This window comes from Quercus suber, unplaced genomic scaffold (assembly GCF_002906115.3).
Source record: "Quercus suber isolate HL8 unplaced genomic scaffold, Cork oak 2.0 scaffold_145, whole genome shotgun sequence".
Classification (NCBI taxonomy): domain Eukaryota; kingdom Viridiplantae; phylum Streptophyta; class Magnoliopsida; order Fagales; family Fagaceae; genus Quercus; species Quercus suber.
This window is the reverse complement of record NW_027069606.1, coordinates 907,284-979,372: the sequence shown is the minus strand read 5'-3', so window position 1 is coordinate 979,372 and position 72,089 is coordinate 907,284. Positions and strand designations below refer to the sequence as shown.

The window sequence follows — 72,089 nt, the reverse complement described above, 5'->3', positions numbered from 1 at the left end:
AATACATAGGACAGTTACAGATCCAGCTATGTGAGCCGTTGGAGCACATTGAAGCCACATTATGAGGCACGAAACGTTACTAAGAAGAGCATTAATACCACCTTAATTGCCCTAACGGCTAGGAGCTGTAACCGCATATATAAAGCCTCCACATTGCCAAGTGCAAGGTACATACACACATAGACACTAAGAGATCTCTTTCATTTTTGTTCAATTACATTGTTTATTCCCAAGAGAGCTTCTTATACTGACTTTGGCATCAGAGGCATTGTGGCAGGCACCACACCAGTGACCACCTTTGAGAGTACGTTCATACAGCCTAAGGATTGCTTCCATCTGACCAACTCGACTGACGAGCTTACGGTTCATCAGTATAACTCTACTGACGAACTTACACTACTGACGAACTTATTCTACTGACGAACTTACTTGACTGACGAACTTACTTGACTGACGAATTTACGCTTCATCAGTTTGGCACCGTCTGTGGGGACGACGTTTTCGTGTTCAATCTTGAAAAAGTAGTTTCCGATCAACTATTTCTCTTAGATGGAGTCCAATCATGATTCCGCAGCCCTAGCACAACAAGTTTAGGCTCTTGCAGCCACCGTTGAAGAACTGACCAGACAAAATCAGGAAATGAAGCTACGGCTTCAGCAAGAGGAGAATCGGTCTAAGGGGAATCAGGATGACGAGGGAGATAACCATAAAAGAAGTGACCATCGAAGGCCTATTCTTCCAACCGAGCAGAACTCGAACTTGCTCCAGGAGATGAAGAGGGAGATGGACGAACTTAGGAAAGCCATAAAGGAAAAAACAGAGCGAAGTGTGGATCGAATGGTCAGGGCAACGGATTCGCCGTTCACCACAGCAATCCTTGACTGTCCAATACCGTCGAAATTTCGGCTACCTCAACTTGAACCCTTTGATGGGCTAAAGGACCCTCAGGATCACCTTAACACCTTCAAAACGACACTAGGACTCCAGCAACCCCCAGACGAAATATTATGTCGTTCCTTCCCAACCACTCTCAAGGGAGCTGCAAGGGAATGGTTCACAAAGTTGCCAACATCTTCCATTGACACCTTTGAGCAGTTGAGCAACGCCTTTCTGCGTCACTTCATTGGAGGACAACGTCCAAAGAGGACCGCGGATCATTTACTCACCATCAAACAAGGAGAGAAAGAAACCTTGAGGTCCTATGTGAAACGCTTCACTCGAAAAACCCTGGAGGTGGACGAAGCTGACGATAAGGTGCAGTTGACGACCTTCAAAGCAGGACTGCGATCTAGGGAGTTCGTTTCTTCACTCGCAAAAAATCCTCCAAAAACAATGGCGGAGATGCTCCTGAAAGCACAGAAATACATGAACGCAGAAGAAGCACTGGCTGCCATAAGGGACGTGGAAAAACCAGGGAACAAGGAAAGAAAGGAGGACGAACGTAGAGGACAGAAAAGGGACCGCTCAGATCGTCGGTTCAGTGACGAAGGTAAGTCTAAATGGGGTTTCTCCCGTCGGGGTTCTCGCTGTGGTTCCGTAAGCCCACATGGGAAGGACCTTACCGAGTCACCCACTACTCCAGACAAGGTAGCTATCACCTGGAAACCCTAGACGGACAGAGGCTCTCGAGGCCATGGAACATCGAGCACTTGAAGAAATACTACTAACAGATGTAACAGAAAATGTATTCGTCATTGAAATTAATAAATGAACTATTTAGCTAATGTCTCCATAACAAGCAGGTCTGAGCAGCTACAAGTCTCAAAAATGGCTAAGTAACAAGATTCCGCCTCGACGGATGTAAGTTACTGAAGATGACAAGATCCCTAAAAGGGTGTAAGTCACAAAAGCTGATAAGTAACAAGATTTCACCTCGACGGATGTAAGTTACTGACGATGACAAAATCCCTAAAAGGGTGTAAGTCACAAAAGTGGATAAGTAACAAGATTCTGCCTCGACAGATGTAAGTTACTGACGATGACAAGATCCCTAAAAGGGTGTAAGTCACAAAAACTGATAAGTAACAAGATTCCGCCTCGATGGATGTAGGTTACTGACGATGACAAGATCCCTAAAAGGGTGTAAGTCACAAAAGCTGATAAGTAACAAGATTCCGCCTCGACAGATGTAAGTTACTGACGATGACAAGAGCCCTAAAAGGGTGTAAGTCACAAAAGTGGATAAGTAACAAGATTCCGCCTCGACGAATGTAAGTTACTGACGATGACAAGATCCCTAAAAGGGTGTAAGTCACAAAAGCTAAAAATGGCTAAGCCAAAAATGACTTAATAGGGTGTAAGTCACAAAAGGTATTGACGAAGTTATAGACAAAAGGTACTGACGAAGAGAAGGGAAGGAATTCAGAAACAAAGGTTCAAAAAACTGAAAACTAGCGGTAAACCCAATGTTCACATGAATTGGAGTTATTTACAGCCCAAAAGCTTTCACATTCTACGGTCGTCTTTACAAGTCTCGACGACCACAGAATCGGGGGGCAACTGACGGGACTGACGAACTCATTTACTGAAGACGACGACCATAAGTCCAACGAAGACATCCCTGAACGAGCAAATTAATACCCACTGATAGGACTGACGAACTCATTTACTGAAGACGACGACCATAAGTCCAACGAAGACATCCCTGAACGAGCAAATTAATACCCACTGATAGGACTGACGAACTCATTCGCCAAGACGACCTCAACAATACAAACGAGGGCATACTTGGACGAATAAAACCAATGCCCACGTCACTGACGAGGGTAAAGCCATCCATTCAATACAGCCAATTAATACATAGGACAGTTACAGATCCAGCTGTGTGAGCCGTTGGAGCACATTGAAGCCACATTATGAGGCACGAAACGTTACTAAGAAGAGCATTAATACCACCTTAATTGCCCCAACGGCTAGGAGCTGTAACCGCATATATAAAGCCTCCACATTGCCAAGTGTAAGGTACATACACACATAGACACTAAGAGATCTCTTTCATTTTTGTTCAATTACATTGTTTATTCCCAAGAGAGCTTCTTATACTGACTTTGGCATCGGAGGCATTGTGGCAGGCACCACACCATAGAAGGTGACCATCGAAGGCCTACTCTTCCAACCGAGCAGAACCCGGACTTGCTCCAGGAGATGAGGAGGGAGATGGACGAACTTAGGAATGCCATCAAGGAAAAAACAGAGCGGAGTGTGGATCGAATGGTCAGGGCAACGGATTCGCCGTTCACCACAGCAGTCCTTGACTGTCCAGTACCGTCGAAATTTCGGCTACCTCAACTTGAACCCTTTGATGGGCTAAAGGACCCTCAGGATCACCTTAACACCTTCAAAACGACACTAGGACTCCAGCAGCCCCCAGACGAAATATTATGTCGTTCCTTTCCAACCACTCTCAAGGGAGCTGCAAGGGAATGGTTCACAAAGTTGCCAACATCTTCCATTGACACCTTCGAGCAGTTGAGCAACGCCTTTCTGCGTCACTTCATTGGAGGACAACGTCCAAAGAGGACCGCGGATCATTTACTCACCATCAAACAAGGAGAGAAAGAAACCTTGAGGTCCTATGTGAAACGCTTCACTCGAAAAACCCTGGAGGTGGACGAAGCTGACGATAAGGTGCAGTTGACGACCTTCAAAGCAGGACTGCGATCTAGGGAGTTCGTTTCTTCACTCGCAAAAAATCCTCCAAAAACAATGGCGGAGATGCTCCTGAAAGCACAGAAGTACATGAACGCAGAAGAAGCACTGGCTGCCATAAGGGACGTGGAAAAACCAGGGAACAAGGAAAGAAAGGAGGACGAACGTAGAGGACAAAAAAGGGACCGCTCAGATCGTCGGTTCAGTGACGAAGGTAAGTCTAAATGGGGTTTCTCCCGCCGGGGTTCTCGCTGTGGTTCCGTAAGCCCACATGGGAAGGACCTTACCGAGTCACCCACTACTCCAGACAAGGTAGCTATCACCTAGAAACCCTAGACGGACAGAGGCTCTCGAGGCCATGGAACATCGAGCACTTGAAGAAATACCACTAACAGATGTAACAAAAAATGTATTTGTCATTGAAATTAATAAATGAACTATTTAGCTAATGTCTACATAACAAGCAGGTCTGAGCAGCTACAAGTCTCAAAAATGGCTAAGTAACAAGATTCCGCCTCGACGGATGTAAGTTACTGACGATGACAAGATCCCTAAAAGGGTGTAAGTCACAAAAGCTGATAAGTAACAAGATTCCGCCTCGACGGATGTAAGTTACTGACGATGACAAAATCCCTAAAAGGGTGTAAGTCACAAAAGTGGATAAGTAACAAGATTCTGCCTCGACAGATGTAAGTTACTGACGAAGACAAGATCCCTAAAAGGGTGTAAGTCACAAAAACTGATAAGTAACAAGATTCCGCCTCGACGGATGTAAGTTACTGACGATGACAAGATCCCTAAAAGGGTGTAAGTCACAAAAGCTGATAAGTAACAAGATTCCGCCTCGACGGATGTAAGTTACTGACGATGACAAGAGCCCTAAAAGGGTGTAAGTCACAAAAGTGGATAAGTAACAAGATTCCGTCTCGACGAATGTAAGTTACTGACGATGACAAGATCCCTAAAAGGGTGTAAGTCACAAAAGCTAAAAATGGCTAAGCCAAAAATGACTTAATAGGGTGTAAGTCACAAAAGGTATTGACGAAGTTATAGACAAAAGGTACTGACGAAGAGAAGGGAAGGAATTCAGAAACAAAGGTTCAAAAAACTGAAAACTAGCGGTAAACCCAATGTTCACATGAATTGGAGTTATTTACAGCCCAAAAGCTTTCACATTCTACGGTCGTCATTACAAGTCTCGACGACCACAGAATCGGGGGGCAACTGACGGGACTAACGAACTCATTTACTGAAGATGACGACCATAAGTCCAACGAAGACATCCCTGAACGAGCAAATTAATACCCACTGACAGGACTGACGAACTCATTCGCCAAGACGACCTCAACAATACAGACGAGGGCATACTTGGACGAACAAAACCAATGCCCACGTCACTGACGAGGGTAAAGCCATCCATTCAATACAACCAATTAATACATAGGACAGTTACAGATCCAGCTGTATGAGCCGTTGGAGCACATTGAAGCCACATTATGAGGCACGAAACGTTACTAAGAAGAGCATTAATACCACCTTAATTGCCCCAACGGCTAGGAGCTGTAACCGCATATATAAAGCCTCCACATTGCCAAGTGCAAGGTACATACACACATAGACACTAAGAGATCTCTTTCATTTTTGTTCAATTACATTGTTTATTCCCAAGAGAGCTTCTTATACTGACTTTGGCATCGGAGGCATTGTGGCAGGCACCACACCAGTGACCACCTTTGAGAGTACGTTCATACAGGCTAAGGATTGCTTCCATCTGACCAACTCGACTGACGAGCTTACGGTTCATCAGTATAACTCTACTGACGAACTTACACTACTGACGAACTTATTCTACTGACGAACTTACTTGACTGACGAATTTACGCTTCATCAATCAACAAGATTTTTTTTTTAGAAACAATTATCAACAAGATGGTTGTCTTATGTTCTAAAATCTCAAGCAAAAAGATATGTCTGACTCCAAGGAAGAAAATAAAGCGAAGTTTGATCATCTTATGATGAAGTGTGAAATTGTTGAGCTAGAAGTGTAAACTATAGTCACGAGTTTATGGTAGAGATTGGTAATGTCGTCCAATTACAGTCTTATTAGACTTACAATGATGCCATTAAATTAGTATTAAAGGTGCTGAAGCGATTCAAGGAAGCTCGTGGTGGTAGCCATAGATCTTTGGTGAAGTATGGCCAATTTAATCTGGGGAGTTCTTTATCAGCCAATCAAAATTCTCTGGGTAAGGTGTCAACACTTAGAACTTCTCTATACAGGAAAAAGTTAAGTTTAGGAAATATATTTTAGAAACATTTTTATAGGAAAAAAAAAAACCTAGCTGACTCTTTTGATAGCTTTTTATATTTATCATGTAAGTGGTATCAAAACTTTCTTACAATAACCTATTAACAAATATTCTAAAGACATCCATTAACAAGACCTATATATATTCTTTTGACAATTTTTTATATTTCTCATGTAAGTGGTATCAAAACTTTCCTATAATAATCTATTAACAAATATCCTAAAGACATCTATAAACAAGACCTATATATATATATATATATATATATGCTTCTGAATAAAAAAAAACTAGGAGTGTCAATGTTTAACCCAACCCGCAAACACGATACGAACATAACACGGGTTTTCGTGGGTTAAGATTGGGCCTTAGCGGGTTTGGGTCATAAATGGGTCAACCCAAAATCAACACGATAAGAAACATGTCATAAGTGAATCAACTCGCATGACACGCAATAGACTCATTTGACATGTCAATTTATTTGTGTCAACTCAAAATGACTCATTTAACACAACCCGTTTACCTCGTATAACAAATAAATATTCATTTTATTTTAGATTTCACAAATATCTTTTATATTCAACCTATATTTTAAACTTAAAAAGAAAATTGAGTAATTACAAAAACTTATAAGTGATATAGTTGTAAATTGAAACTTTCTCTAGTCATGATCAGTCTACTCTTTGCTTCAACTCTTTCAATATTGATACTTAACGTTTTTCAAGTTCTGCAGATGTTATATTTTTGTTGAACTATGTTATTTTGAATTTGGATTGAAGTGTATGTACTTCTTTTATATGGATGTTATATTTTATATTAAGCGGGTTGAAATGGGCTTTGTCACGCCAATCCAACACGGCCCATTTATTAAGCATGTCAAGTGGGTTGGATTGTGTCTGTAATACCCAAATTTTATTTTATGATCATCATCGTACATCATCATTATTAATTATTATTTTTATCTTTGAGAGGTGATGTGGATAAGCACATGGTGTCATGATAGGATTGGTGTGAGGTGTAATTATGTGGCCAAACAAAGAATGCTACCCAAAGTTAAGAGATGAAACAATAACCTGCACAATTAGGAAACTGTATACATTCCGTGCATATGTATAGGACATGCAATTCTCATTTATTTTTGTTTCAGTTACAGAAAGATAAGGGAATTAAAACCTTTTGTCTCTTTATCAGTTAAGGAAAAAAAAAAAAAAACCCTATTTGGATAAGAAGTTTAAGAGTCATTAGAATCCCTTGGAGTTCTATCTTATCTAAACAGGTTAGTAATTAATAACACCTTAAATTGAGGTTAATTAGAAGCTATAAAATCTTGGAAGTCTCTAGGTTCTCTTCATTATACACGTTAACCAAAAGCTGAAGAAGAAAAAGAAAAAGAAAATTGTAGGGATGGTTGGAGGCATTAGGCTGTAGCTAGTGTTCAGGTAATCACTCCCTAGTCTTGGAAGTCTCTAGGATCTCTTCATTATACACGTTAACCAAAAGCTGAAGAAGAAAAAGAAAAAGAAAATTGTAGGGATGGTTGGAGGCATTAGGCAGTAGCTAGTGTTCAGGTAATCACTCCCTAGTCTTGACAATGGCAAATTTATAATTTTTATTAGAGCTACTGTCATATAAATATGGGCCTGTGATTATATTAAAGATTAATAGAATTTCTGTTTAAGTGTATCGCTGCCATGATTTAATTTGGTTATTAGACTTTGGAGCATGAAAGATTTTGGTTTTGATAAGGATATTTTCGGCATAAGTGTTTTTTAGGACCTTTGACTCGTCAGGACAAAAACACCTCGCCTGACAATTCATCAGGACAAAGGTCTTATTCTACCTCTGCAAGATACGTTAGCCTCATGAGATTTGTCAGCTTCATTGAGATTCATCGATTACCTAGCAGTTGGTCCTGACGGGTGGTAAGCGCGTAAAAGACAACAGACAGGTACAACGTATAGCACAATGGGGGAATGACGCATAGTCTGATGGATGGGTTTGTGTGAACCTAACGGCTAGATATGTTGGGCCCTATAAACCTTTGCATGTTCTCCACTCATAGACCCCTACATAGAAATAACTTGCACTTCACGCTTAAAGACCCTATTTCACGTTTGTGTCTTCCTAAAATGGGAAGTGAGGCCCTAAGATCTTGGAGCATTAACTCTGTATCCTCCATACAATGAAAAATCCTACGTTCATCAGTTCATGGGATCTTGATCAGCCCTTTACCACTATATAAGCACCAAGCCTACTCATACCTAAGGTATGCAGAAATTCTCTTAGCTCTCGTGTCCTTGAATTATTAGAGATTCTTCGATCACTGACTTAACTTTCAGAGGGTTTTTAGATGACACCCCTCAATGCTCTTTGTAGGTTCTTCAGGTACCCAATTAACGCACGTTTGGACAATCAACTCACTAATGATTTTTGTGCATCATCAAGTTTGAAGGACTAGACAAGATTTTATATACTTTGATTAAATTACTAGCCTAAGATTGAACCAAAGAGAACAATCCGAAGGTTGCGTTCAAATATAATAGGAAGCCTTATAGTTGGTTTAAATTGATATTTGATATATTGGTTGGTTGCTTTAGAGTAACTAATATGTATATTAGGATCTAATGTTTCTAAGCGTGGATAATAGTTCTACCAGTTTTGTAACTCTAAAAATAAATAAATAAAGGATTGTGGTGGGCTTTTTGTGATTTTGGGTTGGACTGCCTCATATTGTACTAAAACCAAAGTGTTTAGGATAAGAGAGTTGGGACCAGTCCAATTGCAACTCACCTTGGTCTGGCTTGTACACAACCTATGCACCGTTTGCCAAAACTTTGGTCACATGCCCATGGCACGCGAAGCTGTTACAGAAGAGTTATGGCAGACACATACAATATGACAATAAAGGCAATATGCTTCCCATTAGACAAAATAAATAAGGAATCCTTAAGTAAAGTAGGAAAAGAACGATATAAGAAACATGTTATAAGTGAAATTGCAAAGGCAAGAAAGAAAATAATTTCGATAAATAGTGAAATCAAAAGGAAAAGTTTAGTCTACCATGTTCAACTGTGCTACAAAACTAATACTAAAAAGGGAACCACTTCCTCAACGTGAATAACCTCGTAGGAGAATCCTGTCGTAGAAATTATTCGCTTTGAGGGAACGGACCTAAATGGCTAATGCCTAAACAAATTCTTTATCATCAACAGAGGGTAGGCTTTTAGAGGGAGAGAATGGATTAGCCTATTGGTGCATACCTGCCATTCTACACTCTCTATTTCTCTTCTTTCTCTTTTCTCTTCGTTTTGTTATTTTGATTCTTTCCCCACTTCTATTCTTTCTTTCTTAGAGCTTACTCGTGTAATGTTGTGGTGAAGGTGGTGCTGTGATTCTTTCCTAGTGATTGCTATTGTTACAATGATGATATTGTGCACGGCGAGGGCCCTTTATATACTGCCTGCCGTGACTGGTTTTGACCATTTTAGCCTTTAACTACTTTTGTCTAGATTTGGGTGTCCTTCTTGACCACCCACTGGTTTGTCAACTGCCAAGCCACCACCACTTACTTGTGCTCGCTGTGCCACTTCCATTACAAGACAAAGAAGACTGTTTTGTTTGCTAATTCAGCATGGCATTCTTATCCACCATAGTGTGGGTATTCTCTTTTGCTATCCTTCATGACATGCACCCAGTGGTTCCAACTTATCCTTCCTTCTTTTAGGTGGTATGTCATCCCAGCAAGACATCTACCCAAAAGAATCTGACTAGGAACCCTAGAATAGGCTTCCCTTTCTCCCCATCGCTAGACCATACCCTCTCTTACCTCTGACCTATGGCCCACCACTCTTATATTGGCTGGGTATAGGTTGGTAGTGCCTAGGCCTTGCACGTGCTCCACTTCCATGTATGTCCAAAGCTTGTCCGTTGCTCATGCGTTTGCCATGACCTGGAAGTTCATTTGTGCATTCTGCTGCTTATCCTTAACCTCTTATAGTGTGAACCTTTTTCTAATTTTTCATTCTTTATTAGCTTGCTCCTTTCAAGGGTTGGGCCTTGCTTGGTTGTAGGTTTTCCTCTCTTTAGCCCACTCTTTGCTCCTTTTGTAATCATGCTACCATTTTTGCCATGCCACCCTACTATTTCTGCTGTGGTGTTATTTGACCCGTGCTTGTTAGGCCTCTTTTGGGCTTGCTGCATGTCCTTTTTTCAATAGGTCACAATGACCAAGTATGGTCATTGAAATTATACTCATGCTACTTTGGGATTTCTTGACCCATTACATTGCTTGTGGGCTTTTTTAGCCCATTTCTTTCTCCTTGGGCATCCTCAGTCCATTTGCTTTCCTTGGGCACCCTCAGCCCATTTTCTAATTTTACATTCCCATGGGTTTTTACTAACTTTTTTGGGCTTCCCTAACCCAATTACCATATCCTTCATCCTTAGGGCTCATGGGCTTTCCATCAACCCCTTAGTTTCTTACTTCATTACTTTAAGTCTGTTATGGCACAGTCTTACTTTTTTACATCACATAATACTCATAGGTTTACTACTTCTTTCTCTGAGCTCCTTTAGACCCATTTTCTTTCCTGAAGGCCCATTTATTTACTTAATGGGCCTATGATCTATTTTCCTGCCATTCGGGCCCAATGGTTTTTTCTTTCAATCCACTAACTCTTTTCTACCTTTATTGTTAGGCTTCTCCTTGCTATTGGGCTTCTCCAAAATGAGCCTCAACATTTGGCCCCCTGAGCATATGATGTGCTCTTGCGTTTCATATGCGAACAAAAGACTTTCTTGTCCTTTTTGTCTTTCCTTCTTCTTTTCCTTCACAGGCTTTTTCGAACAGTGGGCCCCAACTTAATTTTTTTTTTCCTTGCCATGAACAGTGTTATCTCTTCGAATTTCTCAGTTTAGCGGTTATTTTGAAGCATAACCTCCGCTTCATTAATTTTACCTTTTATCTGATGGCTGACCTATTGCATCCTTTCATGTCAACATTAATGACATTGGCACTTAAGAGAGATTCCCTTTGTATTCCAAACACTTTCTCCCTTTCCCTTCCTTCATTGTGTCTTCTCTCTCAAACACTATCACACATATACTCCGATCAACCACTCCATCATGACGCTGGGAAAAGCCAAGGTTCTTCCTGCCATAAGGGGAAAGAGATTGCCTCCGATGATCCTGCCACGCGAGATGTAGGCGAAGAGGCCGCCCATTCTGAATCGGATCGTTTCAATGAGGAGGAGGCATGGCGCTATTCCGATAGTGAGTGCACTCCTCTTATAGACCTGTGGTATGATACCCATGCCCATTTTCCAAAAGTTCCCGATGAGTACATGCCGCCTATCACCAAGCCGTGTGTGGCTTGCCCTTTGCCTTGGTAACACAGATAAACCTTGGGCTTCATTGGCTTCTTCAATTCTAGATTTTGTTATCCGCCAAGGTATTTCACTCCTTGTGCCTATTCTCTTCGAGTTTGGATCGGGTACTACTTTGGGTTGGAAGGAATGGGTGGACAATAAGTTGTTTGACAAGGGTTTTACGGAGGCGCTACAATGGGCCGGTGTGTTGAAGGCCATTGTCCCATTATGCTGCTTGTCTAACTACAGAGACTTGTGTAATCTCCGCCATTTGGTCCGTCGGTGGTGTACTACTACTCATACCTTCTTTCTTTCCTGTGGTAAGATTATCATGACCTTGGAGGACATGGCAAACCAATTGCTTTTGCCTATTCCTGGTGATGTTGACCTTGGTGCCTTGGAGCTCTCTCCAAAAGAAGAGGCCGTGGAGGCCAAGTCGAGGAAAGGGATGAGTGGCAATGCAAATTTGTCACATTGGGTTGGGTCATTCTCTAAGGCCTCTGTCACTGCTCGCTGTGCGGCCCACGTCACATTTTGGCTTTGTAGTTCATTTTTGGCTCTCACCCTCACTATGCTGTGAAGCCTTTATATTTTCATTAGCCATTAAGATATCTGTTGGGGTGAGTCTGCCATTAGCACCCATATTTTTGGGACATTTATATGCTCAGTTGGATATCCTGCGGAGTGATGAGGATCAGGTGGGTTCTTGCAATATAATTACTTCCTCTGTTCATAGCACCATTCTACATCATCTATTGTATGACCATTGTGCTAGGCATTTGGCAAAGTTTACACTTGTTCAAGGAAAGATACTAGTCATGCCCATAGGTTATTACTGATTTCTGTGGCCGGTTTGAGTCTAATTTTCCGTTAGCTTTTTGTTGGCTGGTTTGAGTCTAATTTTTTGTTAGCTTTTTGTTAGGTTGGTTTGAAGCCGATTAGGCATCCTTCCGTTGAGTTCTTTGATAAGGGAGTTGGGTTTTCTTGGAAAGCATATAGGAACTTGGGTACAGGTTATACATGTGCTGATTCTGTGATGGGTCTTTTTATTGATACTGCTAGGACCACTACCCCGTTGACTGGCTTTAATGAGATGGGTATCACCTATTTGACAGCCACTAACGTTGGGTGGTTGCCTTATCTGGCTGATGAGGGTGTTAGATTCATTCACTATTCTGCTGACAGGGTAAGGAGGCAATTTGGGCTGGATCAGGATATTCCTAATGACTTTTACCATTATGGAGTCCCCTACTTCTGTTCGGCCATTCCTGCGGCACATTGCCTTTGAGTTTTGGAGTAGGAGTTTCATTGCAGTCAATATTCCAGGTTCACAAAGGGAGATTATTTATACTGCTACCATGCATGAGTACTGGCAGGTCGTGATGACCTCATTTGAGTAGGAGTTGTTAAGCAGCCGTGGGTTTTCTCTCATTCCTCCTGACGGTCTTAGTGTAGTTATTTCTGCCAACCCTCGGTTACTCCTTCCTACTAAGTTTGTAGTGATGCTAAGAAGTAAAGGCGATCTACTATATTTGAGTGGGTTAAGGAGGAGCGAAGGTGGTTCTGGTATGCTGATGACTATCCCATGGGTTCAGAGAAGAGAGTGAAGGTGACCAACATCTCTGTGCTTGTGAAAAAGAGTTCTGCACCTCGATTCGCGAAGCCCAAGTCTGCTAAGAATGTTGATGACTCCTCTAAGACTTGTTCAAACATTGTGCCTTTTGATCGTGACCTTCCTCCTGTAGATAACATAGTTTTAGAGAACTCTCCTCCCCTTTTTGCTCGTACACATTCCAGCAAGCGCCCTACTGCAAGCAAGTCTAGGCCTATTGCTCCGTGGCCATCTGTTGACGCTCCTCCTTCTAGTAGGACTTGAGGCAGCAAGAGGTAGACATCTCCTTCTCTTGCATCCACCACTACTGAGAGGAAAGTATGTTATCTCTAATTTTTACTTCATCTTCGTTATTTTGTATAAGGCTTTTCTGTGGCTAACCTTATATACTTACTCATCCCCTTCTTCTTCTCTTCTTTTTTCTTTTGTAATCTAAGCATAAAGAGGATACGTCTGCCACCGGTCCTATATCACTTGATGAGCCCGAGTTTGAGGTATGTCTCTCTCCTTTCCCTTTTTTTTTTGGTTCTCTTTTGCATATATTTCCCTTGCCTCGTGTGACTGGTTGCTTCATCTCTCTTTATCCTCTTCTTTTTTGCATTATCAATGATTATGCATTCCTCTTTTTTTATTTTCTTTTTTCGTGTTCCTCAGGCTGAGCCCAAGCCTATCTCCATATATCACCCCACGATTGAGAAGGTTTCAGCTGCCATGGGCACACCAATGGAAGGTTTCTTTGATGAGGTTGATGTGGTGGCTAAGGCCTTGGCTTCTGCCACTCCTACTATTGCACCTGGAGTTCTTATTGAAACTCCTATCACTTCCACTGAGCAGGTACCTATAGACGAGGGCACTCATACTGAGAGGGTTAGTGACATGTTCCTACTCTTGCCAAGACTTTTACTCCCCAAAAGGGAGCCATTCCTCCGACTACTTCCCAGACTGAGGCTGCCTCTCCTGCCACACCTCTTGTTATCTCTACCAATGATCCTTTCACGACTTTATCTTAGGCCGTGAAGGATGGCTCCTCTTTGGTAGTTACCCCTTCTTCCATCCCTAGTTCCACCACACGTGGGCTTGATGCAGACTTGTCCTTTGAGGGATCTGAGGAGATTCTTGAGGATTCTTATGACGAACCCACCATGAAGAAGAGGATTTTCTTATTTTGATGAGGAGGAGGAGGATGGTGACCATAAGGCCGAGGCTATGGGTATGTATCTCTCATATTTGTTAAGTTTTTCTCTCCACCCTTTATCATTGCCATCTTCTTTCTTCTCTTTTTTATATATATCTGCATAACCTTCTGATGTATTCTCCATTCACTTTATATGTCTGTTCTTCTGATTGCAGAGACTTTTGAGGAGCCAGAGGTTGCAATAAACACAACAATACCCACAGCCACTCCTCCTACCATACCTATAGCACCCATTTCTGCCATATCTTCAGCACTAGTTTCTGTTGTTCCTATAGTACCAATTTTTGCCATATCTGCAATACCTACTTCTGCCATTCCTACAGCACCAGTTCCTGCCATCCCTATAATACCAGCGCCAATTCCTACCATCCCCATAGCCCTTATTCTCACGGGTCCTGGTATGTTTTCTTTCTCTCATCCCCTTCTTCATTTTCTTCATTATGAGTTCATTCTTCTTACTTCATGGTTTCTTACACCATGTTTCATGTTCCTTATCAGGTTTGGTTCTCACTACCCCTTCTCAATTTGAGGTAGGTAGAAATTTTGCCACAGTTCTAAACCCTGTAAATGAGGCCGCAGCCTTCTTTACTCATTTTGATCAACCTGAGGTTAATGACCTCGATCCCGCAGACGTCTAGGATTCTAAGCCTTCCTATGTTGACTTCCAAGGCTTCAGAGTTCCTGAGGATTGTGCTTCTCACTTGGAGGCAGTTTACAGCAGTCGTGGTGAATTCATGCAAGGGTTCTGGCTTGGCCGTTCCGTTAGAGAATACTTTTTGAAGTTGTTGGGGAGTGTGATAAACGACATCGAGCACAATTTCGTTGACACTATTTCTACCGAGAGGATCCTACAGTAGAGGGCTGCAGTACAGGAGCTTATTAGCGTGGACTTTGCTGTAAAGTTCATTTTGGACCATCTTCGTGAGATTGCCTGGGCCTTCTTCCTGAAGAAGGTTTAGCCTGCTGTTGATGCCATTGATACACACATTGAGACTCTAAGGAAGGAGGTGGCAGACTTGGAGTGTTGTCGTGAGCCCCTTCTTTCTAGCATTGGTGGATCAAGTCACTTTGGAGACCAGCCTCTTATTTCTGGGCTTCGTTGACTATGTAGTTTCCCCTTTTTGTTTTTCCTTTCCTTATTCCCCTATCTAGTATACTTTATGTTTTCTATAGCACTCATTTGGCAAGTCTGATATGATTGCCATAGTTTGAGTTTGTAACTATGATGCTACACTTTGTTACTACTTTTGCTATGACTAGGATACAATATGCTTTTATAATACTTCATACTTTTTCATTAAAGCATGTTACAATCTTGTCTTGTGACATAGTCACTTGAAGGAAAAGAAAAACAGAAAACTTAATTAAACAAAAAGGGACAACTACATAACTTTTTCTTTTAAGCATAATAACGTTTTAGCCACTTGCCATTAATGGGATCCATCAGATCTTTTTTCATCCATCTGGGCTAAACGATAATACCCACTTGTATGTGCCTCTCTTATCACAAAAGGGTCCCTCCCATTTTGGTGAAAACTTAGATGGTCCTGCCATTCCTCGCCTAACGTGGTCTACTACCTTTAACATGAGATGTCCTTCCGCAAACACCCTTTCTTTAGTCATTTTGCCATAAGCTTTAGTCATCCTTTGTCTATATCTGCGGCTGCGCTTTTGAGCTTCCTTTCTTTTTTCTTCAAGCCCTTCTAGGTTCTCGCAACTTTTTGCCGTAAAGGCTTCCTTTTCTTTTTCTTTCTCCTGCATCTATATAACTCTTAAAAAGGGAGTCATCACTTCCACTGGGCTCATTACCTCTGTCCTATAAACTAAAGAAAAGGGTGAAAACCTTATGGCTGATTTTGGTGAATTTTTGTAAACCCAAAGAGTGTCTGGCAAATGCATTGCCCATCTTCCTGTATATTCATGACTCATTTTGCTAATCATCTTTATGAAGGTCTTGTTTGTCACCTCTACTTGCCCATTCCCTTGAGGGTAATAGGGCAATGACCGATGGTGCTTGACTTGGTAGAACTCCAACATCTTCCTTACATCACTATTAACTAAGGGTGTGCCATTGTTACTGATAATCCTATGGGGTACCCCAAACTTGACAATTATGTTCTCCTTGATAAAGTTTGCTATTACTCCTCCCGTGGCTTTACGGAGTGGTACTACCTCTGCCCATTTGGTAAAATACTCTATAGCCACTAGGATCCATATATATATCCATGTTATGGTGAATTAACTGGTCCCACCAAATTGAGCCCCCAAGTGTGGAAGGGCCATAGGGCGACCATGCTGTGTAAGTTTTGCAGATGAGTGTGAATTAAGTTGGCTTGTACTTGGCAGCTGTGGCATTTTTTCACAAATTCTGCTGCATCTCTCTTCATGGTGGACTAGTAGTAACCCATTTACAACAAGTATATGTACAACTTTTTCTTCCTCTGGTGCTCCCAACACTCTCCTACGTGCACTTCTTTTATCATCTCACTTGCTTCCTCGGGACCCAAACATCGTAATGGGTCCCCTTCATACCCTTTCTTGAAAAGGACTCCGTTACGCAAAATGTAACGTGTTGCCAATCTCTTAAGCTTGTATCTTTTACTGTGACTTTATGGCAAAATACCTTCTATTAGATACTACACGAATGGACTTCTCTAGTTGACGAATACAGCGTAACTTTCCTCTTTGTTTGCTACAAGCTAGCAAGTCTTGCATTAGGTTTAGACTTGGTCGACGTCTTTGCCCATGCTTAGTCAATAGAAACTTGCCTTTTGGAGTCTGCGGTAAATATTGACTTCTCTGCAGTATCCACAGGCCTTATCATGCACTTCCTTCAACTTTCTTCGGGCCTCCTTCTGCCCCACGCATCTGGACAGGACTCCACCTAGCATCCTGCGATACAACTCTCCTCCTACTAGGGTGTAGTCTTTTAATGCCTTCAATTCTGCCATGTCTTATTCTCTCGTCAAAGCTTCTTTAATAGGAATCCTCCAATCTTCTTCACATTGTTCCTCTTGGAACCTTTCTTTTAGCATTTTGACAATAAATTCCTTCCTCTTACTAACTTCTATCTAGGTGTTGTTTCCTTCAAAAAAATTTTACGAGCCCAATGCGGCCAGCGCATCCGCATACCGGTTTTCATTCCTTGGAGCATGTTCTATCTCAAACGTTGAAAACTTTTCTTCCATCCTCTGGGCCATCGTTTTGTACAGGGCTAGGCTAAGCTCCTTTAAGGATAAGCTCCCCTTGGTCTGGCAGACCACCAAGTTCGAATCACTCATCACTTTTAAATGCTTAATTCCCAATTCAAGAGCCGTAGCTAGCCCAGTGAGATAGGCCTTATATTCTGTCGTATCGTTTGAACAGGGGAACTTTAACTTGAATGAGAGTGCCACGACCTTGTCTTCTTCATGGTACAAGACTATTCTTACGCCTCCTAATTGGGTGGTAGAAGACCCATCAAACTTCATCACCTGCTGCTCTCTGACTTCTTCTGGCATGGCTACCTCTCTTGGGACCTCATCATCTAACGGGAATTCTTCCTCTCTTGCGAATTGCACCAACAAGTCTACTATAGCTTGACTTTTCACTGTTTTGGGCATTCCTACTTTCAAGTTGCATTGTAACAATTGTAGTAACCACTAGGATATTCTGCTGGAAAGAATTGGTTGCCGTAACAAAGCCTTGATTGCGTGAGACTTAGTTATTAGCCACACCTCATAGGCCAATAAATAATAGCATAGTTTTTATGAGGCATATACTATGGCCAAGCATGCCCTCTCTGCCCTTAGGGCGAGTCTCTGCATCCTTCAAGGCACTGCTGATGTAGTAAACTGGTTGCTCAATGCCACCTCCATCCTCTTAGGCAATCAACGTGCCTATAGCATACGAGTTAGTGGCCAAGTAGAGCAGCAATGGCTTCTTGCAAATTGGGGCTTGCATAGTAGGAAGGTTCATCATAATCTACTATAGCCTTTTGAAGGCCATCTGATGTGTTTCTCCCCACCTAAAGCTTTGCTTCTTCTTAAGTAATCTAGCGAAGGCTGAAATAATTGATGTTAAACCAGGGATGAATCTCCGAATGTATAAGGCTTTTCCCAATAAACTCTTCAATTCTTTCACTATGGCCAATGGTTTCATGGTTGCTATGGCTGTAGCTTTGGTCGGGTCCACATCTATCCCTCTGCTATAAACCAAGAAATCCAGGAATTTTCCAGAAGATACCCCAAATGAACACTTGAGGGGATTCATCCTCAATTTGAAAGCCTTACATTTTTGAAATACTCTTCTTAATATTTGGGCATGTTCTTCTCACCTTTTTGACTTCACAACTATGTCATCTACATAGTCCTCTAACTCACAGTGCATCATATCGTGGAATATAGCCGTCATCGTCTGTTGGTAAGTTGCGCCTGGTTTTTCAACCCAAAAGACATTACAGTATAGTAAAAGTTGCCTATGTGTGTTTTGAAGACAGTTTTCTCCACATCTTTTGGCGCCATTCTAATTTGATTGTACCCGCTAAATCTGTTCATGAATAAAAACATGGTGTTCCCTGCTACAGAATCTATCAGCAAATCCATGTTTGGTAATGGGAACTCATCCTTTAGGCAGACTCTGTTGAGATTTCTAAAATCTACGCAGCACCTTATCTACCCATTCCTATTCTTTACTGGCACAATGTTAGATAGCCAATGTGGATGCTCGATGGGTTTAATGAAACCTGCAGCCAACAATTTTTGCACCTCCTTTACTATTTACCCTTTTATTTTAGTGTGGAAAACCCTGGTAGGTTGAGCCACTGGCTTGGCCTCGAGGTCCACATTCAAAGTGTGTACTACTAGCCCAGGATCTAATCTGGGCATTTCGCTATAATCCCATGCAAAAACATCTTTAAATTCTCTCAACAATAATATCAATTCGAACTTCTCTTTCTCTGATAGTCTTGAACTAATTGAGATAGGTTTTAGTTCCTGTGGGTTAAAACCTAGGTCAGTTTCCTCCAACTTTTCTTCTGCCATAACTTGTACATCTTTTTCTGCTACAACTTCCTCATCTTTCTCTTCATTACTTTCTTCCCCCGAGCTTTCTTAAGCCACGCAACACACTAAACTTGTATGCTACCACTCTTGTTTAAGGCCCACTTGTATGTCACATATGGGCCTCATGCACCTTCATTATTTGTATACAATCTTGCCATCAGGGCCCCAAACCCTAACACATTGTTGTGTGTCTTCTAACCCTGAAGTGGGCCCTTCTTTCCTTTTTCCTTTCCTACGACAGCAACTTCCTCAAATTGGGTTCTGTGTCATCTTGGATATCCTTCCACCTGGGCACGAAGGTACCTTGTCATTTCGATATTGAGCTTTCCCCAGACGGTGTCCATTGGTCATAGAACATTATTTCTACTAAATGAGCCTCTGCTTGCTCAAATGATGATGGATTTGATGTTATGCGTATCATTTTGTCATTCAACCTTCCCTTTTACACACTGATGATATGTGGATGGGACTTATTAGTGCTTATGCAACCATGGCCTCCCTAGAAGCACATGATATGAAACTTCCGTATTCACTACATGGAAGCGAGCTAGAGAGGTTATGGGGCCCACCTTCAACCATAGCTGAATATGGCTTACGGTGTATTCACCTCTTCCTCCAAACCCTGTCACTTCCATTGGGCATCCTTGAATCTTTCTTTCTGAAATTTCTGCTACTTGTAAAGTACTTAGTGGGATGAGATTTACAGAAGCACCTATATCCACCAAATTTCTCTTTATGAGGATTTGGTTTATAGATGCTACTAAGTAAAGGGGCCTCTTGTGATCTAAGTACCCCACTTCCATATCCCTTACCACTAAAAGTGATCTCACTTGATTCCTACAAAAAGGCTCTGTCATTCGTGACTTCTGTTGTTAAACATTCTATTCCTTCCCCGGAAGCAATGCTTACCAAGGTCTCTGTAGTTATCCTTTGCTCTTTTACTGTGAGCCCCAATTGGTCAAACAAATTCTTGAACTTGGAACTCTTCTATAAAGTGGTAATTACTGCGGCAGGCAGGGCTGAACTCTCTTCTTCGTTCTCTCTTGGATCTACACAAGTCACAAATACTGTTACACCCTTCCCTTTGTAGTTTGAAAGTGGGTTTCTTTGAACTTCCAACTGGGACAGCTCTAGAGTCCCTTCCTTAATTCTGTGGTGTACTAATCTATGGAGCGCCCAACATTCTGCGGTAGGATGTTACACATAGTTGTGCAAGCGGCAAAAGTGTGGGTCCCTCAACTCTTTCTCTGTGGGCTCTCTAGAAACTTGATTAGGCTTAAAGACTCCGTCTACTATCAATTTATCTAGGAGCACATCTAGCTCATTTGGGGTACACAGCAGTGGTGGAAGGGTATCATATTATCTTCCGTCAGCCTTCCTTTTTCTTTCACCAGTGGATACTGTCATAGCCTATGGAGCATTTCTTTTGTTAGAACTTGGCTTCACTAACTGGGCAGTCTTCCTGGCTTTCTGTAACAACTGTGCAAACTGGGAGATTTCCAGGTTTTCTAGGATGGCTCTGTATTCCCGAATCATGTTCATCATACACATTTCCACCCATGTTTTTTCTTCATAATGATTATAGCAGTCAAGTGCTATGTCTCTGAATCTTTTGATGTATTCCATTAAATCCTTACCATTTCTTTGCTTGGTTGTTTACAGGGTCGCAAGCGTTACTATTTCCTCTCCATGAAAGTATTTAGTGTAGAATACATCCACCATGTCATCCTAAATTGGGATTGATCTTGGCTTTAGGCTGATGTAATAGGTATATGCTTGGTCACATAGTGATTTAGAAAATTCCTGAAGGCATAAGTCCTCATCTGCCACATAGGGGCCAAGAGTATCGATAAACTTGCTTACATGCTCGACAACACTTCCCTTCCTGCCATTGTATGGTGCAAAGACTTATGGTTCATACCTCTTAGGGTATGGTTTGCTGAGTATCCTTAATGGGTAAGGAGGTCTTCATGCATGGAATCTCTCCTTAGGCGTCCTAGCCCTCTCCTGCTCTAGGAGGGTTGCTACTTCAGCCATAGTGATGAAACGTTATTCCGCATTCTGCAGAGCACCTCTTACTGGTGTTTCTTCTTTGTCTATCGCATGCTTCGAGTCATGCTGACTCCTTTTCTCCTTCATCATGTTTGTTTTTAGCTGATGAATTTCTTCCATCATTTGTTGTTGCGAGTGTTGCAACGATTGCAATACCTTAATGAAAACATTGGCATTGTCAATGGGGATTCTTGGCTGCGGTTGGGGTTCAGCCCCTACTTTGTTGATACCTTCCGCTTGGTTAGGCTACTATTGGTGAGGCACTATTGGCCTAGACTCTACTTGTGAGGGCACGATACTCATGTTTCGTGTTATTCTGGATTTTGGGGGCATTTGCTTGCAAAGGCTTCTGTCTTCTGTCCCTATATTTTTCCCAACTCCCCAATGGAGTCGACAATTTAAATGTGGTGGGCCTTTTGTGATTTTGGGCTGGACTGCCTCCTACTGTACTGAAGCCCAAATGTTTTGGATAAGAGAGTTGGGACCCGTCCAATTGTAACTCACCTGGTTCGGCTTGTGCACAAACTATGCCTTGTTTGCAAATTTTGGTCACATGCCCATGATAGGCAAAGCTATTACAGAAGAGTTATGGTAGACACATATAATATGACAATAAAGGCAATACACTTCCCGTTAGACAAAATAAATAAGGAATCCTTAAGTAAAGTAGGAAAAGAACGATATAAGAAACACATTATAAGTGAAATTGCAAAGGCAAGAAAGGAAATAATTTAGATAAATAGTGAAATCAAAAGGAAAAGGTCAGTCTGCCTTGTTCAATTGTGCTACAGGATTAATACCAAGGAGGGAACCACTTCCTCAACGCCTTGTAGGAGAATCCTGCCGTACAAATTATCCATTTTGAGGGAACGGACCTGAATGGCTTATGCCCAAACAAATTCTTTATCCTCAAGAAAGGGTAGGCTTTTAGATGAAGAGAAGGGATTAGCCTATTGGTGCATGCTTGCCATTCTACACTCTTTATTTCTCTTCTTTCTCTTTTCTTTTCGTTTTGTTATTTTGATTCTTTCCCCACTCCTATTCTTTCTTTCTTAGCGCTTACTCGTGTAGTGTTGTGGTGAAGGTGGTGCTGTAATTCTCTCTTAGTGATTGCTACTGTTGCGATGATGATACTGTGCACGACGAGGGCCCTTTATATACTGTCTGTCGTGACTGGTTTTGACCATGTTAGCCTTTAACTATTTTTGTCTGGATTTGGGTGTCCTTCCTAACCACCCACTGGTTTGTCAACTGCCCAGCCACCACCACTTACCTGTGCTAGCTGTGCCACTCCCCATTACCAGACAAAGAATGCTGTTTTGTTTGCTTATTCACCGTGTCATTCTTATCCACCATAGTGTGGGTATTCTCTCTTGCTATCCCTCATGACATACACCTATTGGTTCCAAATCATCCTTCCTTTTTGTGGATGGTATGTCATCCCAACAGGATATCTCCCCTAAAAGAATTTGAGTGTGAACCCCAGAATAGGCTTCCCCTTCTCCCCACCGCTAGATCATACCCTCTCTTACCTCTAACTCATGGCCCACCACTTCTCTATTGGCTTTGGCTGGGTACAAGTTGGTAGTGCATGTGCCTTGTGTGTGCTCCACTTCCATGTACGTCCAAAACTTATCCACTACTCATGCGTTTGCCATGGCCTAGGAGGTTCATCTGTGCATTTTGCTTCTCATCCTTGACGTCTTTTGGAGTGAACTGTTTTTTTATTTTTCATTCTTTATTGGCTTGCTCCTTTCAAGGGCTGGGCCTTGCTTGATTGTGGGTTTTCCTCTCTGTAGCCCACTTTTTGCTCCTTCCGTAATCCTGCTACCATTCCTGCCATGCCACCTTACTGTTTCTGCTGTGGTGTTATTTGACTCGTGCTTACTGGGCGTCTTTTGAGCCTGCTGCATGTCCTTCTTTCAATAGGTCACAATGACCCAGTATGGTCATTGAATTTATACTAATGTTACTTTAGGCTTTCTTGAACCATTACATTGCTTGTGGGCTCCTTTAGCCCATTTCTTTCTCCTTGGGCATCCTCGGCCCATTTGCTTTCCCTAAGTATCCTTGGCCCATTTTCTAATTTTGCATTCCCATGTGTTTTTCTAACTCTTTTCAGCTTCCCTGGCCCAATTACCGTATCCTTCATTCTTGGGGCTCATAGGCTTTCCATCAACTCCTTACTTTCTTACTTCATTACTTCAGTCCTATAATGGCTCATTCTTACTTTTCTACATCACATAATACTCATGGGTTTACTACTTCTTTCTCTGGGCTCCTTTAGACCCATTTACTTTCCTCAAGACCCATTTATTTACTTTATGAGCCTATGATCCATTTTCATACCATTCGGGCTGAATGGTTTTTCCTCTCAGTCCACTAACTCTTTCCTGCCCTTATTGTTGGGCTTCTCCTTACTATTGGGCTTCTCCAAAATTTGCCTTAACAAAGAGAAGGAATATACTATGGAGGATTTTAGAGATGTTTAGAGACTAGTAAATTTTTAGGAAGTGTCCCTTACATCCTTATGGTATACGGCAAGGTGGGTTAATTATATAATTGTGTTACTCCTTTACTTTTAGGTGTGGAGGAAGAGTTCATTTGATTTTGGATCTAGACTACAAGTATTAGCAAGAAAGGTAAGTAATTATGCACAATATGCACAAGTTTTGTCCATTAGGTTCTTAGAAGTCAAAGATTTTCAAAAGTTATGTTTTTAAACTTACATTTTCTAAAGTTTATCAAAAGCATTTTTACATCATTAAAAGAGACACTTTGACTTTTAATTAATCTTTTAAAGAGAATACTTCAAATTTTAAATAATGTTTGAACATTTGCAAAAGATGATTTCAAAACTAAATTCTTTTAGAAATGAAATGAATTTCAACATAGGTTTTCTAAAAAGATTGTTATTCTTTAAATTGTTTAAAACCAAGTGATTTCAAATTTATATTCCTATTTTTCAAATGTTATTTAAAACGTTTCTTTTAGCAAATTGAGTTTTCAAACTTACTTAAAAATTGTAAAAATATATTTATATAAACTACTCAATTCCTATTCATTACCTAAGAGAGTCAAGCATCCTTTGATTTATGTTTCAATTTGATATTGTGATCTTTGATATGCCTTTGTATTTGGAATAATTCTTAATATTAAGTAAATTATTCTATTTTGTATAAACCTTGCTTTTGTGATATGTGACTCAAAATAAATGTTTTTTAAAATTGATCAGATATATATATATATATATATATATGTAAGCTTGCTCATAGGGTTGTATGCGAGAATAAGTGTTGATCCCTCACTAGCAAGGGTTAGAAGTTGGTATCCGCTCACAGGTTTGTATGTGAGAATATGTAATATGTGTATATGTAACACTATACTCTATTCAATTATCTATATGTGTTCTTGAACAATTTTAAGATTTGATAACATATGTATTAATTGACTCATTATATGTTTTGGAAAATTATATTTGATATCATTGAGTGAATTTGTGAAATCAAAATACTCATGCTCTGCTTGACTCTATTTTGTTGTGTATTGTGTATAATTGCTTACTAGATATGTGGTTCACCCCATCAATTACAATTTTCAGATTAAAGTTTAGTTGGGAAACATAACCTTTGGATTGCTTTGTAAGGTTCAAGGTAAAGCGGGAGAATTTTAGGCGACTTCAATAATGCTTGAAGCCCTAAAGGATTTTTTTTTTTTTTTTTTTTTTTGGCTTAAGATTTTACAGTATTCAAAAATTATTTCTAAATTGTGGATTTTAGATATTGTAAAGAGGTTTATTAAGAGCATTGTTTATTTGAAATTTTATTTAATTTTACCTTTTTAAGATATATATGGGGTATTATAATAAATAATAATAAAAGAGATATATGGGGTATTCATTATCCAGTCACTAAATATAACTGGTAAAATAAAAAATATATATATAGGTTTTGAGAAGAGACAATCCCAACTTTATTGAAAGGGAAGTACATCTGCAAGCCTGACACATGCGCGCCTAATAGTAATTGTAGTAACTAACTAATAAGCAATAATGCAAAGCAAAATTCTAGTTCGCGCCGCAACTGCTGTTTCGCTATGACCCAACGTTGTTTATAATTTTGACTTCTCAGTAAGAAAATGGGTTGCGTCCGGAAATGTTGGCCGAGACAATTTGGACCGCTTATTCGAAGCCCACTTTTATATGATTGTTAGATAATTGTCTCTTGTATTCTCCTTCTTTAATGATTATTTTAATTCTCAAGGGCCGCAAAACTGAATTAATTATAGAGAATATATATATAAATAAAGCAACATCGAGACCACTCTAGACATTTCTTCTCTTTAATGCCATGCATTTAGATAAAACAGAGAATAAAGACATTAAAATATTGGGAATTAAAAAGCATATAACTTTTCTATTCTACTATTCACAATCCCAAAACTAATGGTCAAACTATTGGCTGGCCGATTTGGGTTTTGCCCCTAAACTTTGCTTATCCGATGCAATTGTCTTTACTTGAAAGTGAAAATATATTCTTTTGTTTTTGGAGTCCGTGCTTGAGAATAGAGACAAAACAGCACATGTCAAACGATAACCTCTTTTCATCTGTTATAATAGGAAGAGAATGTTAAGTAAAGCAATAAGTTCATTTTCCCCCTTTTTGGTTGAAAATTTGCCAATTAGGCTTTAAGCATAAATACGAATTAATTCTTGTAGGAGTACCATGCATGGACATACACAAAATATAGAAACCCACTTGATACAATATACAGTATTTTACTACAAATTCTGTCTCTATGTTTTTTAAAAAAGTCGTATATAATGAACTGGAGAAAATTAAATAAATAGTGACCGACTTAGCTAATTTGTTGAAAATCTATAACTAACCTTAGAAATTTGAAATTTGTTGTTGTTGTAATTTTTTTTTTTTTTTAAAATAGGGAAATGTTCCTATGGTGCTAAGTAAAATTGATCAAAATAAAATGATCCTAAAAGATAATTCCTAGTTAATTAGTACACATGAAGTGTCCTATAGGTTATAAATGAATAATTTGTTGTAAATCATACATTTTTTGCTCTTGAAGTCGGTTTGAAATTTGCTAAAAATGAGAACAAATTAGTTTGCAGGGAACCTTTGCGCCAAGGCAGACAGCTTTGCGAAAGGCTACAGCCCTGTACAATCCACATTTTTGAGGTTTATGTCAATAAAGGGAAAGTAGGGCTTCGTAGGGTTAACTTTAACAGGTGCAACTCAGTGGTTGGCCGAGTTGATTAGGCTCTTAGTCTTAAAGTGTTTGTACTGGACTCGATTAGGTGTGCTCCCCAATCCGAGTCCTGCTACCTACACTTTGAGAAGAATTTCTTGGGCCAGCACTTTACCCCTTCATGGGCCTACTTGGTACGAACAGTGATTAGTCTTTAGTAGAAAGTCTTGATGATACACTGTACGAAAACCAAAAAAAAAAAAAAAACTTTAACAGGTGCTAAATAGGCCTGGTGTGCAAATCCCATTAAAGCCTCAGAGGGGCTATCTAAGTTTTTTCTGTCACAGAGGGGTCAAAGGTTGTGTGTGTCAGTGTGTGTTTGTTTTCTTTTCTTTTATTTTTTTATTTAAGAAAAAGGTCCCTCAGTACTACTCATGAGCTCAAGTTGCGCTTATTTGATTTCCCTTCTTCTGTTTGGTTGATTTGCCTCGTTCAGTTCAAATCTTATATCTAAATTTCTGTCAAAATGGGGTATATTGTATGTGTGTGCATGCCTCTGTTTTATTTTTTACTATTTTTTTAAAGGAAAGGGTCCGAGATTTGAAGTCTTGGACTACTGAACTCAAGTTGTTTTAGCTAGATTCTCAAAAAATAAAAAATAAAAAAAATAAAAAGAAGAAGAAGAAGAAGAAGAAAAATAATAATAAGTTGTTTTATCTCATTTCCGTTCCTCTATTTGGTTGTTTTGCCTCATTCAGTTCAAATCTTATCTCTGTCAAAATGGAGTATACATCGTCTCCAATCTCATAGCATTTTTGTGCCATTTCACTTAAACACAAAGGGAATATGCTACACCAAATAAAACTAATTTTTGTATCGAAAAGGTAAATTGCATGACAATAGAGGCTAAATCTATCCTAAAAGGGGAATTATAAACAAGAAAAATTTGGCTGTTATGTTGGTGGTCAAGACAATGCCATTATATTGAAATGTCAAACATATTTAAAGGTGTCGATCAAAAGTTATTAATAATTACTGCATACCATGAGTCATCCTATTGTGCTTTGTTTTTTGGGTAGACTTCGATTTTGGGGTCTATTTTCTCATTTAAGGCTCATAAATCACTCAAATTGGCCTATTTGGGTCTTGGATATGCGAAATTCACCAACTTACACGCATTTGCTTCATCACAATTCACAACATCCTTCTTTGCTGATCTACTTCAGGTTATCATGTAGCCATTCTCCAACCCTTGACTTTGTCTTCAAGCCTTTGCAACCCTTTCTTGGTCTTAAATGAAACCATTTTTTATTCCTTTGTAGCCTTCTTCCAACATTCTTTCGATGTTCTCATTTTCATTTGCATGTTTCTTTCACAATTGTGCCCAATCCACACCCTTTCAACACTGTCACTTCTAAGGTCATCTTTAAGGCATCACTCAACGCTCTCTTCGAGAGATCTTCACTGAAGGTTTTGTTCCAAAATCAAGGCATTATCGATATCATGCTTCTACCTTAATTTTGAAGTGCGAGGGGGGGGGGAGGGATTCAAACTATCACTGACCTACTAACCTCCAAAAACAACAAATCAATTAAAAAGTTAGGCAGTTTCGACTTACTGAATTCAACAAGTTAGACAGGTTAGTTTTAGTTATGTGTTGTATAGTAAAGTTGAAAATATATTTTACCATTTACAGATAAATTCAAGTTCTATTTCCTCTAAATCCAATAAACCATTGAAGAAAATCATAGGAGGTTGTACACTCCATATATTAAAGTATACACCTCCTAAGTTATATATGAATACTTTTTTAATTTTTTTTCTTTAAAAAATGAAATAAATTAGGAGTACCACATCTATGTTACTATGTATGCCTTAAGAATATATATAGATTGAGAAAATATCATTCATTTCTTATATTAATATTGTGTAAATCATGGAGTCACACCCAAAAAAAAAAAAAACTTTAAATTTGATATAAGATAAACCCTAGGGTTTTCAAAAACATTCAACCTGCCGTTTTAATAATTGAACCCGCCCAATTAACCCGCTTGGACTTTAATAATTTTTTTATTTTTTGGTGAAACTTTAATATTATATTTGCCAATTAGACTTGTAGCCACTCGGGTTCCTTTGTAACCCGTTACTCAGGGGTTCTATCCCGGCACTTACCTAGCAAAAAAAAAAAAGAAAAAGAAACTTTAATATCATATTTGTGTGAGGTCGGATGGTTGGGAGAGATTGAGAGAGTCGTAGCACAAGCCCATGCTCAACGATGATTATTATGCTTTTGTGACAAATACAAATTGGATCTGTTGCTTTTTCGGCGTAACATGTTATTATATTGAACTAAATTTTTGTAAAGTAAGAAAGTTATTTACGTAGGTTTAACATCATTGCTGACTAGGAAGACTTATCATCCATATAAGATGATAGTGCAAAATCTCGGACTCTACATTACCACATTGTCAGTTTTGATTTTGCCTCTCTAACCAAACTTTCACGTTTCATTTATATAATTTAGCTACCTAACGGTCATATTGCTCTCCTCCAATTCCAAATGTGAGACATTAATCCCTCCTCGGTATAAATTACCGTTCTTACTCCCCAAATACTCACAATTCAATTCCACACGACCACAAACTTCCTTGAAAGAATCAACCTCAAGCTTATCCTTCTACCTCTTCCTCTCTACCTAGCTTAACGAGAAAAATCAATGGGATCCGAAGCTCTAGTTCATGTTTTCCTTGTCTCTTTCCCAGGCCAAGGCCATGTTAACCCTCTACTCAGGCTTGGCAAGCGCCTTGCTGCAAAGGGTTTGCTTGTAACTTTCTCCACCCCCGAAAGCATTGGCAAACAGATGAGAAAAGCCAGCAACATCACTGACGAGCCTGCCCCGGTCGGTGAAGGCTTCATCCGCTTTGAATTCTTCGAAGACGGTTGGGACGAGGATGAGCCAAGGCGCCAAGACTTGGATCAATACTTGCCTCAACTGGAGCTCATTGGCAAAGATGTCATCCCTAAGATGATCAGGAAAAACGCTGAAATGGGACGCCCTGTCTCGTGCCTAATCAACAACCCTTTTATCCCTTGGGTTTCTGATGTTGCTGAGAGTCTTGGCCTTCCTTCAGCTATGCTTTGGGTCCAATCTTGCGCTTGCTTCTGCGCCTATTACCACTACTACCACGGTTTAGTTCCTTTCCCTTCTGAAGCTGAACCCTTTATTGATATCCAATTGCCATGCATGCCACTTTTGAAGTACGATGAAACTCCAAGCTTCTTGTACCCAACCACTCCTTACCCCTTTTTGAGGAGGGCTATTTTGGGACAATACAGGAACTTGGACAAGCCCTTTTGCATTTTGATGGACACGTTTCAAGAGCTCGAGCAAGATGTCATCGAGTTCATGTCCAAGATTTGCCCAATCAAAACCGTTGGGCCTCTTTTCAAGAACCCCAAAGCACCAAACAATGTCCGTGGTGACTTCATGAAGGCTGATGATTGTGTGGAGTGGCTTGACTCAAAACCACCCCAATCTGTTGTGTACATCTCATTTGGAAGTGTGGTGTACCTGACACAAGAGCAGGTCGACGAGATTGCTTATGGGCTATTGCAATCTGGGCTGTCCTTTTTGTGGGTTATGAAGCCACCTCACAAGGATGCTGGCTTAGAACTCCTTGTTCTTCCAGAGGGGTTTCTCGAGAAAGCTGGGGACAATGGCAGGGTGGTCCAATGGAGCCCACAAGAGCAAGTGTTGGCACACCCATCAGTTGCTTGCTTTGTGACACACTGTGGTTGGAACTCAACCATGGAGTCACTCACATCAGGCATGCCTGTAGTGGCTTTCCCACAATGGGGTGACCAAGTCACAGACGCTGTGTACTTAGTTGATGTGTTCAAAACCGGAGTGAGAATGTGCCGTGGTGAAGCTGAGAACAGAGTGATCACTAGGGATGAAGTTGAGAAATGCTTGTTGGAAGCTACTGTTGGGCCTAAGGCAGTGGAGATGAAGCAAAACGCTTTGAAGTGGAAGGCTGCGGCGGAGGCGGCGTTTTCAGAAGGTGGCTCCTCCGATCGGAACATACAAGCCTTTGTGGATGAGGTGAGAGCAAGAAGTGTGGCTATTACTGGTAAGTCAACAGCAAATGGGGTTGCTTTGGATTTGCCAGAGAAGTCAGCAGAAATCAATGGAAAGGTAGATTTGGTTGAAACAAAGACAAATGGAAAGGTAGAATTGGTGGAGGCCTAGTCAAAATGAATTATAACATTAGAAAAAAAAAAAAGACAAGAATTAATAAGAATGAGGAATCAAGAATTGGGGTACAACATAGAGCAAGGTGATGACGGGTACGTGTTACGTAATGAAGGGAAGGTGGACCAAATTTCGTGTGAAATAACAGGGATACCTGAATGTGTATGAGGGTATTCGCTATCTTCTTTTTATTTTATTTTGCTCTGCCACATAAATTGGCGCCTTAGCAGAAATCAATGGAAAGGTAGATTTGGTTGAAACAAAGACAAATGGAAAGGTAGAATTGGTGGAGGCCTAGTCAAAATGAATTATAACATTAGAAAAAAAAAAAAGACAAGAATTAATAAGAATGAGGAATCAAGAATTGGGGTACAACATAGAGCAAGGTGATGACGGGTACGTGTTACGTAATGAAGGGAAGGTGGACCAAATTTCGTGTGAAATAACAGGGATACCTGAATGTGTATGAGGGTATTCGCTATCTTCTTTTTATTTTATTTTGCTCTGCCACATAAATTGGCGCCTTTGATTGGGCGCTATGCTTGTCATGTTTTTGTTTGTTTACTTTTAGCATATATTATTTTTATGTTAATCCTAATGAGTCCTTCCGTAATCATTATTATTATTTTATTATATGATGTGTTAGAGATGAATTGCTTATCTAAATAACTAGTTGACCCTAGAAGAAGACATCTAAACTAGCTTAAGGCCTTATGCCAATCCTGCCAAGTCACGTTGTTAACCGTCTAGAAGATACCTAAATTCATTTAAAAAAAAATTAAAAATTAAAAATTCAACTAAGTTAGTGTTGCTCAATTTCATTTTTTAATAAATACCATAAAAAAAAATTAATATGGTGATCGCTTCGTGATTATTCTTCTTTATGACTCAGCCAAGACAGTAAGTAATTTTGGATGTAGACAGTGTTTAACTTTTAAATTTTTTATTTGACGATAAGAAACTTTCATAATTGAAGCTAACTTTAGTTAATAATTTTTTTTAAATGATTAATCACATTAATACTTTTTTTTGAGAATGAATCACATTAATACTTGATGTATATGTTTGCCATTAAATTATAAGCTAGTTTTTTTACTTTTAGTTGTTATGTATACCTTTCCTAAAAACCTCAATTTTTGTTATTTTTTATATATTTTTTAATATATAAATATACATTAATATATTTTTAACAAAAAAATAAATAATTTGTTCCTTAACGTGCTCAACAACACCAATCCTGAATCTCCTATCATAACTACAAACCTAATTTTTTATTCCCACCCACCCTCCAGGCTCCAGCTATAATGCTAGCTAAGATGAAGATTGACAAGCGAGTATGTCCAGCATCTGGTCAAGTTTGACTCCTTGGTTGCCTTTTTGGAGAGTTTTTTTGTGTTACGCTCAATTTGTTTAACCAGAATGGCAATTTCTTTTTACCTTTACCTTTCTGGAGGCCTGGACATCTTTCTTTTTTTTTTTTTTTTTTGAAAGAGGATAAGTTTCCAACAATCACACTTTACACCTGGACTAGATTGTAGATAGGTAAGATCGAACCTAACAAAAAGTGATTAAACTTTGTTTATATGTGATGGGTTGAAATTATATTTGGTATTACTCTATATATATATATATATATATTTTGTTTCTCACCATGTTTCCTCAAAACTTTCAACCAAAAACTAATCACTATTCGCGCCCAGAGACTTGAACTAGAGAGCTCTTAGTCAAACCTAAGACAGCTACTTTGAAACCGAGTGTCCAACTACTCAGCCAACCCCACTGGGTTACTAATATTACAACATTTAATAATTTATTATTGAATTCATATATTAAAAATCTTACTGTTGGATTATTTATTCTATACGTTCTTAACATATATGTCAATTTTAATACAAATCAAATGTTATTTATCATTCAATTCATAAATTTACCTTTTATGGATTACTTTAATCTACAAAAACTTAAATTTAACCAATTGATTGATAACATGACTATTAATTTTTTATTACTTTAAAATTTTACAAATATAGAGAATATATGAAGATAATGTAATTCAACAGTGGATTTGTTAAAATTTGCATTCAATAAAGATATATTGAGTAGTGTAATATTACTTAAAATTACACTAGGTGTAACATTTTCTATATATATATATATATATTTCTACCTTTCTTAATGCATATTAACCACCAATATCTACACAAAGAATTTAATAATCATATATTTACATTTCAAAAGAAAAAAAATTTGTCAAAAAAAATACATTTTTAAAATTTTAATTTTAAGTTGCATAGTTATAAGATGTACTATCTTTAGTGTTTATGAATATCCAAAGCCAGCTCGACCTTGTTAAAGCTTGGTATAATTAATCAGAATCTGAATTTGAATTATCAAAATTTTGGTTTCGTTAAATTGATGAACAACCATCTTTAGAGCAACTTAATTCATTTTATTGGTCTATCATTCATTTTTTGAGTAATTTTGATAGATATAATAGTATTTTTAACTTATAGCATTGCTCTATTGTGATTTTTCTTCTTGATAAGGTCAAAACACCAATAAGGTTTTGCCTTTTTGGTGTATTCGGGATTTAAATTTAAGATCTCATATTCGATAACAAGAAACTTATAAATGAAACTAACTAAAAATCTAGAACTAACAATTTTTTAGTACCTAACTATTTATTAATGTGTGTGTAGTCTATCATCTCACACTAAGTATCCGTTTGGATACAGCGGCCACGTCTAGCGTCTGCATTTCACCTTTTTTTTTTCTTTTTTTTTTTGTTGAGAGGAGCATTTCAAGCTTTTTCAGTGGGTCCCATGCACTATTCATGGGACTCACAAACCTCTTTTTTCAGCAAAACTTTCGTTAAAAATAGGTCCCACGACACTATATATACATTTAAAAATTATTTTGTTACAATATTTTCAGTTTTCAACAATAAACGGTATTCAAACATATCCTAAGTAACTATATAAAAGAATTCATAATTAAGTTGACCCCAAGATTCTACGGTCCACATGTACCTCTGTTAGGAGAGAGATAGAGAGAGAGAGTTTTAAGTTTTAACAACTTAACATCACATAGATTTTGCTCGCTAGCACCGTACTTCCATTTTAATATTTTTGTAATGGGTAAGTTAACAAACAAAGTATTTAATTTAATATAATAAAAAATATAAATATTATTATTCATTAAATAATTATTTCCATAAATGGTTCAGTTGAAGTAGTGTTTGCAGTCTTTTTAAAATTATAACCTCTGTCCAAAGTCTACGTGTGCCTCCGTACCTGATTGTTATTGCTACACATAGGAGTTCAAGTATAAAACCTTCATTATTAAAAAATAGTCCCATATTGGTTACGTATATCTAATGTCTACTATTTATAACATCAGTTTACAACTACAATTGTTAGGTTATTTTGTAATTGTACTCTAACTATGTAATATATTATAAACCCGATTTAAAACACTAATATTACTATTTTCGTGTGTATTCTAATAAGTATTACTATTTACTAAAAAAAATGGATGTTTATCCCACATTAGTTGTGTGTGTCTAGTGTCCGCTATTTATAACCCTAGTCTACAACTACAAAAGTTAGGCTCATTTGTAGTTTTACTTTGATTATGTAATGTATTATAAACCCGATTTAAAACATTAATATTATTACTTTTGTGTGTGTTCTAATAAGTATTACTATTTACTAAATAAATAAATGAAACACAACTATCTATATTAAAGAAAATGCTAAAGGTACTACAAGTTTGATTTAATATGGCAACAAATGTGATTAATGGGGTTTAACCACCAAATATTTGAATTATCTCTTAATAATTGATAACATATTAGTTTATAAGCTCAATAATCAATATAGTAAAACTTGTAATATCCATAGCATGCACTACTCTTTCTTTAATAATCATGTTAATTGGAAAGAGAGATTAATCAATTTTCTCAATTCTAATATATTTATATACATATATAATTCTTATTATTCAATATTAATACGGTGACCCTCAAACAAAAGTATAGGGGAAAATTTATTTAAAAAAAAAAAACCTATTTTACATTTATGCCAAAGTGAAGCATATAATTTTAATTTTGTCAATTTAAACCTTAGATTTTCATTTCTATCACAATCTAAACTCTTCATCCATCTCCGTTACATTAAGCTCTGATAGAACAAATTCTAACACCTTTACACACCTAAAATAGCAGTCTTATCACTTATATCCATAAGTGATTTAAAAAATAAATAAATAAATAAAGCACATAAGGGAATGAAACTTGAAAAAATATTTAATAGATTCCGGGTGTCAATAGGTAGTAATGTGTTCCTCTCTCTCTCTCTCTCTCTCTCTCTCTCATATGTGATGAAGAAATGTTGTGCATTGAGGTGGTAAGTAATAAAATAGATAAAAGGGTTTAGATTATCAAGTAAATAAATATTTAAAGTATAATTGCCTAATTGGTACAATTAAAAATACATGAGAGCTAAATTGGATACATAAGTAAAATAGGAAGATTATTATTATTTTCTAAATTTCCCTAGAAGACTGTTAGGTACGTTCCTAATTAAAAGAAAATATTAATGTTTGTCTAAGACAACTCCATCATTATCAGAAGTTAATAAATAACTGGCCTCATGTTGTAGGTTATTGATTTCGAAAGTTAGATAATTGGCAATATGACCTAAATCATTGTCAGACAGTGCCATTTGCGATTACAATCAAATAAAGCATTCTGGATTTCAAATTGAAGCTCCTTTCTATTAACATTTTTTACTATTATTTGTGGCTATTATTAATTTGATAATTTCCAACCTTATCATCTTGTGTCTGCACCTATGACCTAAAAATCATAAGTACCTCAAAAACCTGTGCTCATGCATTTTAATTAACAAAAACTACAAAACATTGGTGCTTACTGCTTGCTTCCAAGTCCCAACTATGGGCCTCGTAAATGTATGTGATGAGACTTTTTTATTATTATTATTATTTATATTTTATTTAGTGTTATAATTTTCCTTTCATAAGAATGTGTAATGAGGTGCTATTTTTTTTTTTTTATAGTGTTATAACTTTTCATTCATAATGAAAATTTTTAATTCATTCCACAATGTTGGGAAGGGGAAAAGAGGAACAAATGAAAGGAGAAGTTTTATTTTTTTGGGTAAAATATTATTTTGGTCCCTAAACTTTACCAAAAGCTTGTTTTTCATCCAAAAACTTTAAGAAGTTCATTTTTCATCTCTAAACTATTGAAAAGTTCATATTTCGTCCCTAAAATATTGAAATTTTTTTATTTATGTACTTAAACTTTACTAATAGTTTGTTTTTCATCCCTAAACTATTGAAAAGATTCTATTTTCATCCTTATTTTCTCTCTATATTATTCAAAAAAACTTATTACAAAGTTTAGGGATGAAAAAAAAAAAAAAAGACTTTTTAAATTTTGGGGACGGAAAAAAAAAAAACTTTCAATAAAATTTAGAGACCAAAATAGTATTTTACTCTTTTTTTATTATTACAAAGTTTAGGGATGAAAAAAAAAAAAAAAGACTTTTTAAATTTTGGGGACGGAAAAAAAAAAAACTTTCAATAAAATTTAGAGACCAAAATAGTATTTTACTCTTTTTTTTAGAAAGTTGCAATTGGTTTTTATGCGAAATTTTTATTTTTTATTTTTGATGTGAAGTGGGATAGTATTTTTAAAAAAAAATTATATAAGGTGGGGTAGTTTTGGTTGTATACATGGGGTAATGGGAAAGTATTTATTTATTTTTTTGTATCTATCTATTATCTAGTGGGAAGCTTTTACCTGGTTTTTTTTTTTTTTTTTAATTTTTGTTGAGTTACTAGTTTAACATCATTTTTTATTTTTTAGGAGTTCTGTTAATTAAATTAGATGAATTTTTGGAAGTAAAAAAAGGTAACAACTAACTTTCCAAATTTTCTTAATATATTGAGATAAATATCATATGTTTATAACTTATAAGTATAGCTCAATCGATAAATTCTTTTATCATCTCATAAGAGATCTAAAACTACCTCTTAAAAAAAAGGAAAGTATAAGTAGAGGATGCTTTTCACACAACTGGGGGCCTATAAATAATAAATAAAATAATAAATAAACCAAAAAAAAAAAAAAACTAAGGCTTACAGATTTATGCCGGCAAATTCAAGCCTACAGCCCGTGGAAATAGCCCATATAAATTAGCTCATGAATTTGGACCAAAAAGCCGAGCCCAAAAAATCGTTAATTACGCCTAAGGAAACCGTAAGGCTAAGACATCTAAAAGGGCCAACATTGGGTCGATGTGGTCCACCATTAATCAACAAGTGATAATTGGGCAATTTTTTTTTTTTTTTTCTTACGGCGTGGATCAAGCCCACATGTGCAAAGAACAACCCAAACAAAGGGTTAATTAGATGATGTGGATCGGAGGGTAATAGAATTATTTCGAATCTGTTTGGGGCCTTTGGGCTCATCAAAATCTCTCTCCATTGGGCTTGGAGAACTTATGAGACCAATTAGCCCATACTTGATGCAATGTGCACTTAGATTAAGTTTAGGAACTATAAATATAGCACTCTTATGTAGAAGCAATGTTATTAATTTTGTTTCGTTACAGCCGGAACGGATAGAATTTCTCATACCGGTATCCAAACCGAAATGGAAACTCCTTTTGTTCCACCTTGGATGAAATTTCAGTCAATTCCAAAGTGTTTCAAGCATTCCAGCCTATTTCGAAAAATTTCGGCCGATATGAATTTTGGCTTCCTCTTCTCCCTTCTGAACTTGACTACTTCATCTTCTCACTTGTCAAAACTCCAAGCCATACTGTTTCTCCTTAAAGCTACGTCTAAACTCTAAACTCAAAGCCACTATTTCTTCTTCAACTTCATCCTTATTTCTTTGAGCCACCACACTTCTCCGTTGTTGACATTTCCTTTGCTAGAGGCCAAAAACAAATGGAAAAATCAGTTTTGTGCTAGTTGGAAAAGTCCAAAATTTGAAAAATGATGAAGTATGGGACCAACTGGTTGAACACTTCGGCTTCGGTGGACCACAACACTAGCGGAGGCCTACAAAGAGAGAAAGCAATCAAAGGGTGACCGGTGTGAGCCGGCCAAACACCCTCCACTGATTGTAATCTGTACTGTTTCTATTTACGAAATAATAATATCAAGATTTTTTTTTTTTTTTTTTTCTGTCGAATCTTTTTTTTTTTTACTTCGCCAACCTACTGTAAAACGACCACTTAGAACAATCGCCTGGTGCGCTGGCCAGCATCCTAATCCTTCCCACAGACGGCGCCAATTGTAGGGACTCAATTTGGATTGACCTTGAGTAGAGTATGAATGGGTTTTCAGCCCAATCAAGCCCAAACAATAAATTTGTAGAGAGTGGGTTAAAGGTTTAGGCGCTGGCCGTCGATCACCATGCATGAACTTTCTTTTTAAAAAAAATACTTAGAGTTTCTTTACAAATGGGGGGATGCTCCTCGGCCCGTGGCCGAGGAGACCCTTTTCTTCTCTCTTTTTTCCCCCCCTCCCATTTTACTTTACTTGCTTTTCTTATATAGTCTTCATCTTCCTATCTCCTTATTCCATCTGTTGATCATTCATTTGCCTTTCTTCTGGCCGTCCGTCCCATCAGAGGCCTTATCAGTACTCAAGTGGTTCACTCTGATCAACGCTGCCCTGCCAAGGGGTTATATCCTCATTAATGCGGCCAGGGGGGTTAGGTGAATGCATTAAATGCGAGGGTGACAGCTTACTTTGGGCCTGGTCTTTCCCAAAAATCATCCTTGGCAAGCCGAGGATGAGGAAGTCCTCGGCGTGGATTGGGAAAAGAGGCTTTCCCCAATTTAGCCTTGAATAGTCTGTGTTCCTCGGCATGGGCCTTGGGCCTGCTGCACGATGGGCCGAGGCTATCAGGCCCACGGGCCCCACAATATATATATATAATTTTTTTGGATAAGAATTGCATAGAGGGCAATCATTATTATTGCTGATTTACAAACATTATCACTGCACAATGTTGGACTATCTCCCACTAGAATGCTATTGTTATTAAGAACACAACAAATTTACAAAGCCGTAACGAAAAAGACAATTCTAGCTAGGAATACAACGAATTTGCCATGACAGCAATAATAATAAGATTCACTGTAGATCCTAATAGGCTGATCCAATGCCCAAAGAGTCAGCCCAAAATTTCACAAAAATGCCATTCCTCACAGCCCATTTAATGGGGCTGTCATTGTTTAAGGCTCATCCATGAGTGCGACCCATTAACCTTGAACAATTTCTTTGCCTTGGACTTAATAAGGCATTTTGATTTTGGACAAAACTATGGAACAATACTTTAGGTATTGTTTCTTAAGTCCCCCCTTAAAATTGAGCCATGTGACTACTTAACTAAAAAATATACTTTAATTTCATGAAGAAAAATTTACAGAGCAGAATCTTAAGAGGGAAACCTAAGTACTGTACCTAAATCTTGCCCTTTGATTTTTAACTCTAAAAACCATGCCCAAAAGATAATTTTTGCATTTATGTAGTGTTTAGCACTACTTGGCCATGGAAGCAAGGTTTCTGGGTTTAGCTAAATAAAGTCCAATGCCCAGGCCCAATAACTTTTATCTCACCCAAATTAGTTTATTAATATGAAATGGATTTATTTCATGTTCATATTAAATATTCTATATTTTAAAGTGCATTCAGTGCTATATCATTAAAATTTTAAATAACAAACAATCAATATATTCTCAAATTCTAAAAACAAAATTGGATTCTCTCTATTTTAAGTGAAATCGGCAAGATCTTGTTAGGTGATTTTTTTTTTCAAAGTTTGTGCCCCATGTAATTTGTCTATTAATCACATCCAACTGGTTACATGATCTACTAGCTAGGTAATGCAAAAGCTCACCCAAGCAAGTATGGTAGTTGAGCTTTCCATTTTGTAATTGATGTGCATGTATGGATATTGTACATGTTGTGAAAGGGTGGTCTCATAAGATGCCATCTCATTAAAAACATGATAATCACATGCATATGCAATCTTCTTTTCATTTGAACTACCCAATCAGTTACCAAATTAATGTAGACATGTTTATCTGTTTCTTCTACAAGTCAAATTACTAACATTATCTTAGTTTGCTAGTTTGTTTGTTCTTTAGAAGAATAAATAAAACATTCACATATAGTTTACTTTTTCATCATTTTTAGGAAAATACCAAAAAATAGAAATTTTAGCTAAAATCAAAGCTATTACATGCAAATGTATAGGAAAATACATGACATATTTAAACCATTCCGATGAACAAATACAATATATATATATATACATATGTTGAAACGTAGCATTTATTACTGCTATGCTCCAATTGGGCTACGTCAGCAGCCATGCCACCCTTTTTTTTTTTTTTTTTTCATTTTTTAAACAAGATTAATATAAAATATATATATATATATATATTGCAACTTTACACATTCTTTAACTTATTAAATCGAACTCACCATTAATTCAAGCCTCTTCCAATTCTCAACTCTTCCTTTTCCCCTTTAAAACCAATTGGCTCTTTTGAAGTTTGAACCCTTCAATTACCACTCCTGCAATTAACTATGTTATTTTTAACACTATAAATTTCAATTGCTCTCTCTACCTCCGCAAAAGCTATCAAAGCTGCACCTGATTTGGAAAGTCCCTTCGAGGTGTGTTCTTTCCCTTCTTATTTTTCTTTTTCCCAACTTTGGTTTTTCCTTTAGAATTTTAAAGTTTGTGCCTAATATGCTTTTTTTTGCATTGTCGACAATATGATCACTTTCGGGCTATGGGTGGCTAGGATTTGGTTTGTCGATTATGAGAAGGGTTTTCAAGGATTAGAAATCTCTACAACAAGTTCTTACTTCATATTCATGTTGTACGATTTTTATATTATATTTTTGTTTTACTAGTTCAATTTGGTTTTCTCTGAAATTTTAAAGAAATCCAAGTTTTCTTACATCTGACATTTGTTTAATTCTATGTAAGCAAAGAAGAAAAAAAAAAAAACCAAAGTTTGATGTAGTATTTAGTTTTGATAGTTTGAGCAATAATAGAGTATACGCTATAGTTTTACTCCAATTATTGCTTTCATATTTTTCAACCCAATGGTTCTTTTTTTTTATGTGGGGTCTTTCTCAATTTCTATTTGGCTCCAAAAGTCATAAATACTATGTTTAGCACATTATTTCTTACTATGTCACAAGGAAATAGAAAGCTTCTTATTGCAGTCCAATAGACAATAATAAATCTGCCTCAAAAGTTTGATGGGTTTGTGCGTCACAAGGAAGTAGAAAATCTTAAAATATGATTGGAGGCTTAATTTTTATCTGATTCTGGTAATGCTAAATGTGGAATTTGGTTCTTGCAGGATTTAGGAACATTGATCCAGATACATGAGAGTTTGATAATAAAGATTTCTTAGGTGACCAAAGACATTTCTAAAGAACTTTAAGATCAAAGAGAGATAATTACTCAAGTATGTTATATTCCACATCAATCCGTACTTNCCCAACTTTGGTTTTTCCTTTAGAATTTTAAAGTTTGTGCCTAATATGCTTTTTTTTGCATTGTCGACAATATGATCACTTTCGGGCTATGGGTGGCTAGGATTTGGTTTGTCGATTATGAGAAGGGTTTTCAAGGATTAGAAATCTCTACAACAAGTTCTTACTTCATATTCATGTTGTACGATTTTTATATTATATTTTTGTTTTACTAGTTCAATTTGTTTTCTCTGAAATTTTAAAGAAATCCAAGTTTTCTTACATCTGACATTTGTTTAATTCTATGTAAGCAAAAGAAAAAAAAAAAAACCAAAGTTTGATGTAGTATTTAGTTTTGATAGTTTTGAGCAATAATAGAGTATACGCTATAGTTTTACTCCAATTATTGCTTTCATATTTCAACCCAATGGTTCTTTTTTTTTATGTGGGGTCTTTCTCAATTTCTATTTGGCTCCAAAAGTCATAAATACTATGTTTAGCACATTATTTCTTACTATGTCACAAGGAAATAGAAAGCTTCTTATTGCAGTCCAATAGACAATAATAAATCTGCCTCAAAAGTTTGATGGGTTTGTGCGTCACAAGGAAGTAGAAAATCTTAAAATATGATTGGAGGCTTAATTTTTATCTGATTCTGGTAATGCTAAATGTGGAATTTGGTTCTTGCAGGATTTAGGAACATTGATCCAGATACATGAGAGTTTGATAATAAAGATTTCTTAAGTGACCAAAGACATTTCTAAAGAACTTTAAGATCAAAGAGAGAAATTTTTACCTCCTTTTTCATCATAGCCTTTGATGTTTTATTCCGATTAAACTTTTGTGTTGGCCACATAAGGACTCAAGCACTAGCCGAACTTGATATGTCTATTTATGTATTGCGGAAACCCACACATAATACCTTAGCCGACTTATGTTAGTAATATAATACACATGTTCAATGACAATTGTTTTGGAGTATTAGTGCCACATTATTAAAATAAGTTTTTTTTTCCCCTATTCTTTGTTATTCTTTAGAGTCTAAGTCATGACTTTGTTCTAGAGATTTTCAATCGATCATTTGAGGATTCTAAGTTGTGACTTGTTCCAGAGATTTTTAATTGATCATTTGAGGCATGATATGTTGGTTCTAATAATGACATTAGGAAAGCTAAGAGAGTAGTAGTAAACTACAAGAGCATACGTTTAATAAAGAAACAAAGGCTAAAAAGGACTTAATGAAAAAAAAAAAAAAAAAAAAAAAAAAAAAAAAAAAAAAAACAACAACAACAACAAAACAAATGACGTCTTAGCAAGAGCAATGCAAAACTCATCAAATGAGTCTAATACATTATTGTTTGTGGTTTTTGAAACAATAAGATAAAAAAACTGAGCTCACTATCATTATTTTAATATTGGTTCATTTACAAGTTATTCAAATATTTGACACACACTTATTCTTCTTCAATAATTAAGAAAAACTTCATTAGCTCAAAAAAAAAAAAAAAAAAAAAAAACTGAGATGCTATTCCCAAAATAGGGCAAATGGCAATCATTAGTTCAAACAACCCAACTCTATACAAAGCAGATTGAAAATGTAAATGTTTTCTAACTTTTTTTTTCAATATAGATATAACGGGGGGAGGATTTGAACCTTGGATGTCATGGACACACCAAGAGATGCCAACCATTTGAGATGCAATACTCTTGGCTAAATGCTATCCAACTAGATAACATTAGATTGATACAACTTAATTCCAATTAAAACACTTATAAATCTCAATTGCTGCATCAATAATAGAACCTCAACCCACAACCATTTAGACTATGCAAATTGAAACTTGCCAAATTACCACTTCACAATCTCCCTTCACTTCAATTAGATTTTAGAACTAGGTCTGAGCATTCTTCAGTTGATAAACATCACTTCATTGAGGATGGTGTTCTTTAAGTTGCTCCTTGCTACCGTTTTAGCTACGAAATCGCTCTTAGTGATTCTAACAATCTATTCCTTTGTCTTGACTACTCTACCATAAAACCTACTCTTTCTTTGAATTCGCAAGTGCCAAATTGTTGCCCATAATGTCACTTTGCAAAGAGAAGTTCTAAACTGTGTTTTAGGCTTGCACAATGGGTTTCTTGCATAGTAGGTTCCTTTCACTTTGCATGCCTATACGCCTTTCTTTTTTTAGAAAAAAAAAATTAAATGAAAAATGAGAAGCTTATACTCTTATTTGTTTGATTGCTAAGAAATTGAAGTAAATTTTAGATAAATAAAACAAGCCTCGAGTCCTTTGTTAGTAGCTTTATTGTTTTTCAATAATTGCTTCTTCGATACGATGATTATGTTATAATATACTTTGGTTCCAATATGTTCATTTACTGATTTTAATCAAGGTGAAACTTCCAATTTTTGTTTAATTGTGAAGAAAAAATTGATTACTCTCTCTCTCTCTCTCTCTCTCTCTCTTGCTCTCTCTCCCCTTGAGATTGATATTTTTTGTGTTTGTTGTATTCTACTTTTGGTTGATTCATTTTGGTTGTGTTTTTTGAGTTCCCTATCACATTCACTCTTTTTCCCTTTTATAGTTTTAGTTTGAGTTAATTCATATATATATATATATATATTCTAGAAGTGAGAATTTAAAATTATATCAAAATATAACCTACATGGTTATATATTTGAATGCTCCTATCAATTATTTGAGTACTATCAAAGATTTTATCATGATAATCTCCTTCAGAGAGAGAGAAATTTGAATAATTAATTTGAAACTCAAAAAAGTTTAGTTGTACCCAAAGAAAAGGAAAACATAACACACTATAACAAAAGTTTGAAAATTTTAAACCACTTCAAAAAAAAAAAAAAAAAAATCAATCAAACACCCCCAAGTTTCTAAAAAAAAAAAAAAAAAAAAAAATCAATCAAACAACCCCAAGTTTCTACTAAAAAAAAAAAAAAACTCAAAATAATAGAATGGTGTATTTGTAGAGATAGAGAAATGGATAATACTATTAAAAATAGTTCACTTTTTTTGGAGAAAAAATTATCTTCAATAAATTTTAGAAAATAAATTATACATTATACTATATTACAAAATAATTATATATTCTTACGCATCACGTGGGTCTTTGACTAGTTTAAGTAAAACATTACCCTTTTGGGTATCATATTCTCAAGAGGTTCATATGCCTAATACAGTGAAATTAAAACATTATTACAACAATACAATAACGAAGGCTACTATATAGGGGAGAATCAACCACTATTGCTATGGCTAATCGACTAAAAGCAGCAAGTATATATATTTTTTGATTTGGCACTTGAAAATCCTTTAAGACATCGACTTTGATGGTTGTCGCCTGAAAAGTATAAAAATAAAAATATAAACAAAGTGATTTGGTATGAACAATGCCAAAAAAGATCATATTTATAATATGTGAAAGAACAAAGCTTTATGGCTTAGATGTCCTACCTATCATAAATTCATAATGAACAAACTTAGTAATGTGAACCATAATGTTAATAAAAGAATTGTCTTAAAACTTATAGATTTTAAGAGTGGTTATACTTAATAGGATCACAAACTATTTTACAACTTTTTACCACAATTTTAACATGGCAAACTGTAAGCAGTTGCCTATCACTTACACATGGATTCATTATTTTTTCTTCACTATTCACACTGTCACATCACAATTGTGGCAAAAAAATTGTGTAATAGTTTTCGGTACTTTATTTTTTTCAAATTTTAAACTTCTCTTACAACAACAAAATTCTAAGAATTAAGTTTGATCTCACAAAAATGTTACAATAGCAATCTTAGGACAAAATGCACATTGATTCAACAAAAATAGCTCCAACTATTGGCAAGTATTACTTCCTGATAATCACATTATTATATTTATAAAATTATTGGTTAGTTCAAGCTAGTTATTAAATCAAAAAAATTTTAGTTAAAGGCCACAGGATGAGAAAGAGAAAGAGGAAAAAAAAGAATTGATTGAAAATTTGAAACTTTTTTAAGGGTTTGGAACATTTCTTTTCATTAGAAAAGACTTTTGAATTTGGGATCTCTGTCTCTCTGTCTCTCTCTCAATTTGAAACTTTTTTAAGTAACAATTTGGAACATTTCTTTTCATTATAAAAGACTTTCGAATTTGGGATGTCCGTGGTTTACCCCTTCCCCCACTATTTCTCAATTGAGAGAGAGAGAGATACATATTAGAGAGACATATGTATGAAGGCATTAAGATTCATAATATTGTATAAAGGAATAAAGAACAAGTCATGCACACCACAATCATCTCCCTTCTCACTCTCACCACTTGAATCATTCATTGTGTAGCAAGAGAAGGATAAAAAAAAAGAGATGATTTAAAAAAAAAAAAAAATTTATTGCAAGTCTAAACCTTTGGTAACACCATAAATATAATAGTATAATGGCTTAGAGAATTATACCTATAATTTTGCATAAGTGGTGAGGGCACTTTGGTTCTTCACCTCTTGAATTACCTTCGCAAACAGTCCAACAACTCTGGATCACCAAGCTTTGTAGCTTTTGTGTCGTAACCCTTGAATCTTATACCAAAAAAGAACAGAGGGAACATGAGTGACTTTCCAAAAGTTAGGACCTTCATCTGGTTGTAGACTAAGAACAAATTCAGTTGGCATGTCATAAAATATTAGATATTTGAGGCATTTCAGATGGTGGATGCTACAAGGCACCTTCTTCAACTGTGGGCAAAGTCCAATTAAAAGCGTTTCAAGAAGAGGCAAGGCACCTCCATCTATCATCAATCTATTAAATCCTTCCAAATTTTCAAGGCCTAGCCACTTGAGTTTCTAAAAGCCTCCTCCCTCTATGTGTAATTGCTTACCTATGTATCCATCGAAAATTTGAAGAATCATCAAATTGGGCAAGGCTTGCAGGACCTTTAATGGATCATCCATTAATCTTGACCAGAATAAACAAATTCGAACTATAGTCTTGTGTTTGGGAATCCATTCCAACAGCTTTTCTAGTCACCCATATAGGCCGAGACTTTGTAGGAGGGGCAAAGAAGAAGACATCATTTGCAATTCAAGCACTTCTTCCTCACTTGTTCCATTAATAGTCAATGACTGAAGATGGCTCATTTTCTCCAATGCAGTGCACAAATCTATTCCATTTTCTCTCTTCAAATTAGTGATTTCAAACGTCCTTAATTGTCTCAAACTCCCCAATTCTATTATAAGGGCCGCATTGTTGGCTTCAATCTTAACAAGTTTTTGTAAGGATTGTAAACACCCAATGCCACTATGTATTTTTACTCCTCGTCGAGAATCAATACTAAATTTAGTATCAAAATTTTCAATATATGCACCTAGGTATTGTAGCTTATAGAGCCCACTAATTTCCACTGGTAGCTCAGACACAAGTGAACGTTTCAAATCCAAAGTCTTTAAGTTGTGCAAGTTACCTATGGAGTTTGGAAGGATTTGTACTTTTGTATCTCTTAGGCTTAAATATCTTAGATGGAATAGGTTACCCACTTCTAGTGGTATGTAGTCAATAGGAGCACCTTCAAAATCCATTATTTTCATGAGCTTGAAATTTGAAAAACAAATTTCAACAAAAGATTTAAGCACTTCGTCTATCCCAAAAACAAGAATCAAACGAGTTTGAGAACTAGTAATACTCTGTGTTAGGACATATATGTTTTAACTTGTTTAAGAACATATGTCACTTATTTATGTATATTGGCTAATCCTTTGACAAAATGCACTCTACTTGTAATTGGGTAGTTCTAGGTGTTTTTAATACTTCAAGAAACAATGTTTCAAGGTCAAGTGTTGAAGTCATCAAGTCTGTCCAAGAGAAAGCAAGCTGAAGTGCAAAGTTTTTAAAGCTCGACACCTTCTCGACAGCTACCTCGACACCTGTTATCTGTCGAGATTTAAAAATTCAGATTTCCAATCTGATTTTCTTGGGATCCGTGAATATGTTTTTGGGCCTTCTTTTCTTCTAACCCTAAACATATAAAAGGATTATTTTAAGAGCCGTCTAGGGTGACACAAGTTGCATTATCATTGAGCAATCTCTGTTCAAGCAAATTGTGATCAACAGACGAAGTTCTTGACCTAGTTCATCTTCCATCAAGAAGTTGCTGTGTATTTGCACCATAGGGTTTTGTAACCAAGCATCTTCCTGCTATTCATCAAGTGGATGAACTAAAGAACTTTGCAGCCAAACATTCTTCCTCAGTTGGTGTTCTGAAGTCGCGTACTTGGATCCGCACATTGGTTAGTCATGTACTTGGGAGCAGTGCATCAAAGGTGGAGACTGTCACTACAGATCAAGTCCAATTAGGTATTGGGGTAAGGGTTCAACTGTAGGTTGGTAAGGTACTTGGGATTCCTTTATTTGTAACTGCTTAATTTGATAATAGTGGAGTTTCGGGAGTGGTGACCTGAAAATCACCCGGTGGGGTTTTTGCCATTAGGGTTTTCTCCATTCGTAAACAAATCACCGTGTTATTTAATTTCTGCTGCATATTTAGTTGTTGGTGATTTGTTTGTGCTTCCATAAAATTGCATGATAAATTGATTAATTAATTACTTGGCTAAATTAATTAATTAGGGTTAATCACAAGGGGTCAATCAGATTGTGACCTATCACTCTGCAAAGGAGTATTTACATTGTTTTGAATTGAAAGACGTCGAGCAATGTTGTCAAAACTTGAGTAGTTTTTAATTAAGACCAAATGAAAACTCAACTCCTCTAACCTAGAGAGAATGACCTCTCGCAACATATCATGAACTCGACAACTTCTAATTTTGCCTCTAGAATCAATCATCTCCACTTGAACCAAGCTTCTATGAATGAGGTCTTTCAAGTAGTCCTATGCAACCTTTTCCAATGTTGGCCCTTGCTTTTCTTTTATAAAACCCTCGGCTATCCATAGTTGAATTAGTCTTGCACCATTAATAAAGTAATCCTCTGGAAACATTCCAGAATATAAAAAACAAGCTTTGAGCTTGTAAGGTAGATCATGGTAACTAAGGGATAGAATTTTGGTGATCTTTATGAGATGAGGATTACTTTCTAGCTCTGAACTAAGACTATTTTGCAATCTGAGCCACTCATGGAGAACCTTGTCTTTGGTTGACAAAAGACTACCTATAGCCACAATTGCAAGTGGCAACCCTTCGCATCTCCCAACAATGGCACGTGACAATTCAGTAAAATCAGGAGGACATTGCCTCTCTTCACGTTGGAATGCCTTCTTGTAGAAGAGCTCCAAGGCTTTTTCTAAAGCAATAGAGGTGGCAATTTGTACACATGATAATATATAGATTCTTTGTCAAAAGGAGCAACATCCTCACTTTGAGTTCTGATTATTATTCTATTTCCTTTGTCATTCTCAGGGAAACCACATTTTATATGTCTCCAAAATTCTGTATGCCATAAATCATCAAAAATTACTACATACCTCAGTTCATGTAAATATTGCTTCAATACTTCAATTAGTGATGTCTCTTTCATTATGCCAATTTCTCTAGGAGCAAACTCCTCCCTTGATTTGGAGAATTGGTTTATCATATCCCTTAACAGCTCCTCCATCTTGTATGATTGAGACACAGTGATCCAAGCATGGCTATCAAAGTGTGTGGTCACCTTCTCATTGTTGTATACTTTCTTGACAAGAGTAGTCTTGCCAAGGCCACCAATACCGGCCACCGAAATCACCACACGTTTAGATGGTCCTTCTACTAGCCTCTTTATCAATTTAGCTTTGGGATACTCAACGCCTACAACCTCAGCTTCCTCAAGGATAGGGATGTCACTCGAGAGTCATGCCATGTAACACTTCTAGTATCACTAGTAGATATCCTTTGCTCTATAGTATTGAAGCCATATCTTTTACCACTCTTTCTAATATCGTCTAGTATCTTGTTGATACCTTGAATCTTAGAGGCTATCACATGTTGTGGTTTCAGGTTCATGTTAACATGAGAAACCTTTTGCAAGAAATAAAAGCTTCGCCTTCGCTTGTGAGGTTGTTTTGCAAAATGAAGTATGTATTCATCGATAACATCTTCTATGTGATAAGCTTCTTCCCTCACCTGTTTTACTCATGTTTTAGCAACATTACTCATATCATCCTTTTTAGCCCTTGTATCAGCATCCTTGAGGAAAGACTAAATCATCTCCATTTCACATCTGATGCTTGTAACTTCTTCATGGATACCCATAAGCAATTGTGCCTCTTGGATTAGCAATGAGGCCAAATGTTGTATAACTAAGTGCCCGTTTGTTTGAGCGTTTGAAGCCCAAAAGTTGGCTTTTCAAAAAAGTCAGACCAAAACACGCGTTTAGTAAGTGATGAAGTATGGGACCAACTGGTTGAACACTTCGGCTTCGGTGGACCACAACACTAGCGGAGGCCTACAAAGAGAGAAAGCAATCAAAGGGTGACCGGTGTGAGCCGGCCAAACACCCTCCGATGATGAAGTTAGTTTTTCTTTTAATGGAGTTCTAACTTTTCTCAACGGAAAATTCCAGGAAATTTCTCATACCTTTGCGTGGTGAAGACCGGGCTTTATATAGGGTACCCTAGGGCGGTTACTAGTTTAGTAACTTCCCCCAGTATTTCGGAATTCGGACATAACTTTCTCAACGGCTATGAACGGTTATGAACCGTCATTGGAAGTTACATGTAATAGAGGGATTCGTGGCGATGAACGCGGGTTGATGAACCGTTACAAGGTTCGCCAAGTATTCGTGTAGTCGTCCATGCGATCTGCGCATGAACAATTCTTTGTCGTGTCGTGTGGTCGTCCACGCACCTTGTGCATGGACGACTCTCTTGACTTCATTCCCTGGATCTGATCAATTGTCCAACATTCCAAGGACTGGTACCTGGACGAATTGGAGACGGCCTAATGGTCTGATGTCTGGCTACTGCAACTCTCTGGACGACCATTCTGGACGAACCAGAGATGTGATTTTTTGGTTACATCAGTTGCCCCCTAGTCCAGAGCGTCGTCCAGGGACATTATGGGGATTTTATCCCATTTACGTGGCCACGTGTCACGGTTTAATTCGTTGAGCAATTAAATCGATTGCATTTCCCCACACGATTGCCACGTGTCATTTTCTAGTGAGTGGTGTCGCTTCGCTGACCCCAGTTCTGGGCCCTATAAATTGGCACATTCTCTTTCTTGCCCTTCACCTTTCTCATAAACTTCCTTCCGCTATCTCGTCCAAGAATATCGTCTAGCGTCTCGTCCTAGTTCTCAGGTACTTCCTCTTCCTTTTAGGTTTTCGTCTTGCCCTTTTCTTTAGTTATGTCTTCGTCCAGTAGTACAGAGAAAGAAATAGATGAGTATCAGGACGTTTCGTCTGGAAGCTATGAGAGTGGTGAAAGTAGTACTAGTTTAAGTAATAGTTCCTCAGACGAGCAGTATTCGTCTGGAGTGCCTGGCATTTCCTTAGAAGAATTTCAGGAAATGCAACGTAGGATGACCTCTGGGACTGGGGCTAGCTCGTCCAGAGTGCCACACAGCCCTCCTCAGGACGAGGAGGAGGAAAACATTATATATAGCTGTGCACCTGAGGTACCATCCACCTTGGACGCACCTAAGTTGAAAACATTAGTAGATAGATACCAAATTCCTACCGAGTTTAAACCTCGTCTACCTAGGGAAGGAGAATGGTGCTGTTCACCTTCTTCTGGTTTGGGGGTTTACTCGTCTTATCTCTTAGCTGGTCTAAGGTTTCCCCTTAATTCCTTTTGTAGAGGTCTCTTCCATAGGTTAGGTATTGGCCCCAATCAACTTAATCCCAATGGTTGGAGGACGATAGTCGCCATGCAAGTGTTATGGCGTGAGGCACTGGAAGGGGACCGTCCTATAACAGTGGACGAGTTTCTCTATTGTTATAAGCCCTCAGAAATCAAACAGTCAGCTGGTTTTTACCAGTTCTCGTCCAGAGGCTCTCCTTATAGTTTAATAAAGGGCCGTAGCTCGTCTGATAGGCTCTGGAAACAAGAATTTTTTATCATTTCTGGTAACTGGGCTGGGGACCCAACAGATGTTAGTAATGCCCCCTTCCCTCCTTTTACCAGCCCCATAGGTCGCCTTCGTCCTGAGGGTATGTTCTCTTTCCATATGATTCACTTTGCTATATTACCCATCTTTCATTCGTCTAACCAATTTTCTTTTGTTGGTGCAGCTGTTACTCGTCCACGTTTAAATAAAACTTTCTTAGAACGAATTGATCGTGTACGTGCCTTCCCTAGAAGGACCTTCCACGATTTAGTCACTCTTAGCAGTTTAGCCACGTGGGGCCTTGGTCCAGAACCAACTGCTGAGAATTTAAGCCACGAGGAAACCACACGTAAGAGTAAGTATCGTCCAGCTTCTATTCTCATATTCATTATTTACATTGTTTATTTTTATTAACTGACTCCCTTCATTGTAGGGATATTTACAATGAGAGAGAACAGAGAAAAATTAGTAACTAGTGGGGACGAGGATGCTCCTCACCAATCGTCCAGAAAGCTACCGTCCAGCCTGGGAAGAGAAAGTCCAAGAAGATTTCAAGTTCTGTGGACCTGGACGACCTTCCTAGTCGTCGAGGTCCTAAAAAATCAAAGACCACTCAGACTCCTCTTCCCAAGGTTCCCAAATTCACTCCTCCACCTACGGTGAATTTGGACGAATCTCCTACTGATGTGGAGCCCGTCCAAACAGTTCACCCTGTTCAGACTGACCCTACACCTTCTACCAAGACTTCTAGGAAGCCTCATCCAACAGAGCCCTCTGATCGTCCTTCGAACTTAGTTCTGGACGAGGGGTATGCGTGGAGGACGTTCAAAGGGATCGTCACTGACAATGAGGTTAATGAATGCTACAATATGTCAGTGAAAGAATTTGAACGTTCAGGCATCCACGACCTCTTTAAGGTAGACTTCAACTCGTCCTTGCTTTCTTCTCTTCTCTTTTTTTTTTTTTTTTTTATATATGGCTAACTCTTATTCGTCCATGCACACAGGCTATGTCAAAGTTTTATACAGCGACGTGCCAGGCCAAGGAGCTAGCTGAGGAGGCCAAGACGGCAAATGAGAAGGCCAAAGAGTTAGGCAATGAAGTCTTGTTGAAAAAGGGAGAGGTGATCAGGCTGACGGAGGAAATCAACCGCTTGCTAGGAACTGAGACGAGATTGAAGGACGAGGTTGAGGAACTTAAGGCAGATGCTGTTGAGAAAGACACTCGCATCGCCTACTTGGAGGGACAAGTCTCTGAGCATAACTCGTCCTTGGAGAAGGCACGTGAAGAAGCCATATCAGCTTTCAAGAAGTCTGGCGAATACAAGAATCGTCTAGACAGCCATTACGCTGCTGGGTATGAGGACTTCCGTGCTGATGCCAAGGACGCATTCCCTGACCTAGACTTTGATGCCTTCAAGATTCCTCAAGCCACAGAAAAAGGTTANGTGATTAAACTTTGTTTATATGTGATGGGTTGAAATTATATTTGGTATAACTCAATATATATATATATATATATATATTTTTTTTTTTGTTTCTTACCATGTTTTCTCAAAACTTTTAACCACAAGTGGGCCCATAGTGGGGTAAATCTGTTCAGGGACTTGAACTAGAGAGCTCCTCGTCAAATCCAAGACAGCCACTTTGAAACCAAGTGCCCAATCACTCAGCCAACCCCACTAGGTTATTAATATTACACCATTTAATAATTTATTATTGAATTCATATTTTAAAAATCTTACTGTTGGATTACTTATTCTATATGTTCTTAACATATATGTTAATTTTAATACAAATCAAATGTTATTTATCATTCAATTCATAAATTCATCTTTTATGCATTACTTTAATCTACAAAAACTTAAATTTAACCAATTAATTGATAACATGACTATTGATTTTTTATTACTTTAAAATTTTGCAAGTATGGAGAATATATGAAAATAATATAATCCAACAGTGGATTTGTTAAAATTTGCATTCAATAAAGATATATTGAGTGGTGTAATATTACTTAAAATTACACTAGGTGTAACATTTTATATATATATATACCTTTCTTAATGCATATTAACCACCAATATTTACACTAAGAATTTAATAATCATATATTTACATTTCAAAAGAAAAAATTTTGTCAAAAAAAAAATACATTTTTAAAATTTTAATTTTAAGTTGCATAGTTATAAGATGTACTATCTTTAGTGTTTATGAATATCCAAAGCCAGCTCGACCTTGTTAAAGCTTGGTATAATTAATCAGCATCTGAATTTGAATTATCAAAATTTTGGTTTCGTTAAATTGATGAACAACCATCTTTAGAGCAGCTTAATTCATTTTAGTGATCTATCATTCATTTTTTGAGTAATTATGATAGATATAATAGTATTTTTAACTTATAGCATTGCTCTATAGTGATTTTTCTTCTTGATAAGGTCAAAACACCAATAAGGTTTTGCCTTTTTGGTGTATTCAGGATTTAAATTTAAAATCTCATATTCGATATCAAGAAACTTATAAATTAAGCTAACTAAAAATCTAGGACTAACAATTTTTTAGTACCTAACTATTTATTAATGTGTGTGCAGTCTATCATCTCACATAATACGCTAAGTATCCGTTTAGATACAGCGGCCGCGTCTAGCGTCTGCATAAGTGGAAAAAAAAAAAACTCTCCTCTATTTCATGCTTTTCTAGTGGGTCCCGTGCACTATTCACGGGACTCACGAACCTCTTTTTTCAGCAAAATTTTCATTAAAAATGGGTCCCACGACACTTTATATACATTTAAAAATTATTTTGCTACAATATTTTCAGTTTTTAACAATAAGCGATATTCAAACACACTCTAAGTAATTATATAAAAGAATTTATAATTAAGTTGACCCCAAGATTCTAAGGTCCACATGTACCTCTGTTAGGAGAGAGAGAGAGAGAGAGAGAGAGAGAATTTTAACAACTTAACATCACATAGATTTTGCTCACTAGCCCCATACTTCCATTTTAATATTTTTGTAATGGGTAAGTTAACAAACAAAGTATTTAATTTAATATAATAAAAACCATAAATATTATTATTCATTAAATAATTATTTCCATAAATGGTTCAGTTGGAATAGTGTTTGCAATCTTTTTAAAATTATAACCTCTGTCCAAAGTCTAAGTGTGCCTCCGTACCTAATTGTTATTGCTACACATAGGAGTTCAAGTATAAAACATTCGTTATTAAAAAATAGAAATGTTTATCCCATATTAGTTATGTATATCTAATGTCCACTATTTATGGTTTTTAATATAATAAAAATCATAAATATTATTATTCATTAAATAATTATTTCCATAAATGGTTCAGTTGGAATAGTACTGTTTGCAATCTTTTTAAAATTATAACCTCTGTCCAAAGTCTAAGTGTGCCTCCGTACCTGATTGTTATTGCTACACATAGGAGTTCAAGTATAAAACATTCGTTATTAAAAAATAGAAATGTTTATCCCATATTAGTTATGTATATCTAATGTCCACTATTTATAACATCGGTCTACAACTACAAATGTTAGATCATTTTGTAATTGTACTCTGACTATGTAATGTATTATAAACCCAATTTAAAACACTAATATTACTATTTTCGTGTGTATTCTAATAAGTATTACTATTTACTAAAAAAAAATGAATGTTTATCCCACATTGGTTGTATGTGTCTAGTGTCCGCTGTTTATAACCTTAGTCTACAACTACAAAAGTTAGGTTCTTTTGTAGTTTTACTCTGATTATATAATGTATTATAAACCCGATTTAAAACATTAATATTACTATTTTCATGTGTGTTCTAATAAGTATTACTGTTTACTAAATAAATAAATGAAACACAACTATCTATATTAAAGAAAATGCTAAAGGTACTACAAGTTTGATTTAATATGGCAACAAATGTGATTAGTGGGGTTTAACCACCAAATATTTGAATTATCTCTTAATAATTGATAACATATTAGTTTATAATTGATAATAACATATTAGGTTATAGTAAAACTTGTAATATCCATAGCACTACTCTTTCTTTAATAATCATGTTAATTGGAAAGAGAGATTAATCGATTTTCTCAATTCAAATATATTTATATACATATATAATTCTTATTATTCAATATTAATACGGTGACCCTCAAACAAAAGTATAGGGGAAAAATTAAAAAAAAAAAAAAAAAACTATTTACATTTATACCAAAGTGAAACATATAATTTTTAATTTTGTCAATTTAAACCTTAGATTTCATTTCTATCACAATCTAAACTCTTCATCCATCTCCGTTATATTAAGCTCTGATAGAACAAATTCTAACACATTTACACACCAAAAAATAGCAGTCTTATCACTTATATCCATAAGTGATTTAAAAATAAATAAATAAATAAATAAATAAAAAAGCACATACGGAATGAAACTTGAAAAATATTTAATAGATTCCGGGTGTCAATAGTAGTAATGTGTTCCTCTCTCTCTCTCTCTCGCTCTCTCTCTCTCTCTCATATGTGATGAAGAAATGTTGTGCATTGATTGAAGTAATAAAATAGATAAAAGGTTAGTTATCAAGTAAATAAATATTTAAAGTATAATTGCTAATTGGAACAATTAAAATACATGAGAGCTAAATTGGATACATAAGTAAAATAGGAAGATTATATTATTTTTTAAATTTCCCTAGAAGACTGTTAGTGTACGTTCCTAATTAAAAGAAAATATAATGTTTGTCAAGATAAACAACTCCATCATTATCAGAAGTTAATAAATAATGCTCATGTTTAGTTATTGATTTCGAAAGTTAGATAATGGCAATATGACCAAATCATGTCAGACAGTGCCATTCGATTACAATCAAATAAAGCATTCTGGATTTCAAATCGAAGCTGCTTTCTATTAACATTTTTTACTATTATTGTGGCTATTATTAATTTGATAATTTCCAACCTTATCATCATGTGTCTCACCTATGACCTAACAATCATAACTACCTCAAAAACCTGTGCTCATGCATTTTAATTAACAAAAACTACAAAACATTGGTGCTTACTGCTTGCTTCCAAGTCCCAACTATGGGCCTCTTAAATGTATGCGATGAGACTTTATTATAATTATAATTATTTATATTTTATTTAGTGTTATAATTTTCCATTCATAAGAATGTGTAATGAGGTACTTTTTTTTTTCTTTTTTTTTTTTAGTGTTATAACTTTTCATTTATAACGAAAATTTTTAATTCATTCCACAATGTTGGGAAGGGGAAAAGAGGAACAAATGAAAGGAGAAGTTTTACTTTTTTGGGTAAAATACTATTTTGGTCCCTAAACTTTACCAAAAGTTTTTTTTTTTCATCTAAAAACTTTAAAAAGTTCATTTTTCATCTCTAAACTATTGAAAAGTTCATATTTCGTCCCTAAACTATTGAAAATTTTTTATTTATGTACTTAAACTTTACTAAAAGTTTGTTTTTCATCCCTAAACTATTGAAAAGATTCTATTTTCATCCTTATTTTACTCTCTATATTATTCAAAAAACTTATTACAAAGTTTAGGGATGAAAAAAAAAAAATCTTTTTCAATTTTAGGGACGAAAAAAAAAACTTTCAATAAAATTTAGAGACCAAAATAGTATTTTACTCTTTTTTTTAGAAAGTTGCAATTGGCTTTTATGCGAAAATTTTATTTTTTATTTTTGATGTGAAGTGGGATAGTATTTTTTTTTTTTTAATTATATAAGGTGGGGTAGTTTTGGTTGTATACATGAGGTAATGGGAAGTTTATTTATTTATTTATTTATTTGTATCTATCTATTATCGAGTGGGAAGCTTTTACCTGGTTTTTTTTTTTGTTTTTAATTTTTGTTGAGTTACTATTTTAACATCATTTTTTATTTTTTAGGAGTTCTGTTAATTAAATTAGATGAATTTTTGGAAGTAAAAAAAAAGGCAACAACTAACTTTCTAAATTTTATTAATATATTGAGATAAATATCATATGTTTATAATTTATAAGTATAGCTCAATCGATAAATTCTTTTATCATCTGGTAAGAGATCTAAAACTACCTCTTAAAAAAAAAAAAAAAGTATAAGTGGAGGATGCTTTTCACACAACTGGGGGCCTATAAAAAATAAATAAAATAATAATAATAATAAAAAAAAAAAAAAAAAAAAAGTATAAGTGGAGGATGCTTTTCACACAACTGGGGGCCTATAAAAAATAAATAAAATAATAATAATAATAAAAAATTAAAAATTAAAAAATTAATTAATTAATTAAAAAAATAAAATAAAAATAAAAAAACTAAGGCTTACAGATTTATGCCGGCAAATTCAAGCCTACAGCCCGTGGAAATAGCCCATGTAAATTAGCTCATGAATTTGGTTGAATTTGGACCAAAAAGCAGAGCCCAAAAAATCATTAATTACGCCTAAGGAAACCGTAAGGCTAAGACATCTAAAATGGCCAACATTGGGTCGACGTGGTCCACCATTAATCAACAAGTGATAATTGGGCAATTTTTTTTTTTTTTTCTTACGGCGTGGATCAAGCCCACATGTGCAAAGAACAACCCAATTAAAGGGTTAATTAGATGATGTGGATTGGAGGGTAATAGAATTATTTCGAATCTGTTTGGGGCCTTTGGGCTCATCAAAATCTCTCTCCATTGGGCTTGGAGAACTTATGAGACCAATTAGCCCATACTTGATGCAATGTGCACTACAGGATTGCTCACGGAAGAACCAATATCTGCAAAATTAAACACATTATTTGTGAATGCAGCTGTTTTCTCCTTAAGAAATGGGAGTATGCCTCGGCCGAGTGAACTAGGGCGGAGAAAAGATGGAGTCACCACTTAGATTAGATTTAAGAACTATAAATATAGCACTCTTATGTGGAAGCAATGTTATTAATTTTGTTTCGTTACAACTGGAATGGATAGAATTACTTGTACCGGTATCCAAACCGAAATGGAAACTCCTTTTGTTCCACTTTGGATGAAATTTCAGTCAATTCCAGGGTGTTTCAAGCATTCCGGCCTATTTCGGAAAATTTCGGCCGATATGAATTTTGGCTTCCTTTTCTCCCTTCTGAACTTGACTACTTCATCTTCTTGCTTGTCAGAACTCAAAGCCATATTGTTTCTCCTTAAAGCTACGTCTAAACTCTAAACTCAAAGCCACTATTTCTCCTTCAACTTCATGCTTGTTTCTTTGAGCCACCACACTTCTCTGTTGTTGACATTTCCTTTGCTAGAGGCCAAAAACAAATGGAAAAATCAGTTTTGTGCTAGTTGGAAAAGTCCAAAATTTGAAAAATATACTGACTTCAAACATCTTATATATTGCATAGCACATGTGACTGCAAAAATAAAGTGCGGGGCAGTTATAGTTTTGGCTAAACTTTAAACCACATCGTACATGTGACCGCAAAAATGAAATATGGTACAGTTATGGTTTTGGCTAAACCATACTGCAAAGTGCAGTGCTAAAAATGGTTCAAAATCACACTGCATCGCAAACACCCCTACCCATCACTCTTACACATACAACATCTGTTGAGAATACAAATATTCCTGTTCCTCAAATTGTTATTAGGAGATTATTATTATCTTACAAAGCCATCTGCTACTGCTATTTTGAATGAGTTGCAATTGTTATCCAAAGGATGAATTTAAATAAAGCAATAAATGAAATTAAAGAGGAAATTACATTTTAACACCCTAAACTATGTACCAGAGTATACTTTGTACCTAAACTATCACACTTATCACACTTTGCACTCCGGTGTTACTTTTGCTGTTATGTTTGACAGAATTATACTGCATGTGACAAGCACATGCTTCTTGCTTAGGTGGAACAAACTTAAAACACTTTAGCACCCTAAACTATGTATCGGAGTACACTTTGTACCCTAAACTATCACACTTATCACACTTTGCACCCCGATGTTATTTTTGCTGTTATGTTTGACAGAATTATACTGCATGTGACAAGCACATGCTTTTTGCTTAGGTGGAAACATCCTTCTTCAAAATTAATTAAAACAAAAGCTAATTTTTTCCACATCTCTCTATCTCGCATGTGTGTCTCTCCCCAAATTTAGATTCTTTTCAAAACCTCAAGTCCCAACCACCTCACCCATCGTCCAAAGAGAAGGAAAAAACTAAAATTTTCTCTTAAGTTTACTTTCTTATTTAATTTTTGTTTTAAGAATTAAGACTACCCCAAATTTTTTATTAAATCCCACCATCAATGTGATTGGATCCACAAAATGAATTTAATTTTAATTTACTCTCATATCAAATAAGCACAAAATGCATTGTATATAACTAAACTTGACGAATCTAGTTTGGGCATTAGCAAAGCTTTCAGCAATTGTTGCACATCAGTTTCCGAAAAAAGCCTCTAAGATCCCAGTTTCATGAGCAAAGGAAATAGCTCGAATAGCACAAAATGCAGTTGCGTGAGCCATACCTATAAGAAAGCTCCTCTAGAGCACATAGCAATTGATGACATTTTCTTTTTTTTTTTTGGTAAACGATGACATTTCCTTTGTCATCAAGTACATACACACCCAGCCTTACGCATTCCAAAAAATCCTGCATTATAACAGCAGCAGCCCAATTAACTTTATACCCCCTTAAGGAAAAGATTTACATCTTACTTCTACAATAGGATGCTACTGTTGTAATTCCAACCTTGCGATAGAAGCATGTTGACATTGATAGCTGAGGTGGGTGGGACTTGAGGTTTTGGTGAGAGGCGCACACACACGAGATAGAGATATGTGGAAAAATTGGCTTTTGTTTTAATTGATTTTGAAGAAGAATATTTCAGTTTTTTAAGTTTGTTCCACCTAAGTAAGAAACTGCTTTTCACATGCAATAAAATTTCCTCAAACATAAAAACAAAAGTAACACCAGGGTGCAAAATATGATAAGCGTGATAGTTTAAGGTGCAAAGTGTGCATTCGGATAATTTAGAGTGTAAAGTGTAATTAGGTGTATAATTTAAGATGGTAAAATGTAATTTTTCCGAAATTAAACCCATAAATTCTTTCATCTTTCTTCTCCTGTCTTCTAGGCAAACAGATATTTTAGGCTTTTAGCTTAAAATTTATAGAACGTCCTAGTTCTGAATGGCATCTCCTCTAACCATAAACAAGGGTTAAGGATGCACTCAGATTCAATTCCTGGGAGCTCGAGTTGAATATAACAATCAAAATAACTATTTATAAAATACTAAAAAACGTAATAAAAGCTGATACCAACTGAATTTTGCCTCATTTTTAGACTAAAAAATAAAAGATGGGGGATATCATTACATTTACAATATGTGCACATGTGGAGAGTTTCAAAGAAAAAAAGAGAGTACTTCCGGAACTATATATTTACACATTACATGCATTCATTTTAGTAACTACTACTAGACTTTCCCCATGACCTGAAAAACCGAATCATATGGTCATAAACATCTTTTTTTGCATTTACGCTCAAAAGGAAATCTACATGACCATAGTTCTTGAGATAAAGCAACTCTGGCTTGTACTGCAATTCCTTTAGAGTGTGCTGCAGATCCGTAACATCAGCTAAATCATCATTGCCCCCATAAGCTATCCATAGAGGCAATGACTTGGGTATGTGACCAAGATTGAAAATAGGGGGCTTCAACTGACCGTATAGCTTCAGGTTTTTGAACAATCCATAGTCATACTTGGAAAAAGTACCTTTACGAATCACTACAAGACACAATGGAGATTATTGTAACAAAACTGCCCAAAAGCATGAAGCATACCCCTCTGCCTCTCTTTTCCCCAAGAAAATAGAGTTTTTTTTTTTTTTTTGGGGGGGGGGGGGGGGGGGGGAGGGGGGTGTTGGTTGGGGGAATGAAGTTTCTCTTCTAGCTATGCTAACAAAAGCATATGATAGATTTGAAAAAGACATTAGTTCCACTTCCAATAAACAAGTACCGCAAACAGGTTAAAGAAAAGAAAATATTTATCTTTTTTTATTCTAAAGAAGAGCCCATTGAACTCGCCTCTAGGTGGTTATCTAATTTATAACCATCATCATCTTACCTGACAACCAATTTCCCCCTTTATGTTCCATCATAATTTAGGGGGTGGGGAGGAAGAGGAAGTTGTACACAGGATTTCTATTAATTAATTGTAAGACAATCATTTAACACGAAAAGCTTAGTATAAGATGAAAGGAATGCACAAACTACACCCCACTTTGTCAATAAACAACAATAAAATTATCATGGAGGTGGTATTCCATTCAACAATAAATTGGAGTATTACCCACCAAAACCCTCCCTCTCTTCCCTCCCCCCCCAAAAGAAAAAGTGCAAGAATTGCAAAGAAAATACTACAAAGGTCAAAGGGGTGCAACACTGCAACTCTAGTCATGTGCATTATAAACGCTCTTTTTCCATCTCAAATTCTTCAATCAAATTCATAGATATTACATACGAGAGCACTGAAAACATATAAAAATTTATATAGTAAATATATAATGCCTTTGTTTAGTAATTAGTTCACATATTCTAGAGGCTAAATCTACCAAAATATAGCCATTCATAAATATGGTTCTTCAAGTGCATTGCAGACTTCACGGGTTATTAGCGTATAAATTAAACTACAACTTATAGCAGTACAAAGAGCAATGCCATGAGAATATGAAAACAAAATCTGAAGCATTCCTAAAATATATCAGCCTCAACACATTTGCAACTATCAAAGTGTAAAACAGGTTTTTATGAATTACACAAAACATCACACAAACTACTAGAATTTAGTCTAAGAGGATGATAAACTGACTACTACAGAAGGCAGCTAAAAGAAAATCTGTGGAACATACTTTGGAAAAGATGGCGCAAGTTCTTTGAAGATGATGGGTGTGGTTCATATTCAAGATAGAAATCCACACGCGAGTTATTGAAGCAACAATTCTTCCCTGCAACATTATTGAAACACCTTCAAAAGAAGTTAAATGAAAATACACACATATACCAAGCATTTATAATATAGCATAAGAGCACCTTCCCCACTTTTGGTTTCATTAAGTTACTAAATTATTACTTTCAAAGATTGTAAATATGAACCCAAAACCTATATCTATTTCAACCTTGTACTATTAACCACATACACAACTTGATTTAAAAGAATAATAAGAAACAAAAAGTCTGGTCTTCTTTAATGATTGTACAAAACCATGTACCAAGTTATCAACTCATTGCAGTAACTATTTTATCAAAAGAATTTGCACATCCAAGAAAATGAGATCCAGAATCCTAAAAGAATGTGGGCATGCAAAGCCTGGCTTGTGGGAGTGAGAAAGTGGGGATGTTATTATGCCTACAAAGGTAGGACCTAAGCATTCAATTTTGGGGTCGGCCAATTCACTTTACATGAAGTCCTTCAAACAATATCTCAATGAACTCTAACTCAAATGGCACATCCTTACCTTGTAAGAATAAAGTGGGAAGTGAGATCGAGCGCTCAAGATTCTCCAGGTGTGTGGGTGGGTGCAATTACCAAAAAAAAGGATATTTCAAGGCCCAATATTATTGGACGGATTTAGCTCAGCCTACCCAATTTTATCTTATAAAGTAACTTTGTTAAACATTAAATTTTAGGCTGATACAGTGCGTATATTAAGATGTCAAGCGTGCTTGGGAGGAAAGGTACTGTAGCATTACATGGAATTACGCATGGCAAAGGTTTTGGGGTTTTATGAAACATAACAGAGAATTGAAATCCTTTTACAATTGTATCCACTAAAAATAGTTTATGGGTAAATAATGAGAGCCTTGTTAAAAATTTGGAACTCCTTAAAATTTCTAAGAACTTATGGATAGATTAAATAAAAAAAAAAAGAAAAAGAAAAGAAAGAATTATAAGGCAGTCCCTAAAACAAAACAATAAACCCCACTTACCCTAATCCATGTAAGTCCCCCCCTCTTACAGGTTTTCTAGAATCAACCGTAAAGTACTGTAATATTATTATTATTTAAAAAAATCATTCTCTTCTCCATAAAGACCCAAAACAGCAAAGCCATACTCAAAACCTGAAGTAAATTGAACCTAGATACCAACACTAACATTGATGTCAACAAGCCCCATTGCAAAACTTGTCCCAACACTCAATGAATTCATTGTAGCAAGAATAGTTTTATCATTCTCTTTATCTCATTCTCTTCTCCATAAAGACCCAAAACAGCAAAGCCCTACTCAAAACCTGAAGTCAATTGAACCTAAATATCAAACCCAACACTAAGTTCAATGTCAACAAGCAACACTGCAAAACTGGTCCAGACATTAGACTTGATGAATTCATTGTAGCAAGAAGAGTTTTATCGTCCTCTTTATCTCATTTTCTTCTCCATAAAGACACAAAACAGCAAAACCCAACTCAAAACCTGAAGTCATTTGAACCTAAATATCAAACCCAACACTAACTTCGATGTCAACGAGCCCCATTGCAAAACTGGTCCCAACATTAGACTCATTGAATTCATTGTAGCAAGAAGAGTTTTAGCCTCTAAAGTCATCCCAGATTTTTCAACTCCATCACTTAGGGAATGGAGCTTGTTCTTAGAGAGAGAGAGAGCTGGTATTAGTAAAAAGATAAATTCTATAAGGATGTTATTTTTGTATAAGTGCAACATTTCATGTGTTGAATTTTAACTTGAAACCAGATGTGAAATAACTAAGTTAATGTACATAAGTTATCCCTATAATTTATCAGAAGAGAAATTGATAATTAAAGAGAGTTGATAAATTGAATTAAATTCTTTATCAGTTAGAATAATATTCATGTAAGGTTACTGCTCTTAAAAAAAGAAAAAAGTATAAACAGATTTTCTATAAACATATTGAGGTTGATTAAATTATTATTTTTGAATAAATAATGAAAAATAAATTAACTATATAATTTATAAAAAAAAAAAATTATTTAGAGTGTGCATCAAGTGAGCAAAAATCCTAGCTCTACTATATGGCAGAGACATGACTTCTCAAGCATGCATGAATAGAGGATGTTATTTTGAAAGACATGTGGCCTATTTGCATGGATGGTCATAGTTAGTTTTTAGAATTTAAATGTGGAACTGCCATCAACCTCTTGTCTATATAAGAGATGGCAAAACACAGAAAAGGAGATCCCCCTCGAACAACTAAAAAAAATCATGATGTAGAATTACCCTAGTGTTATAGTTTCTCCACCAATGAAAGGTTTAATGCTTGCAATGGCTAGGCAATTACCAAAGGAGTCGTTTATAGCAACGGCTAGTAAAGTTCTTTAGGAATAGCTTCCATAAGTCAAGCAAAATTCCCTGAAGTTCCAAGGAGGGGAGAACCCAATTCTTACTTTTTCATTTCCATAATTCCATTTCTTTTCAGTTTCCAAACTTGGGTATATATTTGGTGAATAGGAACTAAGCATATTACATAGCACTTTCGCTTGAACAAGAAATTGGAGAAAGAATGGTTCCAACAAACATGTCATAATGAATGTGTAAACACAGTGCATATATACAGCCATGTCCAAACACAAATATGCACACATGCAAGGAGAGATAGAGAGAGAGAGAGAGAGAGAGAGAGTAGAAGAACCTGTTATGGAAGATAGCAAGTCATTGCAGTCTACATGGCCATCACAGATGGAATCCATGAGTTTGATCCCCCAATCACTGAAGATCATGTAGAAGTTCAACACAACACACTTAATACTAAAGCCTAAGTATAAGAAAAAGAAGAATAATAGGATAAAAGCAGTTTATAACCTTCTGAAGTTGAGTTCATGAATGCCCATGGCGAGAATCATCTGTCCAAAACAAATATATCTTGGTCATTTTTAGCATCAGAACCATTTCTAACGTATCATCCAATAATGGCAGATAGGGAATACCTGATCAAGATGCATGTTAACCATTCTTAGAACAAACGGAGCACTGACATGTCCCAAGTATGATATTGGACACAAAAGAGCAGCAGCTTCAACCATTTCCACTATATCTGGCTGAGTGAATGCAGCCAAAGACATGATTGTCCCCTGAGCAAAAAGAAATTAAGTATATAAAAACGCAACTAGCCAAAAGGTAAGAGGAGTACATAGTAAAAGAAGAGGTGTAGGACCTGTGAATGTCCAACAAAAAATATTTTGGTATTTGTTATTGAATTTATGTAGCATATCACATCTGCAAGATCATGAAGAGCCAATTCCTGCCAACTCCAATCCCAAAAATCCTGCAAGAAAAACTTAAGTTTAGCCTAGTCACATTACAGATAAGCAAAGCATGTTTTAGACACCAAAAAAAAAAAAAAGGGGAAAAAAAAAAGAGTTTTGAAGAGAATTTCTATGAAGTTTTCTTAAATCCTTTTTGTCAAGGTTCTAATTTGTTCATGTTCATTTACATATCAAGGTAAGTTTATCTGGGGATTGACTGGTATCCTGAGACTGTATTTATGTTGCATGTCAGTCTCACAAGGAATGCTTATACACAGGCTCTATATGTATTCCTTTACTAATCCCCTTCATTGTCTCCCCCACCCCTATGAGATTTTCAATACTCAACCCTCACATGGTGATGCAAGAAGAATGGTGTACCTACTGTTTTAGTTTCTCACTAGGTTTTTTATACTATTTACAAACAGTTATGATAAATTTGTTCATTCACTAAATGCAAGGAATTAATCAGAGAAGATAACGACTTTTCACATGCAATTTTCAGGCACTCCACTATGACTAGAACCAACCAAAATTAAATGGAAAAAGAACTTAATAATAGGAAGAGAGACAAATTGTATAAGCTGCATAAACCTTATCTTTCTCTGATAAAGATACATGCCCATGACTCCAACGTGTTCCACGCACATTTCCTACCCAAACATCGAAACCATGATCTGCAAGGATGAAGCCCAATGATTGTTCTGGCGAATCCAGAAACCACGCATCACCTGCCTGTTTGTATTTAAAATCTAGGAAACAATGAGATCAAGTAAAGCCAGTAAACTAGTTTCTTCTTAACGATAACTACGTAATCCCATCGTTGAAAACTTATTCGAAGAATGCTTTTAAAGAAACTTCGAGGCAGCACTCTCATGCATACCTTTATGTAACTGTTGTAATCACCAATTGTAGGAAAATTAAAAATCTTTCATTCTTTTCCAAATAAATACAGTTGAATTTTATTGAAAAGCATATATTAAGTCATTGGGACTGTGAGTGAAATATTTATTGTAAACTATACTCATGCCCATTTTTGGCATTTTTTTGCCAAATATTTAGTTTTTACACCCAAAAAAAAAAAAAACACTAAAAAGCTTCTACCCGTAGTTATTTTGTTAAGTAATCCCTTTTGGAAATTGGTTTGCTAAACTCGAGTTCTAAGTGAAAATTGAGTTTAGCAAACTCGAGTTCCAAGCAGATAGCCGCCGTCCGATTGAAAATACCACATCAGACAATCCATGTGAGAAGCTAACCTTTTGGAACTCAAGTTAGCTAAACTTGATTTTCACTTGAAACTTGAGTTTAGCAAATTAGAGTTCCAAAAGGTGCTACGTAACTAAATAAGTTTGGGCGGAGGCTTTTCAGTAAAGCCCTTATTTTTAAACATATAATTTTCTTTTTCTTTTGTTTCTGGGCACAAATGTATGCTATAAGAGAGAGAGAGAGAGAGAGAGAGAGAGAGAGAGTTTACCATGAAGAGTCCATGCTGAAGCAGAACCGGAGGACCTCGTTGTTCGCTTATATTCCCAGTACGAGAAGACACGCGATGAAGGGCCAATAAGTAGCCATCCTTTGTTTGAACCTATAATTGAAATGACTAAATGTAAGAAGACATTTTCGTAAGGAAAATCTTCAAGGCTCACATGGTCACAGGGTGCTAAAATTGGGGAAAAAAAAAAGTTTCTGAAAATAGAAACTAATTAAGGAGAGAGAGAGAGAGAGACCGTGTGTTCGGAGCAAGGATAACCGGCGGGGAGAATGAGATGGTTACACAAAGTGTCGTTTGGCAATCGAGGGCGGAGACTGGGGATTCCGGTAGGTGTCGCGGCGATTTGGGACGAGAAGAGACAGAGGAGGAAGCTTCGCACAACCACCACCACCACTGCCGCCACTGACTTCGCCATTGTCAAAATTTTGGGTAAGGAAAGGAGAGTGCCCAAAAAACAAATACTCAATCAGTACGTTTTCGAACGCAGAAATTTGCTTAAAGCGATTACCACTCGAGTGTAGCACCACAGATTACTCTACATGAAACGCCCCGTTTTTACCTTTTTATTTTTAGTTGAAAGTGAAATAAGGAAGATAGAAAATAAATTTGTAAGGAGAGAAAAGATAGAAATTTTTTTGGTGGAGCCTAAAGGCATTTTCTTCTCCGGCCCGTCAAAAAATATAAACGAAAACTCCAGTTCCAACGTAATGACTAAATTGCCCCCAAATTTTGATATTCCGCATCTATCTCACCTACTCCACCCACCTCACCACGACACCACATTGTCCATATTCTTGTCCTCCTTGCCTTGTTGTCTTTGTTAAAATTTAAGTATATAAAATTGAGTGCTCTATATTTCGTTGAGAACTTTTAGAAATAATTATAATTCACACACGTTTATCAATGGAAATTAAAATTCAACATGATTTGGGCCGAAGTTATGAGCACCCAAAGTAGTGTTTTTTTTTTTTTTTTTTTTTTTTTAAATAATCTATTATGCGTTTGGATTGAGATGAAAAATTAAAATTATTTTACTATTTAACTTATTTTTTCTACTATTTATAGGCCCCACTACTTTTTAATACTATTCATGAGCTCCATTATACTGTTTTAACTAATTTTTACCTTTATTTACAGTACTTTCAGCAATAAATTTTTAATTTTAACAAAATAAGCGATATCCAAACACACTCCTAGAATTCGGTCCAATTCCTCCAACTTATGTTATGTGAACAAGAAAAACCACGCAAACTTTTATATAGTACACACTACATAGGTCACACGTAACTAGGGGTATACATGAGTCGGGTTAAGGAGATTTTTTAACCTAACCCACAATGGTAGGTCAAAAAAATCCAATCCATCACATAGTCCGACCCAACCCACATGGGTCGGGTTGAACCCATGAGTTGGACAAATTTATTATTATTATTATTATTATTATTATTAAATTGAGTAGAAAAAAATATAAATATAAATATATTAAAAACTCAAAGATTAGTATCAATGTAACTCCTTAAAGGCAAACAACATTAATGAATAAATAACAATAGTAATTCACTAAGTTTTGTGTGAACTAATTGGCTTTTATATAGTTATTTTAAAAAAATTATTAATTATATAATATATTTTAAATATATATTAAATATATGAGTGGGTCATGTTGGGTTTGACGGGTTTGAAATTTTATAACCCAAATCTAACCTAACCCGCTATTAAAAAAAAAAATTGTAACCCAACCTAATGGGTTAGGTTGGATTGAATCAGGTCGGTTTTAGCGGATTTGCTGCGAACCCTACATGTAACCTTAATCAAATGCCAACTACTTTGTATCAAATGATACCATATTATATCATTCACGTCAACATTTTTTTTTTTTCAAAATTCAATAAATAACGGTTGCAAAAATAATATGATTTTCACTTTTCATTTATTAGCGGGATAAGTTTCAAAAAAAAAAAAAAATTATTAGCAGGATACTTATCCAAACATAATATTTTATTTTATTTTATTTTTTTTGAGAATCTAATATTTTATTTGTTGAACTTTAATACTGCTACCATGCTGTCATTTTTTTTTTTGATAACACTACCATGCTGTCATTTGATAAATAACTTCAGACTTATTTTTAGACAAGTCCTAAAACCGACCAGATTCATTGTACTCAACTGTGTTTTTATTCTTTCTCAAAAAAAAAAAAAAAAAAAGCTGTGTTTTTTTATCTTTTTTTCCCAAAAGTCCTCTCTAACTCTATTCTCATTCGTCATCCATCATTTCAACGAATAGTCGCAAGACTCAAGCCTCTTCTTTTCGACCGTTCTTCCCCCACAAAAAAGAAAAACCTCGAATAACACCAAACACTGTTACTTCTCTTTTTTAGACTAAAGAAAAAGCCGCTACTTTGTTCACCACTGCTCACAAATCACAATGGCTTTCACAGAGTTCAGGCCTCTGGACGAGAAGTCTCTGATCGAGTACATAAAAACCGTGCCCGCTCTGCACTCTAAGCTCGGGACCAACCTCGACGACATCAAGGTTAAGGAGGTCGGAGATGGCAACCTTAATTTCGTCTACATCATCGTTGGCCCTGATGGTTCTTTCGTCATGAAGCAGGTCTTTTTTTTTTTTTTTGTGTACATTTTGTTTTTCATGCGGTGTGTGTTTATAGATTTTCTGGGCATTTTGCATTTTGTTGGTTGGGTTAGAGAGCATGAATTAAAGAAAGAAAAAAACTTGGAAATGGGTTTGTTAGAATGTACAGTTTTGTGAAGAAGAACCAAAAGAAGCTTTGAGCAAAGTGGTTATTATGTGAAAGTAATTTACTTTTGCGAAAGGTATTGGATTCCAAAAGAAAAAAAGATGTTTTGTACTGTTGTAATATCTGCAATCTCAGTTGTCACTTAATAATCATCAAAAGGTGTATCAAGCTTGGTTACTTGAAAATCTAGTTAAATTCATGGTGTTTAGTCTGTTAGAATAATGGTTAAATAATTAAATTCTGCATTTCCTAATAGCTTGAGCTTTTTGGGACAATCGGTAATTTATCATGTATTTCAGCGCTTGGGGTTAGCGATAATTTATCATATACTTAGAGATGGTCTTTGGTTGTTGTGTCCTCTCTTGTAATTTTTTGTGCTGTGTGATTCTGCAGGCTCTTCCGTACATACGTTGTATAGGGGAATCATGGCCGATGACTAAGGAAAGGGCATATTTTGAGGCGGTGGCACTGAGAGAGGAAGCTCGCTTGAGTCCTGAGCATGTCCCTGAGGTTTATCATTTTGATCGTACTATGTCTTTGATTGGCATGCGTTACTTAGAGCCTCCGCATATAATTCTGAGGAAAGGGTTGATTGCCGGAATTGAATACCCCTTGCTGGCAGAACACATTTCAGAATTCATGGCAAGGACACTTTATTTCACATCCCTCCTTCATCGTTCCACCACAGAGCACAAACGTGCTGGTGTGTGATATTTCCTATTGAAGTGTGAGCCTTTTATATTGTAATTTGTATTATTATTGGTTTCAGCATGTTTTATATAATCTTCTACATTATGAGTCTGTTTTCACTATATATATATATATAATTTAATGTTACAACATGAGTTGCAACACAGTGTTGCAACTCAGGTGTTGTAACATTAAATCAGCTATGGCTAAGCCTGAACATTAGCCTGGAAAATTGACCACAACTTGTTTTGATATGCTTATTTATGATTTACCTATTTTCCCTTACTATGAATTTATTTTCCACAATTTTTTATGTTTGGTGTTTGATGAGTTTATTCAGAGCGTGATTGTCATATATGGTCATTATTGTAGTCTAACTCATGCTTGTTCTATGCAGTTGCCGAATTTTGTGGGAATGTGGAATTATGCAGGCTCACTGAGCAGGTTGTTTTTTCTGACCCTTACAAAGTTTCTGAGTTTAACCATTGGACTTCCCCTTTTCTTGATCTTGAAGCTGAGGCTATTCGAAAGGACAATATTTTGAAGCTTGAGGTTGCGGAATTGAAATCTAAGTATAGCACCTTCATTGTGGTTATTTGCTTTTTATAACATGTGGCAGCTGTTCTATTGTTTGTAGTGTTTTATGATATTAAAGAGTTGCCTTCCCTTTAGGTTCTGTGAGAGAGCCCAGGCTCTTATACATGGAGATCTCCACACTGGTTCTGTAATGGTTACTCGTGAGTCAACTCAAGTTATAGATCCAGAATTTGCATTTTATGGGCCTATGGGTTTTGACATTGGAGCATTTCTTGGAAACTTGATTTTGGCTTTCTTTGCACAAGATGGACATGCTGATCAAGCGAATGACAGAAAAGTAAGTCCTGTTTTATAGTAACTGCCTATTTGTCTTTATTTTTTCTTTTGAAAAGTAATTTTATTGAAAAAATGCGTGAGCCTCTTTGTCTTTAATTTAATGTTTGTTATTTCTACAAGCCATTTATTTTCCTGTAAAATAAACAGTGCAGAAGCTATCTCCACACTGGCAGTATTTATCAGAAAAAGAAGAAAAATCTAACACCAGTAAATAATAAACATGTTATTCAGATTTTCCACCTGAATTTTCTTTTCTTGCTTGGACTTTGAAACTATGTTGAAATTTCACTAACTTATCTCAAAATTTGGGAAAAGAGAGAAGGATATATGGGAATATGGAAAAAGATTCCCCTTAATAGGGGTGAGCCCTTTCCTTTACAACACCACCACCCAAAAGAACAAAAAAGTGTTAGTGCCAAAAGCCCTTTCATTTACTTGGCATAATTTTTTTTTCACCCAAATTATCCATAAGCCATTTTACTCCAAAATGGCAGTGTAATGAAGAGTAAAATTTGAAAATGAATTTACACTCAAGCAAACAAACAGAAGAAAATGTTATTATATGAGCAAACATTGTCCATTGACAATTTTATGTCAAAAGAAATAAAGTCTAGTAGTAGTATGTTAGAGTTTGTATGGCCTGGTTTTTTCATCATTGCAGTGTTTGTATTTGGATATGTTTTGGAGCCATTTGTGGTTGAATACAGTATTTTTATGCTCTTTCTTGTTTCTTTTAAATAATGTCATTTACATGCTATGTA

General features: G+C 36.3%; 5 protein-coding genes and 1 long non-coding RNA gene across 6 annotated transcripts in view; 3 read left to right on the top strand and 3 right to left on the bottom strand.

Annotated features, from left to right (window-relative positions):
* Positions 1-17,225: 17,225 nt before the first annotated feature.
* LOC112015188 (uncharacterized) lies at positions 17,226-17,729 on the bottom strand. The gene has a single exon (XM_024047561.1). It carries the CDS (start codon positions 17,727-17,729, stop codon positions 17,226-17,228), a length of 504 nt encoding a protein of 167 aa, XP_023903329.1.
* An 11,283-nt stretch (positions 17,730-29,012) lies between these two features.
* Positions 29,013-30,893, top strand: LOC112015185 (gallate 1-beta-glucosyltransferase). The gene has a single exon (XM_024047558.2). The coding sequence runs from the start codon at positions 29,143-29,145 to the stop codon at positions 30,673-30,675; it is 1,533 nt and encodes a 510-aa protein (XP_023903326.1). The 5' UTR covers positions 29,013-29,142; the 3' UTR covers positions 30,676-30,893.
* A 20,809-nt stretch (positions 30,894-51,702) lies between these two features.
* On the top strand, positions 51,703-52,739 carry LOC136068981 (uncharacterized). The gene is made up of 2 exons (XM_065776950.1): positions 51,703-52,176; positions 52,266-52,739. Exons 1-2 carry the CDS (start codon positions 52,129-52,131, stop codon positions 52,737-52,739), a joined length of 522 nt encoding a protein of 173 aa, XP_065633022.1. The 5' UTR covers positions 51,703-52,128.
* Positions 52,740-58,148: 5,409 nt separating this feature from the next.
* Positions 58,149-59,860, bottom strand: LOC136068968 (uncharacterized). Its single transcript, XR_010630263.1, has 2 exons — positions 59,760-59,860; positions 58,149-58,535 (listed from the first exon to the last, which is right to left on the bottom strand). It is a non-coding gene; the product is annotated as an uncharacterized LOC136068968 (long non-coding RNA).
* A 676-nt stretch (positions 59,861-60,536) lies between these two features.
* Positions 60,537-67,665, bottom strand: LOC112015189 (triacylglycerol lipase 1). The gene is made up of 9 exons (XM_024047562.2): positions 67,243-67,665; positions 66,990-67,100; positions 66,110-66,250; positions 65,425-65,535; positions 65,198-65,341; positions 65,073-65,113; positions 64,903-64,979; positions 62,147-62,242; positions 60,537-61,023 (listed from the first exon to the last, which is right to left on the bottom strand). The coding sequence occupies exons 1-9, from the start codon at positions 67,420-67,422 to the stop codon at positions 60,698-60,700; spliced, it is 1,227 nt and encodes a 408-aa protein (XP_023903330.2). The 5' UTR covers positions 67,423-67,665; the 3' UTR covers positions 60,537-60,697.
* A 1,642-nt stretch (positions 67,666-69,307) lies between these two features.
* LOC112015186 (methylthioribose kinase) overlaps positions 69,308-72,089 on the top strand; it is a 4,934-nt gene continuing 2,152 nt past the window's right edge. Inside the window, exons 1-4 of the mRNA XM_024047559.2 lie at positions 69,308-69,620; positions 70,159-70,468; positions 70,853-71,027; positions 71,128-71,329. Coding sequence (XP_023903327.1) covers positions 69,435-69,620; positions 70,159-70,468; positions 70,853-71,027; positions 71,128-71,329 — 873 coding nt within the window. The 5' untranslated portion in view covers positions 69,308-69,434. The remainder of the gene's footprint in view (positions 69,621-70,158; positions 70,469-70,852; positions 71,028-71,127; positions 71,330-72,089) is intronic.

Excerpts from the sequence above, each read along its gene's own strand:
- LOC112015188 (XM_024047561.1), bottom strand. The coding sequence starts at position 17,729 with ATGCCCAAAACAGTGAAAAGTCAAGCTATAGTAGACTTGTTGGTGCAA.
- LOC112015185 (XM_024047558.2), top strand. The coding sequence starts at position 29,143 with ATGGGATCCGAAGCTCTAGTTCATGTTTTCCTTGTCTCTTTCCCAGGC.
- LOC112015189 (XM_024047562.2), bottom strand. The coding sequence starts at position 67,422 with ATGGCGAAGTCAGTGGCGGCAGTGGTGGTGGTGGTTGTGCGAAGCTTC. Across the intron at positions 65,536-66,109 it reads CTTTATCAGAGAAAGATAAG|GATTTTTGGGATTGGAGTTG; the intron begins GTTTATGCAGCT and ends TTTTTCTTGCAG. Across the intron at positions 65,114-65,197 it reads TTAACATGCATCTTGATCAG|ATGATTCTCGCCATGGGCAT; the intron begins GTATTCCCTATC and ends TGTTTTGGACAG.